This window comes from Equus quagga, chromosome 14, assembly GCF_021613505.1.
Source record: "Equus quagga isolate Etosha38 chromosome 14, UCLA_HA_Equagga_1.0, whole genome shotgun sequence".
NCBI lineage: Eukaryota > Metazoa > Chordata > Mammalia > Perissodactyla > Equidae > Equus > Equus quagga.
In genome coordinates this window covers 24,217,844-24,289,932 of record NC_060280.1, presented here as the reverse complement: position 1 = coordinate 24,289,932, position 72,089 = coordinate 24,217,844, and the positions used below count along the sequence as shown (strand labels likewise).

At 39.4% G+C, this 72,089-nt stretch overlaps 1 protein-coding gene across 1 annotated transcript; it reads left to right on the top strand.

The window, feature by feature from the left end:
* The first annotated feature begins 13,097 nt into the window (after nucleotides 1–13,097).
* On the top strand, nucleotides 13,098–69,386 carry LOC124225223 (tripartite motif-containing protein 34-like). Its single transcript, XM_046637732.1, has 14 exons — nucleotides 13,098–13,580; nucleotides 14,084–14,179; nucleotides 14,866–15,096; nucleotides 17,631–17,653; nucleotides 19,018–19,118; nucleotides 19,407–19,437; nucleotides 54,852–54,877; nucleotides 59,927–60,399; nucleotides 61,047–61,142; nucleotides 61,758–61,988; nucleotides 64,211–64,233; nucleotides 65,437–65,537; nucleotides 65,841–65,867; nucleotides 66,260–69,386. Exons 1-14 carry the CDS (start codon nucleotides 13,149–13,151, stop codon nucleotides 66,823–66,825), a joined length of 2,457 nt encoding a protein of 818 aa, XP_046493688.1. The 5' UTR covers nucleotides 13,098–13,148; the 3' UTR covers nucleotides 66,826–69,386.
* Nucleotides 69,387–72,089: the final 2,703 nt, after the last annotated feature.

Genomic DNA, 72,089 nt, shown 5'->3' with positions numbered 1-72,089 from the left:
TCCACCATCTAGGGTACGGGTCTTGTATGGCCTGAGGACAAGACTTGGGTTCTTCCTTCTACAATGACAGACAGCATGGGTCATAATGCTACAACTCCCAGGACTGATTCAGAATTTGAAGAGGTAAAGGAGTCAGAGTGCTCCCAGTGATGAGATCAACAAGCAGATTATGGCTCAGACTGCAGTTTATGTTGCCCAAGAACGAAGTTTGAAGTAATAAAAAATAAAGTGAGGATACAGGAATCGGGGAGAATCGCCCATCCCAAGGCTCCTTTTACTTCACATTCCCCAATAATTTTGACAACTTGCCAAATTCTCTTGCCATAGACACCTGTCCATTCCTGCTGATTATGAATCTTGAAGACTCAGATCAGTGCCCCGTATCTGCTAACGGTTCACTATCTCATCTTCTGTGACCTATGATTCTCGTAATGGCTCATACCACACTTCACAAGACAAAGTGACTGACACTCCCCACCCCAACCCTATCCATGTATTTCTTTCCAGTACACTTTGTACCTCCTGTGGGAGAAAAGGTAAACAGGTTAAGTCCAGAAATCACAGAACACTGCCCCCTTTCAGAAAGGTTTAGTCCTGAGGTCATAAAAGCAAGATTAGGGCCCAAGCAGATTATCCTAGAGAGCCAACAGGGGGTCATGAAAAGATGCAAAAATAAGATCTTCAGGATTTTGAGCCTGAGAGTCTCGTGGAAGGCAAAAAGACGTCTATATTACCTTCTTTAGATGATCTGGTCCCTGAAAAGGAAGTCATATCCTTCCTTTCTTCCTCCTTCCCTTCCTTCCTTCCACAAGACAACTCTGAATAACTAGTATGTTCTGTATATTGTTCTACACTCTAGATATGCACATTTAAACACAGAAATGATCCCTGACCTTGAGTCCAGTGTACTGTATCCCATGATTTTAACTCTCACATATTATGTTGACTCACAAATCTAAAAGGCTAGTGGCTAGACTTTAATTGGAATTGAATATTTATTAATCTCATATGAATGGTATCCAGGAAATGCTAACTTGATTTTAAAAACAACAACAAATAGGCATTTTCTGCAGCAGATTGCTTCACCTCCATAATTCGCTACCTTGATGAAGGGCCTTACCATCCTCCCAATAGCTTAAAGCAAAACCTGTCTTAGATTCCCCCTTCTTCCTCCCTCCAATATGCTGCTGTCACTGAACCTAATCATTCCACCTTAGCAACTTGTTTCATCAGTTTCTCCATATTTTCACTCTCCTGCCTTAGTTCCGTTTCATCTAGACTGTTTCAATAGTCTGTGGACTGATCACCATGATTTCAGCATTGTGCACCTCCAAGCTCCCATCTACCCAGCCACCCAACAGATTTATCCAAAATACAAATAATTACATTTTCCATTGTCTATATGGTAATAAAATCAAACCCCATAGAATAGAGATTTATTGAATGGAAAGTAGAGTTGCAGATACATTACAGGATAACATCTATTCAGTACGTGATCTGCCAGTTAACTTTAGGCAAACAAATGTAAATTGAGTTTCTTAGAGTTTCATTGTAAAGCAGATATGCCATCCTTTCACTGTCTTCTCTGTGAGAAGCCGAATTTCAAGTGCAAAAATGGAATCTTTAAAAGCAAATGAGGGGTGAGGGTGGGTGGATTGGGCTTCAATGAAGTAGGGGTTCAACATTGTGGAGTGGGCAAGGAAATAAGAGAGACCAAGCAAAACCTTTTAGGAGAACTTGAATTGATTTGAAAGATAAAAACACATTTAAGTGGCCAGCCTGGTGGCGCAGTGGTTAAGTGCGCACATTCTGCTTTGATGGCCCAGAATTCGCTGGTTTGGATCTCGGGTGCAGACATGGTACCGCTTGTCAAGCCATGCTGTGGTAGGCATCCCACATATAAAGTAGAGGAAGATGAACACGGATGTTAGCTCAGGGCCAGTCTTCCTCAGCAAAAAGAGGATTGGCAGCAGATGTTAGCTCAGGTATAATCTTCCTCAAAAAAAAAATTAAGAAAACAGCAAATACAGTGTGACATTTGACTTGAAATTTTGAAGTAGCTGGTCTCTTAAAAGAAATACAAATCAGAAAAAGAAATGCAAGTTGTACTGAATGGAATCAATTATCAACTGTTTGACTTATTCATCCTCAGGTTAAAAAAAGCTTTTGATGAAATGAGTTTTGAGCTAATGCCTATGCTTGACACTATCCTTCTTTTGAATATTCTCCTTCCCAGACCCAGATGCCAGCCTTCCTTATCATCAGGACTCCCTTGAGCTTTGTCCTTGGCCCTTTGCTCTGTTCCTTCAAGGTGTTTTCCCAGGAAATATGTTTCTTCATCACGCCCCCTTGAATATCACCTCACATTTCTCTTCTTCCTTACTTGCATTCTTCATCTCTTACTCACTAGTCTTTTAATGTCCTTCATTAAGATGTGAGTGGGAAACTTGTATGTACATCTGGAGTTACTCATTCTTAATCCCCATCTACGTGTTGTTACCAAATTGCATGTAGAGAAAACTAATTATTTCACAAATCCATTCTCTTTTATCTATACTCAATAGCAACTAGTTAAGCACTTATCCCTCCGTACTAAAGCAATAGCTAGAAGTTTACTGTCCCTGGATTTAGCCATTTTTGTTGCAACCATCCTTCTTTAGCCTGCTTACTGATGCCAGGTGATCTTTTCTTACATAACATTTAGACACTCAAAACATGTCATTCCCTACCTGCCCCCTGCCATCATTCACACGTACACCTATATGCACACACACCTGACTAAAACTCATTAGTGGCTTGACAATAATGTCAGGGCCATTCAATGGTGAAAGAATATGGTCCTGGGGCAATAGATATACACATGCAAAAGAATAACATTGGACCTCTATCTCACATGATAAAAAATAACTCAAAATAGATCACAGACCTAAGCATATGAGCTAAATTATAAAACTTTTAGAAAACAATCCAAGGTATTCATGACCTTGGATTAGGCAAATCCTTCATAGATATGATACCAAAAGTACAAGTGACCAAAAATACTGGATTTTATCAAAACTAAAAACTTGTTCTTCAAAGGATGCAATCAGGACAATGAAAAGACAACCTCTAGGAGAAAATATTTACAAATCATAGAACTCATAAAGGTCTTGTATCTAGAATATATAAAGATCTCTTACTTAATAATAAAAAGACAAATAACCCAATTAAAAAATAGGCAAAGGATCTGAATAGATATGTCTCCAAAGAAAATACACAAATAGATAGTAAATTGTATGAAAAGATGCTTGACACCATTAGTCCTTAGGGAAATGCAAATTAAAATACCAATGAGATACCACTTCACACCACTAAGATGACTATAATAGAAAAGACGTAATAACAAATATTGGCAAGATGTGGAGAAATTGGAACCCTCTTATACTGCTGATGGGGATGTAAAATGGGACAGTCACTTTAGAAAACAGTCTGGAAGATCCTGAAAAGAGCAAATACATGATCTAGCAATTCAGTTCTTAGGTCTATATACCCAAGAGAAATAAAAAGTCTATGTTTACCAAAAAAAAAACTTGTACAAGAAGATTCATAACCACATTATTTATAATAACCAAAAAGTAGAAACAATTCAAATGTCTAAAAATTGATGAATAAACAAAATGTGGAAAATTCATACAATGGAGTATTATTCACTCATCAAAGGAATAAAGTACTCATACATGATACAACATGGAGGAACCTTAAAAATATTATGCTAAGTGGAAGAAGCCATGCTGCCCAACCTTCTGTTCTGACTTTTATCTGGGCATCCTGGTCCCTCTAGGCCCCCCCTCCTCTAATCCACCTTCCCAGACCAGGTCACACTCAACATCTCAGTCCCCTTGGAGCAGGAAGTTTGACCTTTCTTTTCTTCTCAGAATTGCTGTGCCATTGAAACCCTATAGTTACAGTTCCCAGGCTTTAGAAGCTTTGCATGTATTCATAAGGACCTAAAAACAAACATTTATGCTCTCAGCTACATAGGTTAAAATTACAGATATAATTGTAAATTTTATCTATAATTTCAGATTGATAATTTTTAATGATCTTTTTGCAAAATACGCCATTATGATGCCAAGTGGTTATCTTTATTCACTTGTATAACTTTAGATATTTTTCTTTATTTACACATTTTAATTAACATATTAAAATAGAATACAGGTGTGTTATTAAACAGACGATATCAGAAAACTAAAGCGAAGACACTTTACAAAGGCAATTTCTGGGCTTCAAGTGGCCCCCAAGGCCTCAGAATTTGCTGTTCATCAGGTAAGCGGTACAGCTCCCAACTGCCTGACCCGGCACTGGCGACCACACCCCTGGAGCGCCGGACCTAAGCTGCACTGGACAAATTGGGCCTATCGGCCGTATCTCCTCCTCCCCTCGCCCCGCCTCTTTGCCCTGGAGTCTCTCGGCTTTGGTAGAGGCGGGGGCAGCTGCAATCCTCGGCTCTGATCCAGGCCGCCGCTCCAGGTGAGTGAGCAAATCCATTTTCTGGCGGGCCATCGCTGTCGCGCACTAGTACTGAGAGTTTGACCCTCCCTACCAGTTGGAATGTGGGGTTCGCGAGTGAAGGAAGAGTGAGGGAGACCTCTGGAGTTTTGAGTTGACTCAAGTTTGGGAAGGGAGCACAGAAGGGGCACTTTTGGAGCTAGGAGTAGTTTGTGTAAAGGGCAATGGTAGTTAAACCCTGAATCTGGGAGCTAAAGGATGTAGGGGAGGCAGCTCCGGAAGTTTTGTTGAGGAATGACGGCAAACCACGAGACTGGCCTGGATTCAGAGGTCAGTGACCCCCCTCCCCCCCCAGCTCCAGCCTTTCCGCTCCAGGAAGTGAGCACCGTTTATCCTCCACCCCAGGAGGCCTGATTCCTCCCAGGGACGGTTGGGAGATGAGCCTTGTGCGGTCAGCCGGACCTGCTGCGTCTCTTCCAAGGCCGGGGCTGGCTGAGGAGCCCTGCCTTTTGGGAAGAGAGGGAGAGTTCGGAAAAAGATCAACGAGGGAGCGCCCGCTCTTCCTTAGAATCTGTTTAAAACTCCTTGGTTTCCTCTAGACGGCTTTGAGCACCCGATGCTGTCACATTTGGAGCTGCTCTGGCTTCTGGTTACTTCTCTGTGCCTGTCACAGAGAGAAGTCTGCCGTTCTATGAGTGAGCCACTTGTCACTTTTGGCAGAGGCGACAGGGCAAGAGATGAAGTCCCAACTCTTTCTCAGAGCTTATGGTATGGATAATTTTATCTTTATTTCTTTTTCATCCTCACCGCAAATGAGCTCAGTGAGATTAGGGACAATGCTTAATCAGTCAGTTCATCAAGACAGAAACGTGTGGTTAAGGGCAAGTAGCTGCTGCCAGCCTGCCTGTGTTCAAAGTCTGGCTGTGACCCTTGGAGGCTGTGTGACCCCCACTTGTACTTGACCTCTTTGAACTTCAGTTTCTTCTATCTATAAAATCGACAGAGTAATGTTTATATCCTAGAGTTTGGGTGAGGATTAAGTGACACAGAGGTTTAAACACACGGGAGAGTGCCTGACACATAGTAAATACTCAAAATTTTTAAATTGTTGTTATTGACAGACTCAATGCCTCGCTTAAAAAAATGCAGAATCAACACAATTTTTGAAAGAATAGAGTAAGGAATAAAATATGTTAATGCGCTGTGATAAAGGGGAATATGACTACTTCTGACGTCTAAACAAGTTAAAAATACAATAGTTTTAAAATTAGGAATTACAAATGTAATATCACAACTTGAGAGAACAACCAAAAATGATAAGAATTTTATGATCTGTCCTAAAAAAAAATCCTCAGTTAATGGATTATCTAACACTCAGGGAGAAAAATATCTGTGCAGGACAATATTTTAATTAATTTGCGAAGTTATTAAATCATTAGTTTTGAATTCATGGGGTAGTGATTCTTTTTGAAGTGAAATTTGAAAAATACTTGAAGCTGATCATGTTCCAATTTGACTATTTATTGACTGCATCCTATTAGATAAACGATTCTAGACAATAAAGTAGAATATAACCCTACTCAAAGGCAGAAAATATTATTTCGAAAGCACAAGAAGCCCAACTCACTTATGAATGCACTTGCTACCTATTTAGATTTTTACTCCATTTTCACTAGAGCTCCCAGCTGGGGGGCAGTCCTGCCCATGTTTTCTCACATTCATTCTGATCCCCCAGCCTGGACCAGCCTTTAATATCCCCTGCCCAGTCGGTGACGTTTATTCTGAAAGCTGTTTGGATATTGAGTCGTGAGCTTCCATTCTAATACAGTCATATGCCTAAGACGGTCTAATTCTAATACCTGTAGATGCTACAGATCGAAATATCAGTCCATTCTCTGCCTCCCCTCCCCACACTTTCTAGCTATTTTGCACCCTAAATTGCGTCCTCTTGGGAAGAAAGCTCCCTTATTGAAAGCAGTGCTTCTGAAGCCCTACTGTGCATACATATCAGTTGGAGATCTTGTTAAAGTGTAGATACTGAACTTGTCCTGGTAAGAGCAAGACATTGTGCATAAAGAGCTCCATTGGATGCCCATGCTGCTAGTTAGAAGACCACATGACCCTCTTTATTCAGGCATTCACTTCTGATTTAACTGTTCCCACCTGGCCATGAATTTGGCTTCTTTCATTTGCTAATTTTATCCACAAGGCTCTAGGACCTCAGGCTCTGGGAGCTGCACTCCACACAGCCAGACTGGCATCTCTTAGCCTATCCACACTGTTCTTGAGACATGGCCTCAGTCGGAGACTCAGTCGGCCTTCTATGTCTCCTCTGGGCTATGCTCAGCAGCAGCAGCCGATGGTCAAGGGCCTGCTGGTACCTGGGCAAGGGTTACTCAAACTCTTGCTAACTGTCTGTTCCCCTTCACAATTTCTTCCTTTCTCCAGGCTTATCTTTATACCCTTTGACAAGAGACATTAACTTTTACATAATGTTTTCTGTTCCAGAATCTTTCTCTGTCTTGAATATGTAAAGTAGTGCAGTAAATGGAAAAGAAATATAGAGATATAATGGGGCCACGTAGATAATTTTAAATTTTCTAGTGGCTTCATTGAAAGAAGAAACAGGTGAAATTGATTTTAATATATTTTATTTAACTAGCATCCAAAATATTATTAGAACGTGCAATCAGTATAAAAAAACTATTAATGAGATATTTCAGATTATTTTTTCTCATTAAATCTTTGAAATCTGGTGTGTATTTTATACTTAAAACATCTTTTCTTTTTTCAAATTTTATTTATTTATTTATTTATTTATTTATTTATTTATTTATTTATGAGGAAGTTTGGCCCTGAGCTAACATCTGTTCCTAATCTTCCTCTTTTTGCTTGAGGAAGATTGTCACTGAGCTAATATCTGTGCCAGTCTTCTTCTATTTTATGTGGTATGCCTCCACAGTGTGGCTTGACTAGCAGTGCTAGGTCCACACCAGGGATCTGAACCCATGATTCCCAGGCTGTGAAAGTGAAGTGTGCACACTTAACCACTATACCACCATGCTGTCCCCTAACACATCTTATTTTCAACTAGCCAAATTTCAGGTGCTCAATAACCACATGAAGCTGCCATATTTGACAACACAGTTCTAATCTGTGCTTGGAAGAAGATCAGAAAGCCCTGACTTCGATTTTCCTCATTGCATTTCTTCTTTGTTTTGATTTTGTCAGCTCTAATGAGTTATAATTTATATCTGGTAAGTCATCAATTTTAAGCATATAATTCTGAGTTTTGACATGTATACAGATGTGTAACCACCAGCACAATCATGATATATAAAGGGCATTTCTATCACCCCCAAAATTTCCTTGACCCTTTGTAATTCATCTTCTCACAGCCCAGGTCCTGGGATCCACTAATTAGCTTTCAAATAGAAATTTTCAAATTTCTATATTTCAAATAAACCAAGTGTAGCTTTGTCTTTTCTAGGATTTCATATAAATGGAATCATATAGTAACTTATCTTTTCTGTCTGGCTTCTTTCACCTTGCATAACGCTTTTGGGATTTATTTTGAGATTTATCTTGTGTGTTGTATGTATCAGTAGTTACACTTTATTATTTGGTAATGTGCTATTGTTTGGATATACCACGCTGTGCTTGTTCATTTGCCAGTTAATGGTTTTTATGGATTATTTCCAGTTTTTGACTATTAACAAAGGTTATCAATCATTGGTCCAATTTCTTAAAAAAAACAGGCTCATCAGGGTGTCTATTTCTTCTGGTGTGAGTTTTGGTAAATTGTGCCTTTTAAGAATTGGTCCATTTCATCTAGGTTATCAAATTTATGGGCAGAGTTGTTCATAGTAGTCCTTTATTATACCTTTAATGTCCGTGGGATCTGTAGTGATGCTCCCCTTCCATTTCTGATATTAGTAATTTGAGTCTTTTCTCTTTTATTCTTAGTTAGCCTGACTAGAGGTTTATAGGTTTTATTGATCTTTTCAAATTCAATTATTTTTAACCTTAATAATTTCATAAAATAGCACATTTGTTTCCATTGTGATGCCCCAGTGCCAACATTAAGTTTATAAGCTCAGCAGTAAGTTATAATTTTAATTCCACTGTGAAGTTAATTGCTCATCTTTTGTGTTAGGTGCAGTGCTGGGCTCTGGGATACATGGAAAATCAGGAGAGACTGGGCCTCTGCCCTCAGAAGCCTAATTTCACACAGGTAATAGACACTCATAGTATAGTGTGCTAAGTGAGGTTATGTAGGTGTGTTAGGAGATGTTAGCAAATCAACTAAGTGCCCATTTCCCATAGGTGTGATTAATTTGGTTAAATGCCAGTGTCTCAGATGATAAGTAAATACTTTTGTAATACCAAGTAGTTGCTCAGTTTTCATTAATTGTTAACAATGTTATTCTGTACCCTTTATGGAGAAGAGGAATATATTCAAATCCTGGATCTACCACTTGGACCAATTACCTAACCTCTCTGGCCCTCAGTTTATACAATTATAAAATGGAGTAGAAGGGACACTCAGTATTGTTATAAAGAATTACTGAGTTGTTGCATGCAGAATAATTAGATTATTGCCCGGTACGTAACAGGCTTTCAAGAAATACTTAGTGTTAACATTGCTGTTACGGAACAGGGCAAAGCTGATGAATGTGTCCAGTACATGCAAAAGCACCAGAGTGCACTAGGTGGCAGCACTGAGGTCCCATTTTTCAGCTCTAAATCTCTAGCAATGCTCTATATTCGCCCTGTTCAGCTGTGCTGTGTCTCACAGAGCATTTTTTCTTAGTTTTGGACACTTTCTCACCCTTTCTTCTGAAAGGCCCTATTGTTACTGACAGGCATTTGATGTTTTTTATCCTATCAGGCCCTCAAGAGGGGAAAATTGGTGCAAATTACAGGACTTTGTGTTCTTAAATTATGCCCACACTGACGGTGTTGAACATCAGTGTACATCTGCCTTTACTGGAGGACAAGTCAAAGAAAAATTATGGAATTACACCTTCTCTCAGCTGCCCTGTGGCCTATCCTACACGTGAAGGTCATAACTCTGACCAGGGCTAGTATGCCTTCAATTAGGCAGTGCATCTGTGAGCTGGCTCATGTTTAGTGGCCCCAATAAGACTCCAGCTAAGCAAGCAAAGCGAATGGCTTCCAATGAAAGTGATTCAATGTTGGAACAGTAAAAATAAATAAATAAATAATAGAAAATGTCTAAAAAAATTCTCAGTGTGATTTAAGACAACAGTAATATAATTTAACAACTGAAAACTTCCAAGAATAAGAATAAAGATGTTTTTCAATAAGGACATCTATTTTAATTCAGCACAGAAAAAAGTAAAGTTAGAGTAAGTCCCAGCATCTCTAGTTGTCTAGTTAGAGAAGCTCCGAGCTTTCTTAACTGGCCCTTGAGCCAGGCACACGGAAACTACTGGGTCAGGTCCAGCTTTCTCACATTGTCCTTAAATGCCATCATATTAAATCTTGTTATGAATTGAGATAGTGGGTTTTTCTCATAGGTCTAAAAGAAGAAGATATGAAAAGGGGTGAGAAAGTGATTCATTCATTCTTAAAACTAATATTTATATAGAGCTCTCCATCTACCAGACCTCGGTCTATCCCCAGTAAAAATACTGAAGAGGCCCACTTCCTCATGGTGAGTGGGAAGAGCACTGAAGATCGAAAGGAGTAACAGTGTAAGTGTAGTGATAACTAGTTTTTATTGAGAATATTTTACACATTGGCACGGATAATTATTGCAACTGCACTATGAGCGAGGAATTGATTTCAGTACACACAAAAGATTAGACCATATCTCAGATCGGGAATTACTGCAGTGTTCCAGAACAAGAGACTGGTAAATTCACGATTAAGAACTGGGTCTACATTACTCTAGAGCCACTGCCGTCTCTTCTGCCCCACACTGCCAGGGAAAAGGGGCAGCCTGAGTCCCTGGGATGTGCCGCCTGGAATGAAGCAGAATTAGACTGCAGAAGGAGCCTGCAGATAACGTAGGAGGAGCTGTAGGATATCTTTAAATGTGGAGAAGGAGGAGAATGCCGTGCTGAATCAGTACAGCCAAAACATGAGACAAGCACCAGTCAGAATCTGGATAGAAAGAAGCTGAGCCACTTTGTGACCTGAGTGCCTTGCAGGTGGCGTGGGTGACATGAAGAAAACATTCTCTCCCTTTAAGAACCAGATGGGCCACTGTATTAGGGTGGTTAACAACCTGAGATTTGGAGTTGCATAAAACTAGATTAGAATCTTCACTTTGTCACTTATTTACTCTGAGACTTTTGGTAATTAAATATCTTAAGAAATACACTTTTCATATTTGTAAAATAGGTGTTATTAAACTTACCTGATAGAATTACTGTGGGATTAGATTATATAATGCCTGTAAGAGATCAGCATTGCCTAGCACATGACTATCATAAAACGGCATCTATGATGATTTTCTGCCTTCCTTCCACTATTCCTTGAAACAAATACCTTCCTGCAGACATGTATGTTTGCATTAATAATCGTTGTCTTTGGCTATGTCTTCAAAAATGAATTTGTTTCCTATTGGGAGTCTAAATGGTACCTTGGAGAGTATTTATTTCATTCATCATTGTCTCCCCATACCAACTATAGCACTATGCTTAACTCTGAGATCCTCCCCCATAGCATGCCTTGTGTGAAAGCTGTGAGGTTGAGAGCACCCTGAATTAGAAGTCACAAGGTAGTCTCCCTCTCTTCTTTTGTTCCTCTTACACAATTTTGTTTATTGATGTATAGTTCACATACCATAAAATTCACCCTTTAAAGGTATAGAGTTTAATGTTTTTCTTGGTATAATCACAAAGCCATTCAGCCAGCATCACTATCTAATTCCAGCATATTTTCATCACCCCCAAAGGAAACCTCAAACGCATTAGCAATTTCTCCCCATTCTCTCTCCCACCAGCCCCCGGCAACTGCTGATCTACTTCCTGTATCTATAGATTTACCTACTCTGCACATTTCTATGAATGGAATTATATAGTGTGTGTTTTTGTGTGTCTGGCTGCATTCACTTAGCATAGTGTTTTCAAGGTTGGTGCGTGTTGTAGCATGTATTGATACTTCATTCCTCCCTTCCCCTGATTTTTATCCTTTTCTCCCATTAGTTATTCCAAAATACTTTCCCTAAATGCTATAAGATCTCTTTGGTCCAGCCACCCCATCTGCCTACCTCTTCCTCAGGTCTTTTCTCTCTGGACTATCCTATCTCTAGAATATGTGTGGCCTCAACCACGCCACCTGTCTCCTCTCTCACTGACACAGGAGCCCCCTAAAGCTCCAGTCAAAGTTTATTAGGTAAAATTTTTTCATCAAATGGGAACTTTCCCATTTCCATATCCCAAAGCACTGAGTCTGTGCCTGATGTTTACCAGCCTTACCACTGACTATCTTTTGTTAAAGTTATGAGGTTGAGGACAGAGCTTTAAACAATGACCCTGGACATATTCAGTTATGCCAACTCTATGACTTAGGAGATGTGTGTTTTTCTAAAGTCACTTAGTGTCTTTATTTCTTTATTAAAGGACCCAAAATTCTTATTTATTCAGTTTTCCTTCAGGGATAAGGAAAGCAGGTGAATGTGACATCTAAATCACAATTGGTTTCATAAAAGTGTTAGTTGTGAAACTATTACCTTGCGTCATTGTGGTTGATGTTGTATCTTTGGGTTTTTCTGGGAAGGTGACCATGAGGGATGAAAGGGCTCTGTGTGGAGCAGAGCTGTTAGAAGGTGGAAGTTTCTTCACAATAAATGATGCCTCGGATCTTGGAGATTAGATACTGGAGAGCAACACCAGAGTGATGGCAAAGAGATGAACAAGCTCATGAGAAAGGTCTAATCATTTATAGAGGGCTGAGGAGGTTCTAGATTTTTATTCCTGAGGAGTTGAGGACCTGTGTGTTGGGTACTGTGCTAGATTCTGAGGGTATGGTAACAAAGAAAATGGGTCTCTGATCTCATGGAGCTTATATTCTAGTGGGAGGATTAAGACAATTAAATATACATATTAGGTGGTGATAAGAAAAGCAGGTAAGTATACAGAGAGTGATTGTATGGGTGGCCATGCTTTAGCTAGGCTCGACAGCAGACCCTTCTGATAAGGGAACATGCAAGGAGAGAGTTGAATGAAGTCAGAGAGTCATGCAGATATCAGGATGAAGGGTCTTCCTTGCAGCAGGAACAGCAAGTGCAAAAATACCAAGGCAGCAGTGTATTTTGGTGCTTTTAACATTGAGGCTGTGTTTTGGTGGGCTGGGAAAAGGTCAAATAGATGGTGGTGCAAATAGGCCACTCCTCTCCAGGGCCTCAGTTTGTCCCTGCATCTAATAGGAGTAAAAGGAAATCATAATCATTGTACTAATGCAAGTGCAAATTGATGTCTGCTATGAGCTGGGGTAAAGAATGTGTTTGAAGTTAGAATGAGCAGCCCTGTTACCTCAAGGGTCTCCCCTCTTTATTCAGGACAATCAGCCTCCCAGCTTTCTCCCTCATTTCTTACCCTGATCCTTTTTTGTTTGCCCGTCTACCCAGGATTCTGTAAGCAGAGAGCACCTTAGCAGTCAGGGCTGGGTGGGCAGGAGCCAGAAGAATGGCCACAATGACTTCAGCAGTACTGGTGGACATACGAGATGAGGTGACCTGCCCCATCTGCCTGGAGCTCCTGACAGAACCTGCGAGCATAGACTGTGGCCATAGCTTTTGCCAAGCCTGCATCACAAGGATCAGCAAGGAATCGATGATCAGCCAAGAAGGGGAGAGCAGCTGTCCTGTGTGCCAGAGCAGCTACCAACCTGGGAATCTGCGGCCTAATCGGCACCTGGCCAACATAGCAGAGAGGGTCAGAGAGGTGGTGTTGGGCTCTGGGAAGCAGCTGAAGGTGAATCTTTGTGCACATCATGAAGAAAAACTCCAGCTCTTCTGTAAGGAGGATGGGAAGCTAATTTGCTGGCTCTGTGAGCGCTCTCAGGAGCACCGTGGTCACCACACGTTCCTCATGGAGGAGGTTGCCCAGGAGTACCAGGTAAAAGACCAGGATGGAGGGAAGGCAGGGAGGAGGAGACTTCCTCCCTTAGCAGGAGATTTCAACTTCATGCTCTAATCTAATTTCTTGGTAATCCTCCCATTTAGCTAGAGGAATGACCCTAGAAAATGCCTCCCTGGCCAAGAGTAGAGACTTCGTCCCTTTCTGGCTGCTCAAATCAGCTCTACATGGCCTTATGAGTAGAGGATGCCACTGGGGGCAAATAATGGGCTTGGTGGATTGGGTGTGGGGGATATGTTGGCAATGAGGGTAAAGGAGTTAATGTGCTACATGACTAGGTTCTTTCCCCAAAGGAAAGAGAATCAGCCTGTTCCCATTGGTGTCAATTCTCCATATATTAAAGATACTTTGGCCTCTCAGTTTTTCATCCCAGGGTAGGACAGGCTTCTGAGGTCAGCATAATCTCTACCCTATTCATTCTACGTCTAGGCACTGAAATAATTTAACACTTTGCCTTTCTTGACTTGATGTGTTTCTTCCAGGAGAAGTTCCAAGAGTCTCTGAAGAAGCTGAGGCAAGAGCAGCAGGAAGCTGAGAAACTAAAAGCTGTTATTAGAGAGAAGAGGGTATCCTGGAAGGTAAGAGAGATTCTCCCTGAAGGTGTCCTGGGACAGGAATCAGGGCAGGGTATGGGAGCCAAGGGCAAAGGAGACCTGGTCTTCTCTGTTCCCTGATTTGGCCAGAAGAGCTTCCCTTTGCCTAGTCCTTCACTGCAACCCTTCCAGACAAGGGTATTGTTCTTGGTGTAGGATGAGGGACAAAGAAAGGGGAGTTAGAAAATGAACATATCAAAAGAGAATCCAGGTTTTTGAAGACAACCACTTAGGAGAGGAACGACGACCATTGGCATCCCCTAATTCCTGATTCTGGACCTTATTCTGCAGTTCAAGATCTGAATCTTCCTAGAAAGACAGGTTAGGCCAGGCCAATCATTCCTACCTCAATACTTAAAACTGGAATGGGAGGCTGATGCAGAGGCATGAGAAGCCAAGAGGCTGCCTGGAATCTAAACCTCACCCAGGAATCATGATCTCTATCTAGGAAGACTAGATAAGGCAGCCTGGGGCTCATGGTCTGGGAAGAGCTGAAGGGAAAATAGAAGAGGGAAAGAACAGGTTCTGTAGGACTTACTCCCCCATTTACTCCCCCTCTCCCATTGAGACCAGGCCGGAAAAGCAGTGCTGAGCCTGTCTCCCCCATCCCTTATAGAGGAGACCCTCAGCTCAACCAACTAGCAGCCTCTTTCTCTTCCATGTTCCTGAAGAATCAGATGGAACCCGAGAGACACAGGATTCAGTCACAGTTTAATCAATTGAGAAGCATCCTGGACAAAGAGGAGCAGCGGCAACTGAAAAAGCTGGAGGAGGAGGGGAGGAAGGGGCTGAGTATTATAGAAGAGGCTGAGGATGAGCTGGTCCACCAGAGCCAGTCGCTGAGAGAGCTCATTTCCGATCTTGAGCGTCGGTGTCAGGGGTCAACAATGGAACTGCTACAGGTGAGACTCTTGCAGGAGCCCCCAGTCGGAGAGTCAAGGCAAAGAGAGACTAACGTTTTTTCCCTTCTGATATGGGGCTGATATCGTGATGGGGGCAAGAATAATTCTTTGACCGTGTAGTGCCTCTTCCTTATTAAACTGTGTGGAGGTCACAGGTAAAGCATGGGATAATTAAAAGTACAAATGCTAAGGGGATGTCTCATTTTTTATTTATTATTTATAAAGGATGGTCCAAAAGTTCGTTTGGTACTTTGGAGAAGATTTATTGCATCCAATGATGCTCTATAGCAGCGTTTCTCGATCTTAGCACTATTGACATTTTAGGCTGGAAAATTCTTTGGTCCGAGGGCCTGCCATGTACATTGTAGTCCGTCAGCAGCATTCCTGGCTTCTACCTAATAGATGCTAGTAGCACTCCCTAACTATGACAACCAAAAATCCTCCAGATATTGCCAAATGTCACTGGAGGGAACATATCCTTTCTTCTCCTCTTGAGCATCACTGGCCATTAGGCCTTTTGTCTCTGATGCCTTGTTGGGATTTGACAGGTACTTTTCACCTAGTTAGTCACAGGCAAACATACCAAGCTCAAGTTCTTAGAGATTCGTTATGTAATCACCAGCCCTTCTTTGCTTTCACTCTTCTCTGGGGCAGAAACATTTAAAATGTTGTAGTAGAAGTTTGAACAGACCTTTTGAGGCACAAAGAAGACTGGGCTCTGGTCTATGGAGTGTGTGTGTTTAGGTTTGGAGAGTGCAGGGTGTCAAGTCTAGAGAGATTTGATGGAGGAGCTTGAACTGAGGTTGAAATCTGAGCAGTGGTTTTCTCTGTAGAGTGAGTAGTGTGACCATGAAGTGGAAGCAGGATGTACCTTATGACATCCTATAACTTTCAGGCTGTTTCTCATTTTCTGTTTATCTTCTTGCTTTCTTCTTGCTCCCCCTTTACCATTGGAATAATCACTTCTTTATTCTTGGGCCCTAGTGTTAGGGGCATGGTGTAGTTACTTTCCACCTGTTGGAGCTTTTCCTCATTCACTGCTTCTGGTTTCACATCTTCATTTTACTTTTCTTAACCTTGTTCCTCATCTTTGATTTGGATTACCCTAACCTTTTCTCCTTCCCTTTCTTCTTCTAGCCCCTCCACAGGCTCCTTGAACTGTAAAAATTGCTCCATAAGTGCAAAAGGATCATCAATTTATATCACTAGTCCAGGCACCTGCCTAAACTCTCACACTTGTTAGTATGCTGCCCAAGGGACATTTTAACTTAGTGTTATCTCAGAGCCAATTTTTCCAGAACTTGCCTATCATAGACACATTCTTTCTTCTCTTTTCCGTATCTGTATGACATTGTTGCCCATTAAGATTGGATAGCTGGATGCAAGCCCACAGCTTTCAAATTTCAAAATGTGAACCCTGAGAATAAAGCTAACATAAGAGAGAAATAACCATGAAATAGCATCCTAATTTCATCTTTGAGTTCCTCAGTACAGCTATGCCTTAAGATTGATATAATCTTGGATATTTGGTGTAAGTTGATACATCCACCAACTCTATCACTTTCAGTATTCAAGCCAGTTTGATTTGCGTTTCTGTCAAATGCATCCAAAAATAGTCCCAACACAGAGAAAATAGTCATTCCTGTATTATATCTATCGGACCATCAGCCTTTCCTCAGAGTCATTGAGGCATATAGAGCAGAAGTTAGGGAGATGAAATAGGAGGCCGTAAGGCAGTTCTACTCAAATGAGGCAGGCAGTGGCAGTAATGGCAGTGAACAGCAAGTGGCTAAAAGAAGTCAAGGGTGTGAAATGGATGGGCTTGGACTAAGTTGAGACAGCAGGGTGAATATAAGGTAGTTTTTAGGACAGTACTTTGTCTAAATTTGGTGATGAATGGATGCTTGTTTCATTGAGGAAGGTGGAAGATAACAGAGGACACCTCATGGCTGCATGAAAGGTAAGTTTTCTTTTCAACATCTTGAGTCAGTGGGGCCTGTAGCTCATTTGCTGGGGTATATATGAGAGCTCTCAGCAGAAGTACAGATTTGGGAATCATCAACGCGTGTGCATTAAAATCAAGAAAAATAGATGAAGTCAGTAAAGGTAGCTTAGAGGGTTGGAGGAGGTAAGGTTTGAGAAACAACCATATTTAAGGCCCTTGTATCCTCAGCATCAGAGAATGTAAGCAGCTCTAGGACAGGAATTATGACTTAATCATGTGAGATTCTCTAGGGCCAAGCACAATGCCTAGCAAATAATAGATGATGTGCGTATATAACATTATATATACATGCTTGACTGTAAAAACAAAGGTATTGTGAATGAATTAATCATCTCCCGACATCTCTAAATGATATCTTAGGGACAGTCTGCTCTGACTTCTTATCTCTACTTTATGGTCTCCATACTGGGGCCATCTTTATTCCCATGATATCACAGGGTGGTTGGGATGGGTTGAGGAACATGGTTGAGGCTGTATTAGAGGACAAGGCCTATTACTCCTTGGTTTAACCTGTCTCTTTCCTCCCTAGGATGCGAGTGAAGTCACAGAAAGGTATGTGTAGGAGAATACAAAGTGATTTCCTTGGATTTACAAAAGATTCCTACACCCGTAGAGTTATCTTATGGTCAGTGGGGAAGGGAAAAAATGTCACGAGGCAGTGAAGATTTAGGACTGTGGTGTCTTGAGTTGCTCATCATGAGAACTTTTGGGTGCCCTCAAATAGAAGGACTGGCTTGGTTTCTATGGCAGGAGAATTTGGGTGGTGGAAGGCCCCAAATTGCAGAATAAAATTAAGATTAAAGAGTTGCAGTATCATTGATGCCCCCAGTACTCCGTGATGGAACTCCTTTTCCACAAACCTCTGTACCTGCTTCCATCCCTGATTCCAGTAGTTTTTTGTCTGCCTCAAAATATACAGGGATTTTCTTTGCCCTGTGTATTTTATCAGAAGGAAATTTCCCATCTGCATCATTTGCTGATGTCCAAGAATCAGTTCCTGGGACATCTGCCTTAAATTTCCCTTTTTCTCTTGGCTTTGAAACAGTCCATGGCTTGCTACTTAATTCTCCTCAGACTTCCATTTTTCTCAATTCCAGTAAAAACATAGACCTGAGGTCTTGAGAAGAGTGGTTTTGGCCCTGGCACAAAACATGTTCTCTTCTGGATCACGTACTCTGGGATCTCATACAGCAAGGAAGCATCTAAAGTTGCCCACACACCTGGTACCTTCAAGCACATAACAGACACATGAAATGTGAAGCCTTTTGTCCCTTCTTAAGTCTTCACTCTCGGTTTGGAGGTGAGGACGTCTCCTTTCTCCAGCTAACGTAATATTCCCAGAGACAGTGAATCATAAGATGCTAGTCTGAAGGCCTTTCTCCCTAGGACTCTGGGAGACCCTAAATCCTAAATTCACAGACTCTTCAGAAAAGACATCTTCACTTGATAGTCTCAAAGGCCCAGCAACAGGGTCCTAATGATCTGCCTGTCAACACAGACAGCTCTAGCCCCTCCTGGTAGCCACGCTAAGATGGCACTGACGTTTTAAGTATTTTGTATCTTTTGTAGAGGTAGCAAAGAATTTCCCAGCCATTATTTTATTTGAGTTTATACAATCTCTAGAAAGTAGAGGAAGAAGGGAAAATTATTGGATTTTACAAAAAATAACGAAACAAACAAACAAAAATGAGGCTTTGGGGGATTAAATCTTATCAAAATTTACACAGATGGTGAGAAGGTAGTGTTTAGTCCAGGTCTTCTGGCTCTAGTGTCAGGAATGTTTGCAGAATTGTGCTAGTTTTCTTCAGGAGAGTGTGTTGAAATTCATCAATGGGCTTGGGAGACGAAGGGGACAGAGGTGTTGGAGGAATCCAAGGTCAGCAGTATAGGAGATTCATAAGGTCTGTCATCTCTAGGAGTGAGTTCTGGACCCTGAAGAAGCCAGAAGCTCTCCCCACCAAGCTGAAGAGTGTGTTTCGGGCCCCAGATCTGAAAAAGATGCTGCGAGTGTTTAGAGGTGAGAGGATTCAGGGGACAGAGTTTGGATACAGGATTATTGTATGAGTAAGCAATAAGTAGAATAGAAGGTATAGTTGGTGTTTGGGAATAGTGGCAAAGAGAGAGATCAGAGGGGGTGGGACATAATGTGCTGAAGAAGGTGCAGTTCATATCTAAGGGGGAATGAAATGACCAGCTCATATCCTCGCAGAATTCCCTGCACACCACTTAGTGAGGTAAGGGGAGAGATATCAGACCTGAGACTGTTGGTTCTATGCATCCTGATTGACTCTTTCTATCAATGCAGAGCTGACAGATGTCCAAAGCTACTGGGGTAAGTAGAAACCATGGCTTCTTTGAGCTGACACATTCTTATCCTCTTTCACATGCTCCTCTCCAAACATACCCACACATAATCTCAGGTAGGGAGATGTTGATACCTACTCCCATCTCTCCAACACATAGTTCCAGTTCCTCCCACACTTCTGTTTGTTCTCTTCTCAGTGTCATAAGACCCATGTACCCATTCTCATCTGCTGACATCGTACCTTTTTTCACAGTGGATGTGACTCTGAATCCACACACAGCTAATTTAAATCTCGTCCTATCCAAAAACCGGAGACAGGTGAGATTTGTGGGTGCTCAGCTGTCTGGGTCCCATCTGAAAGAGCACTATGACTGTGGTATCCTGGGCTCTCAACACTTCTCCTCAGGAAAACATTACTGGGAGGTAGATGTGGCCAAGAAGACTGACTGGATCCTGGGGGTGTGCAGTAATACAGAAGGACCTCCATTCTCTTTCAACCAGTTCATAAACAATCAGAACGTTTACTCCAGATATCAACCTCAAAGTGGATACTGGGTGATTGGGTTACATCATAAACATGAATATAGAGCCTATGAGGAATCTTCTGCTTCCCTGCTCCTCTCCATGATGGTGCCCCCTCGCCGCATTGGGATTTTCTTAGATTATGAGGCTGGCACCGTCTCCTTTTTTAATGTCACAAACCATGGCTTCCCCATCTACACCTTCTCTAAATATTACTTTCCTACTACCCTTTGTCCATATTTTAATCCTTGTAACTGTGTAGTCCCGATAACCCTGCGTCGCCCAAGCTCTTAAACGTTCTGTTCTCACCCACATCTGAGCAGTATCCTTTATTCTGAGACTTATCTGCACCTCAATCTCTCTCTTTTGCCCTTCTCTTTTTCTGCATTCTTACTTCTTTCCCTGTGAACATTTACTCATTGCTGGAGTGCACCCAGTGGTGATGGTGAGCATCCTTGATGAATTAATTACATATCTTGAAATGAGTAGGGGATAGTTTTCAACATTTTACCATTAAACGTGGTATTTGATAAAGATTTGTTTTGTTGATGCATGGGATCATTTTAGGAAGTTCTCCTCTATTAATTTGCTGTAAGTTTTTGTAGTGAATGGAAAACTGAATTTCAAGAGATATTGTCTCTGTAATTATTGAAATAATCGTGTCATTTTTCTTCTGTTATTGGAGTACATTCATTTGTTTTAATTTTTAAATCTAACACAAATTCTTGAAATAAATCACTAGTTTTCCCCAAATGCAATACTGGATTTGTTTTTGCTAATACACTGTTTAGGATTTGTTTTCATCTCTGTTTATGAAGGAAGTTGACCTGTAATTTTACATCATTGTAACATTGTTGTCAGGCTTTTATAAAATGCAATTAATGAGCAAAAAATCCTGTATTTTTGTATAAGTGTACATACAAGATTGAGTGCTAAATACTATTATACTGCTAATTTTGGTGACTTTAAATTCAAATTAAAGAAAGAGATTGGAACTTCAGTTTTCACTACAGCCTTCATAGATCTTAAAAATTTAAGGGTAGTAATTGAAAAAGTAAAACAAAAAATCTTCCAAATGCATTGAAGTGAAAAAAGGTGAAATGAAGAAAATGATCAATAAAGACTTTTCTCCCAGAATGGGAGGAAAATGTTAAGAGGAAATAATTAATATAAAGCACTTTTAGGTAGAGAATGATTTTTTCCAGCTTCTTCACTCCCCTTTTTCTTTGTTATACTCTAACATGAACAGCTAGTGAATGAGTGTCTATCACTGATAGAAAGGTGCTGTATGCTTTTGGAGCCAACTGTAAAAGATGTTATGAGGTGGATGTGAGGGTGGAAGTGAATATCAAGGAGTTGACTAGAGATGGCCATCTGGCATGGTAGCCAAGAGCCACCAGTGGCTAGTGAGCATTTCAAATATTACTATTCTGAATTGACATGTGCTGTAAGTGTAAAATGCACACCAGATTTTGAAGACTTAGTTCAAAAAATAATGTAAAATCTCTTATTAATAACTTTTATATTGTAGATTGCAATGATAATATTTTGAATATATTGGATTAAATAAAATATATATGAACTTCACCTGTTTTATTTCACTTTTTTATGTATATAGTAGAAATTTTAAAATTATATATGTGACTCACATTATATTTCTATTGGACAGCTCTTCTTGTAATGCAATTCCATCCCCAAGCGGGCCCTATTGTAAGGCAAGTATGTTCATCTCTACACAGACCCCTTACCCCTCTGAGGCATTTTTATAGATGGTAATGGCAGAGAGAAGAGGATCTCAGCATATCTAGAAATTTACAACTTGGAAGATCACAGAAAGGGATCATGGTTAGATAATGACTCTGCCTAGTCCTGCCTTTAGCCCTCAGTCTGTTTGACACTTGAAGTTTCTTCATGGTTTGAGGAAATACAGAAGTCTCCCCTTCCTTATCTGCAGTTTCACTTTGCGCAGTTTCAGTTACCCACGGTGAACTAAGGTCGGGAAATATTGAATGAAATATTCCAGAAATAAACAATTCATGAGCTTTAAATTGCATGTCTTTCTGAGTAGTGTGATGAACTCTTATGCTGTCCTGCTCCATTCAGCCCAGGGTGTCAGTCATCCCTTTGTCCAGGATAAGCATGCTGCATATGCTACCCACCCATTAAGCTCCTTAGGAAAAAACACAGTATATAAAGGATTCCGTACTATCACCAGTTTCAGAAAGGCCTCCACTGAGGGTCTCAGGACATATCCCCCTGCATATGAGGGAGAAGTACTGTACTAGTTTATCCTCAGGGCTCAGCTCTTGTATCTGGTGAGATGAAGTGCAGGTTACAGTAAAAGCCCACCACTGTTTTGCTCTAGGGTATGGTTTCATCTGGGAGATCAAATTTGTTGGAGAACAGAGGCCAAATGCACAATCCTCATCATGATCTGCACTTCAATTGGAAGAAATAGGAAAGGAGACATAGCAGGCAAACTGATGCCCATGGAGCTGGTGTAAGTTGGAGGACAGGAGATGATTGTAAAAGAGAATCTGAGTAATTGCCCCCTTCCCACTTATTTTCCCATGTAGTAAGTTCCAGGAAAAAGGAGTTAGCCCAGCTACTCTCTACCTGTGGAGGTATCCAGTGAATGACCTTGGTTAATAAGGAAAGCCAAAATATTTGCTGAGATTCTGTAGGTGAGATTTGTGGAAGATTGCACAATCCAAGATTTGGGGAGAACTATTAGAACCCTTGGAATGAGTTTGCACTCCTTTCTTCTGGGGTGGGAGGTCTGGGCACAAGCCTACTGGCCTTTACATTTTTGGTGTGAGGCAGTAAGCTAAACAGCTATGAATAATGTGTAATGGATCAAATACTAAAGAGAAATTTCTCATTCATGTAAAAATCTAACATAAGCATAACCAATGGGTGAGTGACACTGTTCCATTTGGGATTCGGGACCAAGCTTTCTTCCATCTGTGGTTCTGCCATCCCCTGGGGCACTATTGTCATCAGCATCAAGCCAGCTGAAGGGAAAGGAAACTGGGGACACAATTTGCTTTGTAAAACCTTAGTTCATATGAGGGATTCATAATTTCTGCTCACTTTCTGTTGCTGAGAATAGCCATATGGCCACACGTAACTGCAGGAAGCTTGTAAAAATGTCTAGCCACATTCAGTTATGTATAATCATATTTCGAGGGAAGGAAAATGCAGATTTTGGTGGAGACCCAGTGGTCTGTGACACGGGACACTAAAAGGAGTGCTTGGAACCTTAAACAATAACTCTTCCTCATTACAGAAGCCCCAGGATCTCAGCGTTTTTTCTGTGGCTTGCTATGTTTATTTCATTCCATAGCCTAAAGTTCATAAAGAAAAGAGGGGAAGAGTAATGCTGTCACCAGAGTTATAGGCAAGTGTTATAATTATCCTAACATTTCCCAACAAGTCTGTGCTTGCTAGAGCTGGCATTTACATTTGATTCTAATTTAAAGGGAATTTTTTGGACAGGGGATTTTTTTTAGCATGTTTATTGTGATACAATTGACATACAGTAAACTGCGCATATTTAAAGTGTGCAATTTGATACATTTTGACTTGTGAAACTGTTATCCCCATCAAGATAGCTACCCACCTCAGAAGTTTCCTCCTTCCCCTTTGTAATCCCTCCTTTTTTGTCCCAGCCCACCCCCCACCCCTCCCCTATCCTCTAGCAACCACTGCTCTGCTTTTTGTCACTATAGTTTGCATTTTCTAGAATTTTGTATAAATACAATCGTTCAGTATTATTTTCTGGTTTCTTACATTCTCCAACTTGTTGCTTATATCAATAATCCATTCCTTTTTTGTTGCCAAGTAGTATTCCATTGAATGGCTATGCAACAACTTATCCATTCACCTGTTGATGGAAATTTGAGTTGTTTCCAGTTTTGGGCTATTGCAAATATGGCTGTTATAAACGTTTCTTGTAAAAGTCTCCCAATAAACATATGCTTTCGTTTCTTGGGTAAATACCTAGTAGTAGTGAAATAGCTGGGCTATATAGTAAGTATACAGTTAGTTTTTTCTTGAAAGTGCCAAACTATTGTCTAAAGTGATCATACCATTTTATATCTTCCCTATCCATGTTTGAGACTTCAGTTGCTCTACAATCCTCGCCATGACTTGGCTTGGTTTGTCTTTAATGTTAGACATTCTAATAGATGTGTAGTGAGGAATCTCATTGTCTTTAATTTGTGTTTCTCTAATACCTAGGGATGTTGAGCATCTTCTTGTGTGTTTTTTGTCTTCTGCATATCTTCTTTATCTCTCTTCAAATCTTTTGCTTATCTTTTTACTGGGTTGACTCTTCCTGTTATTGAGTTTTGAGAGTTCTTTATACATTCTTGACACAAGTTCTTCATTAGATATATGATTTGCAAATATCTTCTCCCAGTATGTGGCTTACCTTTTTATTCTCTTAATCTTTAAAAGAAGAGAAGTTCTTAATTTTGATGGCATCCAACTTAGCATTGTTTTTGTTTTTTTATGTATCATGCTTTTGGTGTTTTACCTAAGAAATCTTTCCTAACCGAGGTTCACAAAGAATTTCTCTTTAGTTTTCTTGTCGAAATTTTATAATTTTAGGTTTTACATTAAGTCTGTAATCCACTTTGAGATCATTTTTTAAATGGTGCAAAGGATGGATCAAAAGCCCATCTCTTTGTATATTTGGATCCGATTGTTCTGTCACCATTTTTGAAAAGATTCTTTTTCTCCATTGAATTGGCTTTGTACCTTTGTTGTGTCTCAGTTGGTCGTATATGTGTAAGTCTATTTCTGGACTCTCTATTCTTTTCCATTCATCTACTTCTCTATCTTGGCACCAATACTATATGTGTTGATTACTGTGGTTTCATAATAAGTCTTGAAATAAGGTAGTAAAGTTTTCTAACTTCATTATTCTTTCTCAAATTTGCTTTGCCTCTTCTAAATCTTTTGCCTCTGTATATAAGAATGAGTTTATCACTTTCTAAATAATAGTCTGCTATAATTTTGATTGGAATTACAGTGAACCTATAGATCAATTTTGGTGAGAATTGGCATCTTATCAATATTTAGTCTTCTGATCCATGTACCGTGTATGTTTTTCTACTTATTTGTTTGTTTTTCCTTTTAAGAGTAATTTGTACTTTTTAATGTGTGGGTCTTGTCATGTTTATCCCTATTTCATATTTTGATGCTATTGTAAATCATATTTTTTTCTGTTTCCCATTATTCATTTCAATTTTATAGAAACACATTTAAATCTGTATCCTGATGTTGTATACTGACATCATGGTAAACTCATTTATAGTCTATTAATATGGTGCATTACATTACTTGATTTTCAAATGTTAAACCAACGTTGTGTCCGTCAGATAAACCCCATTTAGTCATGATGTGTTATCCTTTCTATATATTATTGGATTTAATTGCTAAAGTTTTGCTAACTTTTTTTTCCCATCCATATTCATGAGACATATTCTGTAGTTTTTGTTGGTCTTTTTCTTGTAATGCCTTTATCTGAATTTGGTATCAGAATAATACTGGTCTTGTAGAATGAGTTGTTCAGTATTCTCTCCTCTTAAATTTTGTGGAAGAGTTTGTATATATTTGGCATTATTTCTTCCTAAGTGTTTTGCCAAATTCCCCAAAGAAACCATCTGGACTTGAAGTTTTGTTATAGGAAGACTTTTAATGTACTAACTCAATTTCTTTGACAGTTATCAGGCTTTTCAGGTTATCTGCTCTTCTTGAGTGAATTTTGGTGGCTTGTACCTTTCAAGGAATTTCCCATTTTTTATCTAAGTCAGATATCAGCAAATTTTTTCTGAAAGGATCAGATAGTATTTTAGGCTTTGTGGGCCATGCAGTCTCTCTGTTGCAACTACTCAACTCTACCATTGTGTCGTGAAAGCAGTCATCGACAAAAGGTAAACAAGTGTGACTTTGCTCAAATAAAATCTTATTTACAAAAGTAAGCGGCAAGCAAGATTTGGTATGCATAACATAGTTTTCCAGCCTCTGATCTAAGTTGTCAGATTTAGTAGCATAACATTATTTATAATATTCATTATTCTTTTAATATCTGTAGAAATTAAAATATCATCTATATCAATCTTAATATTGATAATTTGTATATATTCTCTTTTTTCTTAGTCTGACTAGAAGTTATTTAATTTAATTGGTCTTAAAGAATCTATTTTTTTCAGGCTGACCCAGTGGTGCAGCAGTTAAGTTCACACATTCTGCTTCAGTGACCCAGAGTCCACTGGTTTGGATCCCTGGTGTGCATCTATGCACTGCTTGTCAAGCCATGCTGTGGCAGGTGTCCCACATCAAACGGTGGAAGATGGGCATGGATGTTAGCTCAGGGCCAGTCATCCTCAGCAAAAAGAGGAGGATTGGCAGCAGATGTTACCTCAGGGCTAATCTTCCTCAAAAAAACAACAAAAGAAAAGAATCTGCTTTTGGTTTTACTGATTTTCTCAATTGTTTTCTGTCTCCTCTTTCACTGATTTCTGCTTTTTATTATTTTCTTCTGCTTACTTTCTATTTCACTTGCTCTTCTTGTAACTTCTTTTTTCTTTGTGGTAGAAGATAAGGTTTTCATTTGAGGTCTTCTTTTCTAAAATAACACTTACAACTGTATATTTCATTCTACTACTTTGACTATTTCTTACAATTTTGGTATGTTTTCATTTTCATTCATTTCAAGACACTTCCTAATTCCTTTTTTGACTTCTTCTTTGACAATTGGATTATTTAAGTTTGTATTATTTTGTTTCTAAATATTTGAGGACTTTCCTTATATCTTTCTGTTATTCTAATTTAATTCTGTTATGATTCTAGTACATACTTTATATACTTGGAATCTTTGTGAAGTTTATTGAGACTTGTTTTATGGTCCAGGATGTGAACTACATTGGAAAATATTTCATTTACACTTGAAAAGAATGTATATTCTGTAGTTGTGGGGTGACGTGATCAATCAATATCGTGTTGGTTGATTACATTGTTCAAGTTTTCTGTATCCTGCATGATGTTCTGTCTACTTGGTCTATCAATTACTGAGAGGTGTGTCAAAGTCTCCAACCATATTTGGGATTTGTCTGTTTTTTTCTTGCAATTCTATTGGGTTTTGCTTCCTATCTTTTGACGCTCTGTTGTAAGGTACAGATACATTTAGGATATTTATGTCATTTTAATGAATTGACCCCTATATTATTATGGAATGACCCTCTTTATCACTAATAATACTATTTTCTCTGAAATCTACTTTGTCAGATATTAATTAGCCACTCCAACTCTCTTTTGATTGTTGTTGCCGCAGTTTATCTTTTTCCATCTTTTACTTTTAACTGATTTGTGTGTTTAGATTTAAAGGCAGTGTGTAGTTAGTATAAGTAGATGATATAGTTATCTTCATCTTCCCCAATAAATAGGTGCTACAGTGGCATTTTCACTCGGTTTTAGTTGAAATTTAAACCTTTTGCTGCTTCATCATCAGAAATGATCTTGATTCTGGTGAGGCTCTTTCAGCTTTCCAAACATTTCCTTTGTACCTGCTTTGTGCATACAATCTAGCCTTTGTCTTCACAGACACTCAGTCTAGTGGTAGGTGGAAAAAAAAAACGTTCTGTGCAAGGCTTGTTTTAACCATTTTCTAGAAAAGAGACAAATTAGGAGGTCTAGATTTGAAACATTACATTTGATTGGTGAAGGGTGAGTTCTCAGGTCTTTATGGGGAGGTGACATTTAAGGCCAAGAACACCCTATTCTTTTTGATTCAAACTTAGTCACAGGCCCATATCAAATAAGGAATCATCTAAGGAATCAAATGTTGATTCATTCTGATCTATCTTGAAAACATACTAGTATTTAGATAGCAAATGGTGGGGATTGAGATATAGAAAAAAATCAGGGAAACACATGGGGTCCATTTTGGAATTTTTAAAAAGAATGGTAGGAAAGAAATGAAGATGGGGATGTAAGTTTATGGTATTATTGTCCACCTCAGCTGAGCGTTGGCCTTTATTTCCATAGACCAAAGGAAATCCTGCAAGTTTTTGAACTGAAGGCCAACATATTCAATTGAATCCATCATCCACCTGACAATAAAAGCAGCTGTGTGAAGACAATAGCAACTAAGTTTTATATACACTTCCTACATGTCAGTCACGCTTCCACACACTTTATATATATGAACTCAGTCTTTATAGCAGTCCTTTGAGGATAAGTACTAATATTATCCCTTTTTTTAAAATGGGAAAATGGAGGCACAGTAGATGAGGTGATTTACTCTAAGTTGGACAGATGTTAAGTAGCAGAACCAACCTTCAAACGAAGGCAGCAAAATTCAGCGGCCTCATTTTTGTCTGTTTCTCTCCACCAGGGGTGAGCAGATGTCAGCCTGTGGGCCAAATCTTACGTGCCACCTATATTTGTAAATATGGTTTATTGGAACACAGCCATGTTCATTTATATCTGATGTATGACTTCTTTCATGGCTGCAATGGCATAGTTGACTAGTTGCACAGGAGACTGCTTGATCTGCAAACCCTAAAATATTTATCATTTGAGCTTTTACAAAAAAAAGGTTGCTGATTACTCTATACTGCTTTGTTCTATTACAAAGATGAGCCAGTGGTATGAAAATAAAGAATAAATGAGAGAGGCTCTGGCTTAGAGTAGAAACTTGGGGATGGAGAGAGAGAGAAATAATGGAGAGACATTGGAAAGAACACAATTAAATTGAGCTATATTATAGATTCATTTAATACACATCCACATTTCACTATGTAATTCAGGCAAGAGAGGATAGGGTTAGGGTTCAGGAGAGCTGGCCGGTATCAAGTCTGCAGAAAATATTATATGTAATATGAGCACTACCTGATGCCAACAATCCTTACTGCAAAGCTCTTCTTTTTGATTTAAATTTAGGACATGATAAGGATGCTCTGTCCTTTGGCAGGAGGTGTTTTGCTGTCATACACATGGGTATGGACAAAGTAACAGAACCCTCTTTTTTTGATTAAGGTCAAGCTAAAATCAAATGATCGTATAATTGGTCAAGCTAAGATCAAATGATCATATAATTGTAAGTTAAAGGAGATAGAGCAAGATGAATGGAACTGGTGGAGAGTGTATCAGCAGTTTTAGGAGGGTAGGGGGATAACCAAATCTGGAACGTATGCTCTGTGATCTGATTAGGCTGACTCCTGTGACAGATTGAGTTCTGTCTCATCTTGTTGCTGCTGCCAGGAAAGACCTCTGTATAGATTGAAGTACTAGTGAGAGCTGAGCAAAAGGGATAGGAGTTATGGATCTATGTAAAGACACACAATATTCAAGACACCAGAGAGGAAGAAACATGGGTGGATGACAAAGTGATTTGCTTAAGTAGGAAATAGAGGTGCATTTAGTTACTGAATAATGGAGTTAAAGGGGGAAGATGTAGATGTTAGATAATTACCAGGAGCTGAATGTCAATAAACTACTGACCTGGTTATTGAAAAGAAATAAGAGATAGCCTGAGCTATCTCTGCCTTTCCTTAGGTTGTTGATATGATAATTCCATATCACAAGAAGGGGTACAGAGTATTTGTTCACCAATTACCATAGAATGGTTGATAGGAGGGGAACAAACTTACAACACTGGTAAAACTACTGTAACAGAAGATGATATCAGGAGATGTTCTTTTCTTTCTTTTTTTTTTTTTTTGTTAAGGAAGATTAGCCCTGAGCTAACTACTGCCAGTCCTCCTCTTTTTGCTGAGGAAGCCTGGCCCTGAGCTAACATCCATGCCCATCTTCCTCTACTTTGTATGTGGGACACCTGCCACAGAATGGCGTGCCAAGCAATGCCATGTCTGCACCTGGGTTCCGAACTGGCGAACCCCGGGCCGCCGGGAAGCAGAATGTGCGAACTTAACCACTGTGCCACTGGACCAGCCCCAGGTGATGTTCCTGATAGAAAAATGTGGTAGTAAGTTTTGTTGATAAACATTCCCAAGGAAAAGCCATACATACAATATTTAAACAATCAAACAATGCATGATTATTTTAACTCTTGGGCCTTGGTTATGGATAACATTGAATCTGCTGGACTCTGGGCAAAAAAGAATTTAAATGCAGCTTTCAGCTTTGTGTAGTTATGGCACTGTAAATCTGGGCAATTGGAGAAAAGATGGCAGTCAAAGTATATTTGCCCAGAATACAAATTAAGAATCTTTGATATAATCTATGAGTAAATAGTCAGCTGTGATGAGTTAAGAAACTGGAAAAAATTGGGGATATATTAACCTGGCAGCTGAGTGGAGTGTAGTTTGGGAAGGAGAAATGCAGCAAAAACCGGGATATCAGGACACTGAAATGTTTATGCTAGCAATGTAAATTAATGTCTTGAAAGATTACTATCACAGTGAAATAGATAGGATCAGGAAAACAATCCTTTTTAGCTCAATGAGAAACATTGATGTAAAAATGCTACCTATGTCACTCCTAAAGTCTTCTAACAACATTGGGAGTAGGGTATGGTAATCACCAATTTTCCAAAGTAGGACTTTGAGGCTCAAGAACCTTGTTACACTTCTAAAGCATGTAGCTGGAATTTGAAGATTTTTAAAATATTACTACACATATTTTCATCTTCTCTGAATGGATTAAATGACAAAGACCCTTCTGAACTGAATGAAATTAAGAAGATCCTATGACTACTGGTAGGAGGTCAGGGGAAGAGCAAAACAAAGGCAACCTTTCCTGAGAAGACAGCTATGTCCTAGCCTTTTTGCTACAGAAAGAAGAGTAGGGGTGATATAATATGGGTTTTTAAACAATTTGTGTTTGAAGCCCCACCAATATTTGATGTGTTCCCTTGTCAGTATCTCTTCAGGCAAAAACGATAAAATTCTGGTAAAGACCTAAACATTTGTGACCATGCCTCCAGGCCAGCTGAAGGCTGAGAAGTTCATGAATAGATCTGTTATCTATAGTACTACAGAAGGAGAAGGGCCTGGTGCTGACATGGACGGGATGGCAAGTGGGCACAAACTCTAAGATGAAGACAGCAGGGAAAAAAAAGAAGCAAAGTCATTTAGATTCCAGAATGAATGCAGGAGATGTATTAGCCAGGGGGCTCATTATTCCCTGAAGCAGCCAGTACCATTATTTGTAAAAAGAACAATTTTATACTATCCAGGCCAAACTCTAGGGCTTACCCTCTTCCATGTCCTCTCTGACTGTGTGTTGAATTTCACATCCCCATCTCCATTCTCAGGAGGTGAGCTTGGTGCAGGACTCAGGTAGTGAGAAGCTCGGAGATCCAAGATATGGTGAAGTACACAGATAAACAACTGTCAGCATCTCTACATTAATCAGTGTCTGACTCAGAACTGAGCACACAGTCAGGACACATAAACATAATTGCCTCCCCCTCCAGGTTCTGTTCTCCTCACTTCTGCATTTTATTTCTGGAGTAGGAAAACCCACTCCTATTTTTGTCCCTAGATTACTCTCTAAGTAATGGTGAAACTGTACTGAAATTAAATGACATGAAAAATGTGCCGGTAGAGGCTTGTGAGGACATGCCTGCGGAGGACAACTACCACCAGGTCAATCTGTGGCCATACAACCCCTTTGCATACACATATGCCTGAGGAAAGCCATTTTCCAGGAGGAGATGGAAGAAATAAAAATAGATGTGGTAATGCCATTGAGGTTTGATGGCCAGCTGTTCATACCGTGCTGATGAAAAACTAGCAGAAGGAGATTAATAGGAAGAAAAATAAGAACCTGAAGAGGACCAGCGTTCAGATGATGATATTTATTGGATACTTTCAGAGAGGCAAAGAGGATTTTTCTACTGTGAGGCAGAAAATAGAGGCTGAGGGGCTCAGAAATTGGGGTCTGGACTATAGGTGAAGTAGCATAGCCTAGAGAGGTTGATTGTCTAGCCCAGGGTCACTGTAAGATAATTTCTCAAATGCCTCAAGAGGACTTCAGTAGCCTTGATCCAGCTGCTTTCATAATCCTGGACAGTTCACCTCCGTCTCCCCACTTTGTGCTGCTGGGAGAAGTATCCTTATTCAAGGCACTTATCATCTGCTCAGTGTCAGGAATGTGCTTACTAATACATCTTCCCATAAACCACTCCTTTCCCTCTGCTTTCACAAGGCGTCTAATCATCTGAAAACCTTTCTCATATAGGAGTATATCTGATTACCAATGTTCCTCCAATTACTCGTGAATTTTCTGAGGTCTGAGTATTATCTTTTTTCCTTTGTGCATTTCCAGAACCTAACATGCTGAAGCACAGTGTAAGTCCTCAAAATGTTTAACAAAACAAGCAAATGGCAAATATTGGATGGGTGAAATGAAGGATCAGGGCAAGGGAATCATGAATAAACTGCTTGAAATGCCTTGAATGTTTACAGTTTTGATTAGGAGCCAAAATAGAACCTTATCTGGAGGGGATCAGGGGTCTTTGGTGCACTGGGATGTAAAGAAGTTCCTCATGCCCAGAATATCCTCACTCTGCCTCACAGACAATGCTTCCCACTCTACTTGGACAGCCCTTATTTGTGAGTCTGGTACAGTGGTGTGCTGGTAAACCAGCTCACCAGTAAATAAATAAGTAAATAGACAATGGATAGATAGATAAATAGAAACAAAGCCCTGATTTGCAGTATTTATCAATTTTCCTGATGCATATTCTCCTGCCATGGCCAATTTCAAGTGACCAACATAATGTCGCTGAATGTTGACTTGTAAGAAATGCACACAAATGACTTTGCTAGCCAGTGAATATGGCTCCTGCATAAAACTGCTCTAGTCTTTCCAACTCTCTCTACTTCACTCTAGACAATGGTCCTAATATTTTTACCCATCTACCTTAGATCCAAAAACATCTAGTCTGGATAGGATCTTCCACCCTGAAATTACACCCCACAGCAATAAAATACTGCTCACCTGCTTCAAACAGAGTTCTTGTGGGCTAGAAAGGCATGAGTCACAGCAGGAATCTCAGAGTGATGGGTACCAAGAGCTGAGAGTTTACGTATTTCCCTTAAGGTCTTGGGGGCAGTTATTACCTCAGGAAGCCCAGACTTAGAACTGTCTTTTTAATATCTCCCCCTCTAACCAACACACAGAAGTCATGTATTTATGGCTCTCCAAGGCTGTGCATCCCCTCCTCCGCAGCACTGTCGCTGAATTAGGTGTGCACATGTGTTATTTTCAATAACTGAATTGTTAGCATACTGCACCAAATATTCTTGTTTCCTTTTTTTTTTTTTTTTTTTTACCAAGGAAGATTTACCCAGAGGTAACATCTGTTGCCAATTTTCCTTTTTTTTGCTGAGGAAGATTAGCCCTGAGCTAACATCTGTTGTTAATCTTCCTCTATTTTGTGTGTGGGCCACCACCACAGCCTGGCACCTGACAAATGATATAGGTCCACACCTGGGAACCGAACCCAGGCTGCTGAAGCAGAATGCACTGAACTTAACCATTAGGCCACCAGGGTTCACCCTCTTGTTTCCATTTCAATGGGAATTAGGAAATATTAAATAAGCACAAATAATTTGAAAATTAATATATATTTAAAACACATTATAAAAATGTATTCATTCATAATTTAGAAGAATTGAACTTAAATATATATCTATTAATCAAATACTTTCAACTTTGGCATTTGTAATAATGTTTTAATATTTACAGGGAATGTGTACATTTTTTCTTATCTATTTACACTACCAATGTAAGTCAAGGTTAATAGGATGGCTGCTACCAAAACAAAACAAAACAATACAGGAAATAAGTGTTGAAGAGATTGTGGAGACAACGTAACTGTTGTGCACTGCTGGTAGAAATGTAAAATGGTTCAGCTGCCATAGAATACAGTATGATGGTTCTTTAAAAAGTTAGTAATAGAATTACCATACAATCCAGCAAATCCACTTCTGGTTATGTATCCAAAAGAATTTAAAGTAGGATCTCAAAAAGATATTTGTACCCCCTTGTTCATAGCAGGATTATTCATAATGGCCAAAAGGTGGAAACAACCCAGATATCCATGGATGGATGAATGGATAAACGAACTGTGGCGTATACCTACAATAGAATAATATTCAACCTTAAAAAGGAAGGAAATTCTGACACATGGACAACAGGGATGAACTTCAAGGACATTCTGATAAATGAAAGAAGCCAGTCACAAGACAAACACTGTATAATTTCACTTATATGAGACACTTAGAGTAGCCAAATTCATAGAGACAGAAAGTACTGTGGCAGTTGCCAGTGGCTGGTGAGGGTGGAGGGGGCGGGTGGAATGGGAAGTTGTTTAATGGGTATAGAGTTTCAGTTTTACAAGGTGAAAAGTTCTGGAGATTGGTTGTGCAACAATGTGAGTATACTTAACACTACTGAACAGCACACTTAAAAATGTCCAGATGGTAAATTTTACGTAATATATATTTTACTACAATTAAAAGTTATTAAAAATTTGAAAAATAGGGGCCGACCTGGTGGCGCAGTGTTTAAGTTTGCATGTTTCGCTTTGGTGGCCCAGGGTTCGCCAGCTTGGATCCCACTTGTAGACATGGCACCGCTTGTCAAGCCATGTTGTGGTAGGCGTCCCGCATATTAAGTAGAGGAAGATGGGCACGGATCTTAGCTCAGGGCCAGGCTTCCTCAGCAAAAAGAGGAGGATTGGCAGCGGTTAGTTCAGGGCTAATCTTTCTCAAAAAAAAAATTAAAAATAATAATAATGAAATGGATAGGTAAATTATGATTCTCCCATAAATTAGCATATTTTCCAGACAGCAAATTTTGTTTGCAATATAATAAGTATTTTAACTCTCTGTATGAGGAATGTGAATATGTTATGTTCTCATAAAGACAGTGTCAGTTTAAACTACTTAGTGTGGAAGATAGTTATAGTACGCTCCATGAAGGAGCTAAGCTTCCAGTTGGTTCTTGAGATCTGAGTACAAGGTCACCAATCAGTCAAAGAAATAGAATATTCCTGGCAGGAAAGTCAACAAGGATAAGAGCTCTAAAGTAGTAGAAGAGCATGGCATGAGAACAGAGGGGTGAAGAATTAATTATGTACTGTGTCTGAGGAACACTATGAAAGATGAAATGGGAAAAATTGCTGGAAAGGTAACCTGCCACAAAGTGCCTATCTGCCTTAGTTACCATGCTGAGGTGGACGTTCTTGAGAAACTCCTCCCTGAAACTGAATAGTGAGAGGCTTGCAAATCCCATCCCTTGACATCATCCAACACCAATCAAACATTTGGAAACTACCAGACTCACCCTGATTGGGGAATCACCAGGCTTCAGGGTACCTCAAGCATCTTAAAAGTTACACCCAGCAATTGAAGTCATTCATATATCAATTTATTCATTCAATCATATTTCATTCAATAAATATTAACTGTGTGCCTACAGTATGCCAAGAACAGTCCAGAGTTAGGCTATAAAGAAGTGAAGAAAGCAAAACACTTGTCTTCATGTTTGTCAGCTGTTGTGATTTGATTGACCTCATTGTGATCTCTCTCCACATAGTCTTTTATTCTTCTGTCTAAGCTAAGCTTTTTAAATGGCTATAGGCCACCAAGAGGGGAAAATGGAAGTTGCAAGGTCCATATACTCTGGAATTCACACAGTATCATTTCACTTGTATTCTATTAGTCAAAGGAAGTCATAAGGCCATCTGATATTCAAGGGGCTGGAGAAAAGATTGTACCTCATGACAGAGGGAATGGCATGTGTGTACAGCAGAGGGAAGTATTATTGGCTACCATTTTTGCAGATGGTCAACCACACAAACTGTTAGATTGACAAATGTTCAAAAGCTTGACAACAGATTCTGCTGGCAAGATTATGAGGGAGAAAAGCACTCACACATTGCTAGTGGCAATGAAAAATGGTACAACCACTGTGGAGGGAATCTTCAATATCTAACAAATCTGCAAATGCATTTACCCTTTGACCATGGTAATCATACTTCTAGTATTTAACCATAAGATTTATGAATAGAATTATTCAATAAAAGAAAAGAGAGAAGAAGAATAGAAAAAAAAAATTGAAGAGACCCTCAGGTGCTGGTGGAACAACATCAAAGGATCTAAATTTTTATAGCTGGGGTCCCAAAATGAAATGAGAGAAAATGGGACAGAAAAAAATGTGGATGTAATAATTACTGAAATTTTCCAAATTGGGTAAGAATCATAAATTTACAGATTCCAAAAGCTCAGTGAAACTTAAAGAGGATAAAAAGAAATAAAGTTGTGCCTGGGTGCATCACAATCAAATTAAAAATTAAGGTAAAGTGAAAAATCTTAAATGCAGCCAAAAGAGGCAGAGAAATAAAATACAAGTGTCCACTGGAATCAAGACTCACACCTCGTCTACTAACTTTTAAGTACGTTAAGGGATATAAGTGTTTACATACCCTTAGGAAATAGTTAAACATCATTAACCGTGACTGAAATTTGAAACTTATGAAAAACCAGGAATAAATATAGCTTCGATGTAATCCTTTCCACGAAGAACAAAACTTTATGAATCATTGGTACATATTAATCATTTATATTCCTGTTAAAAATGAGACATCATCCATTAAAATGGGCCTGTAGCAAGAAGAGATTAGAGGAAAAAGCTTTCATATCACAGCATCTTGAGGGAAGCAAGAGAGAAGAGGGTCAGAAGGAACGGAGGGAGAGGGGAAATGGTTTTAGAGACTCAGCCCGTTTGGGAGAACGGAGAGGGTGGTGGAGAAAGCTCGATCCCTGGAGACCCCAGTGTAAGTGCTTCCCTCAAGAGTTCCAAAGGAGAGGATAAACAGCTCAACCCCTGACCCTTCACAAGCTGGATTTTATTACAGATCTTGTGTCTGTCTGTTCCAGACGACTCAACCTAAGGCTGGTGAGAATTAGACATCTGGGGGTAGGGATGTTCCAGGATCAAGGTAAGGACTGGGCTAGTGTTATCTCTCAGGTCAGAGGGGACAGGATTCTTCAAGGCCATTGATATGGGTGGAAAAAGAATGGTGAAGACCAGAGGCACCAATCTGATTGGTTATAGCGGAGGTGGAGAGTGAGGTCTGGAAAGGGAGGTTGAGACTATATGGGCTGGATGGAGGTTACAGAAGGGTCGTAAATAAAGAGAAGGCATCCAATAAATGGCAAGTGCCCTAATCAGACTAGAGATGAGAAAACAGAAACCATATTTACTTAGACTACAGACCATTCTTTGAAAAACACAAAAGGAGCCCTAAGAATGACAGGGAACTGTGGTCACCCGCCCCGGACCAGACACTAGAGAGGGCTTTGGGGAGGCAGCCAGGGCATTTCAGCAGATGTGAGAAGTAGGAGCCAGTTTTCCTCCCCAGAAAGAAAAATCAGTGGCACCAAGAGGGTGACTGGAGTGGAAGAAAGAATATGAGCATAAGATACATCTCAGCCACTGAGCTAGATACATTAAGATACCCCTTCACTTAATATCCTCAGGAACCCATTGAAGAGGGTATTTTATAATCTGGCTCCATCTCTTCATTCCGATGAAAATGGGGTTGGACATGCCTGTTTTCTCAGAAGCTGCCCTCTGAGCCCATTATACTTGGAACATTTTACGAAACTCATCTGCTTACATATCCACCATTCTCCCAAACCCCAAGCCTAGTTAGGCCTCAGGCACATGGCGCAATGCCTGAAAAATAGTCACTACTCAAAATATGCTTGTGAATGATTAAGCGAATGAAGGAAGAAGAGTATATTAGGAAGTAAATGATGAAATCACATGTAAATTCTGTCAACAGAAGAATCTTCCAAATATCAAGTAGTGCAACACCCCTCTCAGTGATAATGTCTTTCTTTTTCCAATTCCAGTCATTTCTAGCTTAGCTCCCTAACTGAGAGCATAAGGAGTGCCTTACCACTGGCACACAAATCCTATCTATGTTACCTCTGAAAGGTCTCTTGACCCTTTCACAGGTAGCAAGTGGTGTGTGGTGAAGTCAGAGATTTCAAATTAGTTTCTGTCAATTGTTGCTTTTGAAATTTGGCAAATGATTCCTATTCTCTGAATTTCACTTTCCTTGGGTAAATGGAGATAATATCCACTTCCTAGAGTGAATGTCTACTCCCTACATGAAGTATATATAAAATGCCACAAGCAACGTGCATATCACAGTCCCTGCAATAATACAGTGCTTAATAAATACTAGTTTAATTCACTGTGACTGTATTACGTTTAGATCCATTCTATTTCTGGAATATGACTGGCCTTTTAGCATCCTGTCTCTTCAGTCAATTACTGCTCCAATAAAACTCCACAGGTAATCTTTCTAAACTAGAGTAACTGTTCTAAACTACTGGCTTCAAGACATCTGCTGGTTGCCTCCTGTGTAAAGGATGGAGTCTAAGTATGAAATTATGATGAAGGCCCTTCACAATTAGGAAAATATGCCTGTACAACCCCCTAGGCACCTGTCAACCTACCCTGGAAACGACTCATGAACATACTATGCATTGATCTGTATATTCATCTTTTCTTATGCTGCTTCCCTTCGCTTTTCATTCTTCACTTTATGATAAACTAGTCAACTTCAGGGTCAAGTTCAAGTGTTATCTTGCTACAGCCTTCCCAGACATACATAATGATTTCCTCTGTGTATTCACAATCCTCTGTTTGAAAGTGAAATACTTACAATAATATCTCTTACTTTAATTAGTTGGAGGTAAGTGTAATTGGCTGTCACTCATGGGGGTACAGACCATATCCTTTCATCTTTGCATATTTTCTATTATTTGCATATTCAGAAAAGATGGAGAGTATTAAATATTCCAAAAGCTCCTGATGTCTTCACAAAGAACATTAGTATAGTTCCTCTCAAGAATCTACTTAAAAGAATATGTATTTTCCTCTCTCTGTGAACAGAAAGTTAGGTCCAAGGTCATCTGCTACCAATATATCTTCCTTAAACCACACTGGTGTTAGCCACACAGTCTTTTCCTTGCTTGGCATGCCAAGCCTAGAGGACCAGCACGTGTGGATTTCCATTCCCTACTTCATTTCCTATGTCATTGCCCTGCTTGGGAACAGCCTGCTCCTTTTCATTATCCTCACAAGGCGCAGCCTCCATGAACCCATGTACCCCTTCATCTGCATGCTGGCTGGAGGAGATGTTGTCCTCTCCATGTGCACAGTACCTCAGGCCTTGGCCATCTTCTGGTTCCGGGCTGGAGAGATCTCCCTGGATCGCTGCATCATTCAGTTCTTTATCATCCACTACACTTTTATGTCTGAGTCTGGCATCTTGCTGGTGATGGCATTTGACCACTACATTGCCATATGTTACCCACCGAGATACACCACTATTCTTACACATGCACTGATTGGGAAAATTGGCGTGACTATCTTTCTGAGAAGTTATTATATGCTTTTCCCCATAATATTTCTTTTGAAAAGATTGACTTTCTGCCACAATAATATTATTCCGCATACGTTTTGTGAACACATTGGCTTGGCCAAATATGCTTGTAATGACATTCGAGTGAACATCTGGTACGGGTTTTCCATCCTAATGTTAACAGTAGTTTTAGATGTTGTGCTAATTTTTTTTTCCTATGTGTTGATTCTCCATGCTGTCTTCCACATGCCTTTTCTAGACGCTCGCTATAAAGCTCTCAACACTTGTGGCTCCCATGTCTGCGTCATCATCCTCTTTTATGGGCCTGGAATCTTCACAATCCTTACTCAGCGGTTTGGACGCCACATTCCACCTCATATCCATATTTTATTGTCTAATGTCTGCATGCTTGCTCCACCTATGCTGAATCCCATCATTTATGGGATAAAGACCAAGCAAATCCAAGAGCAGATGGTTCACATATTGTTTACAAAGCAGAAATCGCTTTGATATAAGAACCGAGCTTTCAGAATCTCTAGCTATCTGTGAAGTGGTCTATGGCAGTGGTGGGTGGGAAGAGTCAGCTGGAACACTAGGAAATAGTTCAGTGAATTGTGTCTCTGGAGCAATTTCATCAGGGAGGTTGCAGAACTGATTCTTCCTTTGTCAAAACGACCTGAGAAAGCAGTGCTATGTTTGACAGAGAAAGCTACCTTCTACAAAGAGCCTGGGACAGGATGAAGTGATTTTCACAAGTCATATATCTTTAATGACACTAGCGTGATCTTTAGAAATAGAGGAAGTGAGAATTGCTCTGGCCTAGGAATATGTTCAGCTCCTCTTCACTGAGTTTCCCACTCTCTGAGACATCTTGTGGTATGTTTAGAAAATCACTTACAAACCTCTATTCCTTAGTGTCTTTCATTCTAGCTAAATGACATTCTTAGCATCAGTGGTTCCTAGGTTTTGCAGTTATTCCTATTATATTTTAACTTATGTCCTATCAACATGCATGTGTGTAATAAGGAAATGTAATGAATTGTGTGTTTCATATTCTGCAGAACAACCCTTGAGGAGACTGAGGGATTGAGACTGTCACTCCTGTGATGTCAAAATATTAATGTGGTTTCTGATGAGGTGATGTGTACTGAGAGAAGGCCGAGGAACGGAAATTCCTCCAATCTCAAGGTCAAGCCCTGTTCTTCAATGATTTCCTCCTCAGTGGAGTGTTCAAGGTCTTTAATGACCTGATTCCTGAACTTTTTTACAGGAATACTTCCCATATCACTTTCAAAGTAGCCCGAATTTCAGACACACCAGGCCATTAGCCCACCTTCTCAGGGTGTTCATGTCTCTGCTTTGTCTTGAAATAACCACGATTGACTTGTTAGGAAACACTTATTCCTCCTTTAATACCCAATTCGCATCTTGTCTCCTCTGTGATGCTTTCTGTAACCACAACTCTTTCCCAATGTATTATTTCGTTGATAATACCTCTACGAGAAAAATAGCATATTTTCTTTTTTCAATGCCTGCTTGATTAAAAATCTAGATTCCTTGTAGAATTTATTAGAAATTATGAAAAAAGACAAACATGAAATGGAATTCATAAATCCATAAACATACAGCTTTCAAGCAATTTTACTGTTAAAATTTTGTTTTCTGTAACTATACATCTCTATCTATATACTTATATATCTATATCTACATCTGTCTCTGAATCTGTGTCTGTATTTTATCTCCATCTGTATCTCTAGCTTTATCTATTCCTATATCTACCTGAAAAATATTATAATATAATACATATATAGAGTATTTACCATACTATATATATGGTCTGTAACCTACTTTTCTTTTCTAGCATACATTGTTGACAGTGTTCATTTATAATATATGCGAATTTATATAATCAATTACTATGTCTATATACTATTTCATTGCAAGATTTTACTATGACATTTAACTAAGCATTCTTCTAAATCCTTTTTATATGACATTGTGACCATATATTCACAAATTTAAGGCTCAATTCTACTTGTTTCTTAGATACACAGCCAAGATACGTTCTTAATAAATTATTTTTAAGTATTGTCTTTTAATGTAAGATGCAAATGCTGAATGTAATACAATTAGAAAACAACAAAAATATAAAGAAAATTCCTAGTCAGGGGAAACCCACTAATAGCATTTTGGTATACTGCCTTACATTTCTTGTTCTGTGCATATGTGTTTTCATTAATTTTCAATCTTACTAGGCATTTGGAGTTTTCCTTTTCTAACCACATAAACAAAGCTTCTCCAAACATCTTATACATAGAACTTACTCTGATCTTTCAATTTCTATTTTAAGGATAGAGTTCTAAAGTGCTATTGCAGATTTAATCCTATAAAATTGCATTCAGAAAGGATGCATAATATATCTCTCTGAACCAACAAGGTATTATTTTCATTTTTTAAAATTTTTGCCATTCATAAGGACAAAAATGATATCACAATGCAAATTTTACTTATATTTTTATTGCTACTGAGGTGAAACATTTATTGGATAGTCATAGTTCATCTTATGAAGTAGTGATAACTACCATTTGTTGAGTACTTATCATGTTAGAGCCCCAGTCTGAGCATTTTACATGCATTACCTTAGATCGTCTTCATCTGAGCTCCATAACATAAGTATTGCAGATGAGGAAATGGAAACTCTACCAAGGAAAATGGCAGAGGCAGGAACAAATCAATTTCTTTTTTATTTGGCAAGTTTCTGCTCTTGACTACTGAAGCTCTTAGATGATTCTGGCTATTCTTGCTTTTGCCCATTTAACTCTTGAAAATTCTATGTTGTCCTTATCTCTTTTCGGTATTTTAAAAAAATTATCAGTAACAATACATGTTCTCACTCTCATATTTAAGTATTTGTCCTTTATTCTTAGTATTTTTAAAAATGATTTAAGTATTAATAACTATATGTATATCTTTTCTTTTGTGTCTTTTTCCATTGGTTAACCATAGAAGATTCTTCTTAAGCTAGTATTTGAGTATTATTCACATCCAATTCTCTATTTTCATTTTATCATGTCTAAATTAGTATTATTTTATCACCATAATAGAGTTCTTATGAGGACTAAATGGGTTAATATATTTAAAGAGCTTAGAATGGCATCAGGCCAAAAGATACACATATTTGCTATAATAATAATAATTATTACTTATTTATGTTTGTCTTAAGATATCTTTATTTAACATTCAACAATTTTTAAAAAACTTTTTGTTTTGAAATAATTATAGATTCACAAGAAGTTGCAAAAGAATAATGTACTGGAAGGTCCTGTTTACCTTTCATCCAGTTTTCCCCTATAGTAGCATCCTGCATAACTGTAGTACAATATCAAAACTGTAAAGTTGTTGGTACAAACCACAGAACTTATTAGATTTCATCAGTTTTATATGCATTGCTTGTGTGTGTGCTTGCAACTGTGTGTGTATACTTCTAAGTAATTACATGACATTATAGATTCATGGAACCACCACCATATTTAAGATACAGAATTGCTCCATCATCACTTATGATTTCGTTTTGTAGCTTCACTCACATCCCTCTCTTTCCATACCTAGCCCCTGGCAACCACTAATTGGTCTTCCATCTCTACAAATTTGTTTTATCATGGATGTTATATAAATGAAACCATACAACACATAACCTTTAGAAACTGTGCTTATTTCACTCAGCATGCTTTCCTTGGATCCATCCAAATTGTTGTGTGTATCCATAGTTTGTTTCTTTTTATTTTTATGCAGAATTCCATGGTGTGGATGTACTACAATGTTTTTAAACATTCCTATGTTAAATAACATTTGGGTTATTTCCAGTTTTTGGCTGTTATGAATAAAGCTGTTGTGAATATTCATGTACACATATTTGTGTAAATATAAGTTTACGTTTCTCTGAAAAAAATGCTCAAGCATTTTTCAATATGCTGCAATATGTGCAATTCTGGGTTGTACAATATGTACATGGTTAATTTTATAAGAAGCCACCAGATTGTTTTCCTGAGTGAGTCTGCCATTTTACATTCCCACCAGCAATGCATGAGTGATCTAGTTACTCTATATCCTCACCAGCATTTGGTGTCCTCACTATTTTTTTATTTCAGTCATTATGATAGGTGTATGCATCATGGTATTAATTTGCATTTCTCTAAATGCTAATGATGTACATTTTTGATATTCTTGTTTGTCGTCTAAGTGTTTCTGCTCAGTGAAATATCGGCTTATGTATTTTGCCTGTTTTCTATTCGGATTTTTAAATTATTTTACAGTTAAATTTTGGGAGTTCTTTATATATTCTAAATACAAGGTCTTATATATCTGGTTTGAAAATAAATTTTCCCTGTCTGTAGCTTGTCTTTTCACTCTCTTAATGGAAACATTCTCAGAGCAAATGTTTTTCATTTTTAAAACTTTTTAAAGTTTTTAAGTTGATAAGCATTCCAATTTATCAATTTTTCCTTTCATGTGTGCTTTTAGCATCACTTGAAAACTCTTTGTCTAGCCCTAGTTGCTGAGGATTTTCTTCTATGTTTCTCCTAAATGTTTTATGAGTATTCATTTTATATTTAAGTCCATGATCAATTTCGAGTTAATTTTTGTGTAAGATGTGAAGTTTAGGTTAAGGGTTTTTTTTTTCCTTTGGATATTCAATTGCTCCAGCACCATTTATTGACAAGACCTGTCCTTCCCCCATCAAATTCCTTTTGTGACTTTGCTCAAAATCAGTCAGGCATATTTGTGTAGGTGTATTTTTGGGTTTTCTATTCCGTTTTATTGATCTATATGTCTATTCTTCTGACAATACCACACTGTCTCGATTACTGTATCTAAATAGTAAGCTTTAATATTAAGTAGAGTTATTCCTCACATATCACTTTTTTCTCAAAATTGTTTTAGATATTTTAGGTCTTTTCTTTTCTATATCAATTATAGAATAAGTAACTCTATGTCTCCAAAACTCCTGCTGGAATTTTGATAGGAATTCCATTAAATATGTAGATCAATTTTAGAAATATTGGTATCTGATATCTTTACGACATTGGGTCTTCCAGTTCATGAATGTGGTATACATCTCCATTTATTTAGGTCTGCTTTGATTTATTTCATAAGCGTCTTCTGATTTTCAGCACACAGATCCTATACATATTTGCTAGCTTTTTCCTAAGTACTTTTTGCTTTTGGCATAATTAAAGATGGTACTTCTTCATTTCAATCTCCACATGTTTGATGTTAATCTTCAACATTGATTTTGTGTGTTAATCTCGTATCCTGCAACTTTAATGAATTTATCTATTCTAGGAGTTTGTTGTGTTGTCTTGTTTGCTTGTTTCATAGATTCCCTGGTATTTTCTATGTAGTCAATCATGTCATCTCTGAGTAGGAACAATTTTAATTCCTCCTTTCCAATCTGTCTGCCTTTTATTTCATTCTCTTGCTTTCTTGTATGGCTAGAACTTCCAGCATTAATGTTAAATAAGAGTGGTGAGACCATACATCCCTACCTTGGTCTTGATCTTAAGAAATATTCAGTTTTTCACCATTAATTATGATGATGCCTATAGACTGTTTGTAGATTCTATTTTTTTCAAGTAGATGAAATTACCCTCTATTCCTAATTTGCTAAACATTTTTATCACAAACGGATGTTAGATTTTGGCAAATAACTTTCCCTCATCAATTGATATTTTATACTTTTTCTTTCTTAGTTCTTTGATATTGTGGATTACATATATTGGCTTTTGAATATTGTACAAGCATTGCATACCTGGAATAAATCCCATTTGTTCATGGTATATAATTCTTTTCATACATACCTGAGTTCAATGTGTTAAAATTTTGTTGAAGATTTTTATCTCTAAGTTCATGAGAGATATTAATATGTAGTTTTATTTTTTGTTCTGTCTTTGCCTGGCTTTGCTACCAAGATAAAACTGACCTCATAAAATGAGTTGGGAAGTGTTCCCTCCTCTTCTATTTTCTAGAAGACATTGTATAAAATTGGTGTTAATTCTTCTTTAACCATTTGGTAAAATTCTTCAGTGAAACTATCTGGGCCTGGAGGTCTCCTTTCTGGGAGCGTTTTAAGCTCAGATTCAATTTCTTTAATATTTACAAGATTATTTAGAATATCTGTTTCTTCTTGGTTGAGCTATATAGTTTTAAATGAATTGATTCCTATTGTTTAAATTGTTGAATTTCAGAACACAAAATTGTTCATAGTATTCTCTTATTATCCTTGTAATGGCTGCAGGATTTGTAGTGATATCCGCTGTTTGACTCCTGACTTTAGTGATTTGTATCTTCTCTCATTTTATCTTTGCCAGTCTTTCAAAGAACTAGCATTTTCTTTCATCAATTTTTTCCTATTGTTTTCCTGTTTTGAATTTCATTGATTTCTGCTGTTATCTTTATTATTTCCTTCCTTCTGCTTCTTTGAGTTTGTTTTGCTCGTCTTTTTCTAGTTGTTTTTCTTTTTTTAGGTAGGAACTTAGATTATTGATCTGAAATCTTTTCTCTTTTCTGATGTAACGCACTTAGTGCTTTTTCCCTCTTTTATTTCCAATCTACCTATGTTATTAAGTTTGATGTGAATTTCTTGTAGACAACATACATTTTTGTTGTTTTTTAATCCATTCTGCCATTCTTTATCTTTCAATTGGTGTATTTATATCATTTTCGCTTAAAGTAACTAATGCTACGGTAGGGCTTATGTCTGACATTTTATTATTTGTTTTCTATTTGTTCCCCAGGTTCTCATTCCTCTGTTTCTCTTTTCTGCCTTCCTATGTTTTTTTTTTTAACATTTTTTTAAAATTTAATTTTGAGTTTCTTATAGTGGTTTATGAGTATATGACTTTGTTTTATATATGTATATAAGTAATTTATATATATTCAATAAATATGTAGGGTTTGAGTATATCAGTTTGTGATATATAAATGAATATATAAAAATTATATATAAATATATAAATCATCTTGATTAATTCATCCATTTGTTTGTTTAATCAAAAGTTTTTATTGCATACCAATATACCAAGCATGGTGCTAGGTGTGGGGATATGCTAAGAAACTCAGAATTTACAGACTTGAAAAGGAGACATTGACTTTAAAAATAAAGACATACACATTTGAATTACACTTGTGACATTAGTTATATAAAATTAGGGTAGAAGTTTTTTCTTTCTTCTCTTTTTTACATTCTGTTATAATGGAGGACCTGGTTAAGTGCTATGATCAAATATACCTACCTGAAAGAGGAACCTTTAATGAGACACACGGAGGATGAGTTCGACTTGATTAAGTGAAACAAGAGGGAGAGAACATTTTTGAAAGAGAAAACCTGTGACATGAGAAAGAACTCGGCCCTGGTGAGGGAGTAAGAGAGGGGTAGCAGGAGTGGAGCCCAGGGAGTGGCTTACCATAAGACTAGAGGTCTACCCGTGATCTCTTCACTCAGGGCCAGGTAGACATTGTTAATAAATAAAGTTTCAATACTAAAAGCAATGAGCATCCAATGAAATGTTTACTTTCAAGGATGGCATGATCACATTTCACGTGTAAAAATCATTTTGGTTATTCCATAAAGAATGTACATTGGGTAGAAGGTGTTAATTGGGAGAATAATTAGGCCATAGGGGAGAAATGAGGGAATGTTGGTGTGGAAAATGTTCTTGCAATGAGAGAGAGAAAAAGTAGATGGATTTTTAGATATATTTAGTGAAGAGAATTTATCTTTTGCTGACATTTGGAGGTTGGATGGCTCAGTGTATGTGGATTGGTGTGAGGGGCAGGGAGTGGAGGGAGAGTGGTGGACAGGTGTGTCAGACACCAGCTCCCTTTCACTGTAAAATGTCTTCCCTCTCCAGCCCACCCACAGAGCACCTATTCATTTCTATATTCTTGTCTCCCCTTGAATCTCTGAACTGACCCCAAGTCCAAGGCTTCCAGTAAGGTCCTTCCTGGCTATGCAGTTTGTGTGAGGGGTAAGTATCATTTGGATGTGGGAACAGGCATGTATCAGTGTGAAACATAGCTCATAACTAGGGATCTGTTTATCTAAATCTATAAGTGATTGTCGATTTTTTTTTTTTTAGGAAGGTTAGCCCTGAGCTAACTACTGCTAATCCTCCTCCTTTTGCTGAGGAAGACTGGCAATGAGCTATCATGGTCATCTTCCTCTACTTTATACCTGGGACGCCTAACACAGCATGTCTTTTGCCAAGCTGTGCCATGTCCGCACCCGGCATCCAAACCAGCGAACCCTGGGCCGCCGAGGAGCGGAACGTGCGAACTTAACCGCTACGCCACCGGTCTGGCCCCTTGATTTTATTCTGACTTCCATTCTCTGTGATCTGAAATGAATCATGTTCAGAATGTAAATTAATTTACTTTAAACATTCTCATCTTGGTTTTATTTCAAAAATAGAATAACTTGATTAAAGAGTCATAAATAATTTTAAAGTATTATCTAGCTGTAAAATAATTCATCATTATAAAAAAATCTTTACTCTAAAACAAAAACTTTATTCTCATCATTTTCCTTGTTGCCTTTTTAAGCTCACTGAACATAATAGTTACAAATTTATTTGATATCCCTTTTCCAGGTGTAGGTTTTTTAAAAAAATTTATCCTGTTCAGTGTTCTCCGAGCTTTTTAGATCTCTGGTTTGGTGTCTGTTATTATTTTTTTGGAAAATTCTTGGCCATTATTACTTGAAATATTTCTTCTGCTCCTGCTTCATTCTCTCTTTTTCCTCTTTCTAGTATTCCAATTATACATATATTACATAAATTGAAATTGTCCCACAATTCTTAAATACTCTTTCTTTTTTTTCATTCTTTATTCTCTTTGCTTTTCAGTTTTTTTATGGGGAATGCTCTGGGCATATTTCAAAATGGTTCTTTTACCCTACTTCTGCCAGGAATAAGAGAGGAGTTTTTTTCTTGGCTCCTTACTATGGGAACCTGATTTTGTTTTCCAAGTGAATTCCAAGAAAGTATGTTTGTCGCCTAAGGCTGTTTCTCTCAGGAATTTCTCACTCTCAAACTAGTTCATATTCAGCCTCCAGCACTTCACCAAAATTACCATTTTAATGCACCTACCAGTTTGTGGCTCCAGCATCTTCTCTGGTTCAGTAGACTTAGGCTGTTATTCTCTGTTTTCAGCTATCTATCTCTAGATTTCAGTGTTATGGTTTGCCCTGTGACCTCAGTTCTCTGTTGGGTCTGAGAAAGGTCTTGATGTTCAGCTTGTTCAGCTTTTTTCTTGCTGTAAGGATGGAAGTAATGGCTTTCAAATTCTTTGCATGTTGGAACTAAAACTGCAAGTCTCTGATATTCTTATCTACTTCTGCAGTAATTCTCTTTTATCGCTTTGCCCAGCTAAGTCTCCATTTTTCAAGTTACTTGTCAACATTATAGCGATAGAGGACAACTCAGGAGTGCTAGGATGGGTTCCCTTAGCAATGGTGTAGGTCAGTGTTCTTTTCTCCTGGTCAGCCTTACTCTTTCCAGTCAGAAATGAAGTAATGCCTGTTCTGCACCTCTAGTGAGACAGAAAGTCAAATGGTGCTGCAATACGTGGTGATATCCCTGGATCTTTTTGGCATTTTCATTGCCAACTATCTCTTAACTTATGAACTGAGACAAATTTAATTAATGTGCTGCTTGATGAAGCAGTTTCTGCTCTGGTCCCTTCTTTGCCAGGAATTTTTCCATTGCTCATCTCCTGACCTTTGGTGAGGGAAGAGATTCCAAATCAGACACATCCGGTCTGTTTGTGTGTAGACACACACCGTTTTCTCCAGCACTCATCCATGGACACTGGAGGCAATCAATTCTATCCATTTCCATTTGACCCCGGTATACTGGTCACCCCATTGCTACAATGACTGAGGCTCTGACTCCCTAGGAACATCCTGCACTCTCTTGAATTATTGACAGGTAACTCTCTAGGGATATTCAGGTCTTTCATTCTCTGAAATTCCCAGCCTCCCAGTTCAAGATGAGAAACTTTTTACAGAGAAAAAAAGACTTGAGATAGCAAACACAGGCAAAAAGAATCTACACACTAAGGGTCACCATCTTTTTAACAGAAGCTTCTGGAGCTAAAAATGGTTCCCTCTGCTGACAAGACTATGAAGCCTGTGAGTTACTTTACATTTTTCTGTTTTCAGGAAAAGACCAAATAAGGGATCTGCATTCAAAATGAAAAATCCAGTGGGTACCAAGTGTGGGTTTTCTCCACCCAGGAATCAGTTCTAGGGCTTTCTCCTTCCCATATTCTCTAAAAGTATATGTGACAATCATGCCATCTTGTAATTCTGGGTCCTTAGGATTGTGCTGGGTCATAATTAGGGATGTGGCGTCCACAGTGGAAAGTTTGGGTGGGCTCAGGAGAATCTCAAGGCATAAAGGAGCCTTCAATTTGCAGAACTGTCTGTGGACAATGAGCAAGCAGATGTGTCTAGAGCCATCACCATAGGGTGATCAGAAGTTTCTAAACCCTGGGACCTAAGATCTCATTGGAATAGACATAGCATCTGCAATCATTTGTAAAAGAGTCTAGTGGTCTTCTGTTTTGCCTGAGGACAGTGCTGGGTAATCTCTTGGTCCTGACTCCAACTCCCAATGTGTTTTATTTTATTATTATTATTATTTTTTTTTTTGAGGAAGATTAGCCCTGAGCTAACATCTGCTGCCAATCTTCCTCCTTTTGCTGAGGAAGACTGGCCCTGAGCTAACATCCATGCCCATCCTCCTCTACTATATATGTGGGACGCCTACAACAGCATGGCGTGCCAAGAGGTGCCACGTCCGCACTGGGGACCCGAACCGGTGAATCCCGGGCCACCGAAGCGGAATGCGCACACTTAGCCACTGTCTCACCGTGTAGCCCCTATTATTATTCTTTACTCTCAGCACTCTCAACTCTTCCTGCTCCACGGTACATCTCCCAAGCTATGCACCTACCTAGTTCAGGCGGCTCTCACCTACTCTGTCTAGGAAAGGCAGAGAGGAATTGTTTTCTTCCTCAGGGTTGCTTTCCCACTGAGACCATTCAGGTGGGTAGGATACCCTAGGTGTTTTAAGTTATTATTGAGAATATTGGAGACTTAACAACAAAGATCCTGCTGTCTTTAAGTGGTGGAAAGAAAAATACCTCATAGTACATAAATAAATTTTAATTATCTTTCTAGCAAACGTGCTATTATGTCAAGTGGTCAGTTTTTGGCAAACTCATACAATTTAAAAATATTTATACTTAGTAAGGGATATAAGTACATTTCTGTTGTTGAATGTATTATAGGAAAGCTAAACAGATGATGCTTTATAGGTGGCATCTGTGACCTTCATGTGATCTAAGAGGCCTCAGATTTTACACTTCACTCAGTAAATGTGCCACTTGGCACGACTGAGCCCAAAAGGTTCAAAAGGTCTCCTTCACTGACTGATGGGCTGGAGCTGCAACCTTGAGCTTGAGGTCTGAGAGTCTACACTGTGCTGTGCTAGTGGGCCTTTTCAGCAGTATCCTCCTGTCCCTTCCCTTCTGAGTCATTAACTCTCGGTGTCACAGGTGGAGGCAACTGCAGCAGCACGTGGTCTTCTGCGAAGCCCAGCCAAGGATTTCAGGTTTGGGGAACTATTCCAGACCCTTCCTGCTTCCAAACTGCTGTCTTCCCTCATTCAGGGAGATATGCTTTTTGAAAGAATACAACAGTGTATGAAATACAAGAAAATAAATTTCCATAGAAGAAGTGGTCATTTTACACAAATAAACAAGACAAATGTAACACAAACAACTAATGAACTTGTGAATGAAAAATACTTCATTACAGATAATTAAAATATTAAAAAATATTACACAGGGGCCGGCCCCGGTTAAGTGCGCATGTTCCACTTCTGTGGCCTGGGGTTCGCCAGTTCGAATCCCGGGTGCGGACATGGCAAACCATCCTATGGTAGGCGTCCCACATGTAAAGCAGAGGAAGATGGGCACGGATGTTAGCACTGGGCCAGTCTTCCTTGGCAAAAAGAGGAGGATTGGCAGCAGAGGTTAGCTCAGGGCTAATCCTACTCAAAAAAAAAAAAAAAAATTACACATTTCTATACTAATAAGCATTAGAATCTCTATGAAGTAATTCTGTGTGATGAATAAATGACAAGCAATAGGATATACTGGAGTGTATGAGGGAGCCATTTGGTATAAGACTAACTTGGTCTGAACTTGTTTTTCCAAAAAAGCCTAACTTGTCCCGTTGAGCATGCGTTGTACATCTGCTTTAAGTATTTACTATGTCCCAAAGATAAAAACAACACCCTTAAAGATAAGGATGTAACTTCCCCCACATCAGCATTTCCTTAAGGATAAGTATCTCTCCCCAAATTAAGCATTGATTGCTGGCCTGCTGCACTCACCCTGTGACTACTCACCTCGAGCCCACAGACCTACTGCCTCCTGTGTTCATCAATTGCTGTGTGAATTGCATGCTGGCAAGATAATCTCATGACTATTGTAAAAGGGACATTCCAATCAATTGTGATACATGCTCTTTGATGGTGTATAACTTCTCTGTATAGTATGCCCCCACTTATGTGGAGCGCTCCATTCCTTTGTGAAAGGACTCTCCCAGGCTACATGGTCCTCAGATCCAGCTCATGAATAAACACACCCCAATTTTGATTTATAGATTGGTTATAGGTTACTTTCATTGATGTGTGAAAAACAAAAAATGTTAAATATTCAAAAACCAACCAGGAAAGCTTCATAATAAAATAAAAATTAAAAGATGTACAAAATTATCTTCCACGTGCACAGGGCCTTCTGCATATTGATACTTGTGGAGACCCAGGCTTCTTATTTGCAAGTAGAGGCTCATAGAAAAGAAAGCCCTGCTGGGCCCTGCTCTGTGAGAGGGTGGGTACTATGGGACAATGATTGGAGTAAAGCCAGAGGGGTCTGGGAAAGCTGACACTTTACTCCTGCACTGGTATCCATGTAGTGGTTGTCCCCATCCTCCAGATAATTTCGCAGCTCTCGCTCTGCTTGTATAAACGAGTATTAATGATGTGACCTTTGCTCACTTCTGTGGCTTCTCTTCTGTTTACCTACAGCTCCAAGTACAATCCCATGGAACTATTTGTAGATTCCTAAATACACAAAACGTGCTTATCTTTCCATCCAGGCCATTCCTGCCTTCCAGAAGCACAGCTCAGCTGAGAGTGATACACCAGAGAAACTCTTGATACAAGATGAGTTTCCAAAACTGGCTATTTTTTCTGCTTTTAACATATTATATGTTGATAGAAGGTTGTTAAGTAAATAATAAAACAATGGCAAGGTCATAGCATGGTTACAAGCCCATTGAATTCATAGAGAAATGAAGCAAATGAAAAATAGAGGAAAAAACCCAAGTGAACAAAATTTGTGCTGAAAAATTTGATGTCACACATACAGAACTGATGGACAATGCTATGGTAATATACACCAAAACTAATGATTTAACAAGTCTGTCTAATGATATAAATTGACAATATTGAACTAAGGAGAAGAAAACCTAAATGGAAAAGTAACAATTGACTCCTTGGAAGTAGCCAAAGCGTATGTCCAAATGTGATGGATACAGATGTTTTTACAGGAAAGTTGTTAAAATTTCAACAACGTTTTAATTGTCTTTCTGCTTGGGACTTGTGCTTCGTCCCAAACCATGGGTCATATGATGGAGGAGGGCAGAAGGGAGAATTGTACCTTGGAAAGTGATTTTCAAAGGTGGCTCTTTTTGTTGTATAACATGCTCTACAAGGGCACAGGATACAGGATTTCCTTGAAGAATATGACACAAAAAATTAATCCATCAATTTATTTTCTTCACAAAAACAGAGGGTGCTCTTCACAGAGACAAAATGTACTGGGAGCATCCTGTGCCCAAGAAGAGTAGTGTAGGGGAGGAAGACAAATTCTCTACCCACTCCAGGTCTTCTGGCTGGCCTACAAATTAAATTGACATGAGACAGAATAACAGGAGAAAATCAAACAAAGCCTTATAACATGTATACATGGGAGAAACCCAAGAAAGCCGAGTAACTCTCCAGAATGGCTGAGCTGCAGCTTAAATATCATCTTCACCTAAAGACAAAGGAGGATGTTGGGGGTAGTGGTTTGGGACTTCAAAGGGGAGGAAGGCAACTCACATGGGGATGGAAAAACAAATGTTTGGTATATAAAAATGGGCTTAGCAATGGCCCTCACAGTGCGTTGATACCCAGAGTTATCTATGGTGACAGCCTGTCCTGGGGACAGGCCTTTTATCTTAAATTCTTTTAGGCAGTTAGGAGGAAGGTCAAAGTTTCTTTCAGAGTCTTTCGTTCTTAAAACTAATCAAGCTAAAGAGACACATTTTGGAGTGGCCAATTCTGATCCCCCACAGTGGTGAAATCTGACAGAGACTCTCCTGTTTAAGGTTACTCCCTATTAGGTTGGTTTCAAACTTACCTCAGTTTCAAAGCACCCCTTTCTGTCCAGGGCCCAAAGGTCCCAATTCATGACTTGAGGCCTCAGCTTCACATAAAAATCAGTTTGAAAACTTCATTTTCTTTTACAATCAACATTATTGAGATACACGTTATGAGCACCAATATGTACCCTAAAAGAGTGTGCAATTTCGTATGTTGACAAAGTTTTACACCTGTGTAACTACCACACAATGAAGATTTAGGAAATTTCAAACACTCCAAAAAGTTCCCCAGGTCCTTTGTGGCCAACTCTTCTCAGTAGTCTCCATCCCTCCCCCACCCAACTCCCATCTCCTAGGAGGTGATGCAGTGCTTTTGGGGAGCAAATGGAACATCAGATCTGAAGGGACGATTCAAATCAGGAGGCTGAATTGAGGGCCTGTGCACAACCATGAAAGTGGTAGGAGACACTTCATGTCTAGCTGGCCTAGGAAGCAGAAAGGGTTAAAACAGTTTCTCAACCTCAGCACTATGCCATTTTGGACTGGATAATTCTTTGTTGTGGGAGCTGTCCTGCATTGTAGAATGATTATCCATATCCCTGGCCTCTAGCCACTAGATGGCAGTAACATCTCCCCAGTTAGACAGCCAAATTCATCCACTGACGTTGCCAAATATCCCTTCAGGGCAAATCCTCCTTTCTCCCCATGAAAACCACTGGGTTAAAGCATTGCTCTCTCTCCAGTGGCCCCAAGGACCGCTGCCTATTTGGCCCCGAAGCTCCTTCCGGGTTCCTCTTCCTGCCAGCCCCCAAATTTCACTTTCACTTCTCAGCCAGCTCCTGGGGAGAAGCTACTTCAAGCAGACTGAGCCCCTGTTTGGTAAGTAAATCCTGACCATACCTGTCCTGGTTTTTTTCACCACTTAAATCAGGAATCAAGGCTTCTCTGCTGGAGCCTGACAGTGTGTGGGGAAGTCTGTGGGAGGCAGGGATGGGAGACTCCAGGAAGAAATTACTAGGCGAGGTTAGGTGCGTTTCCTTTGTAGCTCAGACTTGCTCTGAAGGGAAGAAACGCCAGCTTGCAGGTTTCTTGCTGTCAGTGCAGACAGATGGCAGTCTTGAGTCTGGAGAGGGTAGGCCTTGAAAGAATGGAGTGTGAGGAGGTAGAGCCTTGTTTGTTTCCTGGAGTGGACCTTATTTCTCCAGGCTGAACCAAATCCTCTCTCTCTCTCTCTTTCTTTTAAAGAGATGAACAGAAAGTCTCTTCTCTTCTGTCCACCTCCACCTCCCCAGAAGAAAACCTTGTGAAAGAGGTCTCTGTTTTCCAAATATGTGAAAGCCCAAGCTTCTAGTATGGGGCATCAAAGACAATGGAGTATTGGGGGCATGGCAGAGGTAATATTGAAGCTGATTCCATCACTCCCCTCCCGGCAACCACCAAGGAGCTGTCTGTGGCCTTTCTGACATATCCTCAGCTGTTGGCCTGCCTGAAGACAGCTGGGCAGATGATCTAACTGTTGCCTGCCTCTGAGGATGCCTTTTTTTTTTTTTAAAGATTTTATTTTTTTCCTTTTTCTCCCCAAAATCCCCCAGCACATAGTTGTATATTCTTTGTTGTAGCTCCTTCTAGTTGTGGCATGTGGGGGACACTGCCTCAGCGTGGTTAGATGAGCGGTGCCATGTCCGTGCCCAGGATTCGAACCAACGAAACACTGGGCCGCCTGCAGCGGAGCACGCGAACTTAACCACTCGGCCATAGGGCCAGCCCCTGAGGCTGCCTTTTATCCTGTGTCCTTCTGAGCCCCAGTCTCAGGAATCTACTTGCACTTCCCTAAATAGACCTGCTTACTCTTACTCCAGTAGCCCCTTGGTACTAGTGTCCTCCCCTGCCTTAGAGCTTTCCCTTCATCATTCTTCCTCTTAGATATGCCTTTGTGTTGATTGTTACCTCCATTTCTGACTCTTTTTCTTTTTTCAGAGCTATTTAATAAGAGTCAATTATCGCTGAGAAGAAGCCCAAAGATTCAGTGGGCTTGCTAAGAAGTTTGCTCCATCACTTGACACTATGTCTCATCTTAAGCTCACTTTTAAGCAATTAGCACACTGATTGATGTTGCATACATTCTGATATATGCCCACTCTGTCCTATACTCCCATTTTTCAGAAGTCACTGTGTCTGCCTCCCTGTGAGTCTGTGCCTTACTCTTGATAGGGTCCATTTCTGGCCAGATATTGATTGTCGTCCCAGGGTCAAGAACAAGGCCCAACACATAGGATGAAGTAGATTTATTTACTTAATTTTAAAATTTAAATCATGGAAACTAAAGCAAGCTGCTGGTGTGAAAAAATGCAATGACTATCAATTCAACATACAATAAATGTTAAATACATGTAGGAGCTTATATTCTAGCTGGGGCAAGATCGTAAACAATAAATAATGGATATAGTATATAAGAAGGTGACTAATATTATGAGGTAACATTTTTTAAAAGTTGAATTAGGGTGGGGGATCTGCAGTGACCTGGTAGAAGCTTTGCTAGAAATCTTGAGGAGAGGGTCATCAGTGTGGAGTATATTTAACCCTGGACTCTAGGGGTGGCTGAAGCAGGAGCTCTGAGCATAGAGGGATGGGAGTGGCAGAGGCAATGTTTCTGAGTTCCTCAGGTCTCTGGATGCCAAAAACAGGTCCTATTTTCCCCAATTGCAGTTCCTGACTCAGGAAGCAAGAGAAGTGTCTAGGATGTTGTCTGAAAACTTCAAGGGACATCCTTCCCTGCACTTTGCTCCCTGGAGACACCTTCATTTTACTCTCTAACCTGAAGAGAGGCATAGAGTTTGCAATATTGTGAGTCCAGATGTTGGGAGAAGACTCAAGTGTAGGATATAATTGTCTAACACTGTGGCAGCCAAATGACGTGGGAGTTCTATCAGGCAGATGCTACTTGTGTTCCCTTCTCTACCTCCCAGACTGCCGCTGGGCTTTAGGGTCCCTCTTGGACATTGGTGGGGTCACTCCCCATGTCTGGGGAATCTGGCTACTCTGTACCTTCCTCCTTCTGTGGCCATTATGGTGGAAGCTGCTTTGATATCAACTTCTTGCAGCCCCACTGTGAACATGAAGTCCACAGCCCCACAGTAGAAAGCATGTTCCACTCCTCTCTCCTCTGTAGGCTCTTGGTGTATCACAACATGTGTTGGATACTGAACAAGCTGAAGTACAACAGAGAATCTCATACCCATGGTTGGCCCATAGCTTCAGTTATAAGCAGGGGTGGACATTATCATATTATGTAAACCCTGGTCTTGCCAGTCTTCAGAGCCTGACCTAACCAATTATCACTACAGCCAGGGGCTAAGAGCATCTGGTCTCAGTATCTCCATTTTCAGTATCTCTACCATTGGCTGGATTACACCCACCAGCCCACATTCAGGCTTATTCTTCCTCAGGTTCAATTTATGGATGATTAGAGACGTGGGCGGATTTCTAGGTCTAAATGCATCTCCATACAGCTTTCATCATGCCCTCACCCTTTCTTTTCAGAGCAAGGGGAAGATTGATAGTTCGTTACATACCTCAGATCTTTTCTTTTACTATCAAATCTTTTTAACTATATTAGTTTCCTAGGACTGTTGTAACAAATTACCACAAACTGGATAGCTTAAAACAATAGGAACCTATTCTTTCACAGTTCAAGAGGCAAGAAATCCAAAATCAAAGCCGTGGTAGATTTGGTTTCTTCTGGAGGTTCTAAGGGAGAATCTGTTCCATGTCTCTCTCTTAGTTTCTGGTGTTTTCCAGCAATCTTTGACGTTCCTTTCCTTGTTGCTGCACTACTCCAATCTCTGCCACCATTGTCACATGACCTTCTTTCCTAAGTGTCTCTGTGCCCTCTCGTTTTCTTATAAGGACACAGTTCATTGGATTTATAGCCCATTCTATTCCAATATGACCTCATCTTAACTTGATTACATCTGCGAAGACCTTGTTTCCAAATAAGGTCGCATTCACACAGATGAACATCTCTGTGTGGAGAACACAATTCAGTCCATTAGAGCAAGTATCAAGGCATTCATACCTACTGAGATCTTCCTTTTTTTAATTTTGCTTCATGTTTCCTTGTCCATATTGAATCTAGGTTCTAAGAGTCAGCATCACCATGCTACTACTCTGTGACATGACCTTTGACTGACCACCAGCAATAATTTCAGGTTTGGTTTGCCATTCCCACTCATATGACAACAGGACATAAACCAACTAGGTTCACTTAGTTTAGCAGGGGCTCACAGGTCAGAAGACAGAGAATGTTGACATGGCTACCTCAGGTGAGCTCTCAGTGAGAATACATACAGTGGTATAGGAGGTACTTTACCCCCCTTAGTCATTTGTAAGAGAACAAAACCAGGTGGATATGTAGGAAGCTGACATAGCTTAGGTAAGTCTTGCTCCAATAGATTGATTACCTTGTAAGAACCATGAGCATAGCTGCCATGACTTTACAGAAAAATATTTCATCACAAGAGTCACAACCCCCTTGTGGAAGCTGAGGTCTGCTTTTGCAAAAACAATAAAAATAAAATTAAAAAAGTACTAGGAGAAAGTAGTACCAATACCCTTCTTATAGGGAGAGAGAACTTTAGCCAGATGATAACCCTTTGTCTGACATGTCCAATCGAATTTTTAATTCTGTCCCTTTTATCTCACCTTATTTCTCACTCTCATCTGCTTCTCTCCATTTCTTCCATCAACTGGTTCTGCAACCTCCCATCACTGAACCCAGCTCTTTGGAAAGACACTGACTGTCACCTTTAGATCATTTAGGAAGGGTCACATCTTTGATCCCTGCAGGCTCATGTAATGCCAGAGGCCTAGCAGTTCTCTGCACACCAGCTATACTGGCATTTTAAAGCTTGTAGAAGATGCTGTGTTCTCCATTAACAGGGCATTCATATGTGTGATTCCTTCTCCCTGAAATATTTTTCTCTTTCTCATTCTATGTCCCCTTCTCATCATTCTCCTTTCAGTCAATCGTTGCTTATTCAAGGGGAATATTTTTCATATTCTCCTATTTGGGAAATTATTTGATTTCCCAAATACATGTACCTCTGTGTGATAGTGTTGATCACAACTGCCAGACCTCTGAAAGAGAACCCTAAGGACATTTTATTCACCCCAATTCAGTTTATTGGATTGAATACTCTTTGTAAGTCACTTGATTCTGTTTACACATCTGAGGGAATCGTTATTTCTCAAGGATTTTTGTGTGAGGAATAAACAGGTCAAAGTGATTTATAAATTGTAACTGATTATACAATTATTAGTGATAAGATTGCTCCGTTGTTGTGGTCCTTGCTGTTTCTGTGGATGTACCTGGAGAGTGAACATGAGAGCATTGGAAACCCTGTATGGGACATTAGGAGGTAAATACTTCCCTGGAAACCATATCTTTGGTCCCAAAGTTCACTATTAGAGAACAGCTAGTTAATGGGGGAAAAAAAGATGAAATGCTGATTTAAATAAAAAATCTAATCATCTATGGAGAAATGAAGACATTCTTTATATATTCATCAAACGTTGTGTTCCTGTGGGTTCTGGGCACTAGGGACACATCAGTGAATCAAAATGAAGTGTCTGATCTACGTGTGGGTTACATTTTAGGAGTAGAATAATTAAAGAAAGACATTATTTATTATATAGTGATAATAAGAAAAAGATGGCAAATGTATGTTGAATGATGTATTGGTGGTTGTGCTGTAGGTAAATTAGTTGTATTAGGCCCTTCTGGTGAGAGGACATATAAGGAGAGAGCTGAACGAAGTGTAAAATGAAGTCATGCAATTATCAAGGGGAGGACCATTCCAGGCTGAAAGAAGAGAAAATGTAAAAGCCTGAGGCATTACTGGCTTACTCGGGCCACTGAATTCCATTTCTGGTTTGTTTCCTTCTTCTTCTTTTTTGTCCTTCAGCATTTCAGTGTTGGCCAGTCCTTAATGTCTGCGCAATTTGAGCCCTTTTATTCATGCCATTCTTACACGATCTCTTTTCAATCCACCTAGCTATCCAGGAATCTTTAAGCAAGGAGAACCTCAGGAATTAGGACAAGAAGAAGCCTGGAGAGCCTTACTATGGCTTTAAAAATCCTGACGAACAAACAGGAAGAGGAGACCTGCTCTGTCTGCCTGGAGCTTTTGACAGAATCCTTGAGTCTAGGCTGTGGCCACAGCTTCTGCCAAACCTGTATCACTGCCAACAACAAGGAAGCAGAAATCAGCCCACGAGGGGAAAACGGCTGTCCTGTGTGTGGTATCAGATACTCACTTGGAAATCTATGGCCAAATCAGCATCTGGCCAAGATAGTAGAGAGACTCAGAGAGGTCAAGTTGAGCCCAGAGGAAGAGCAGAAGAGAAATCTCTGTGTGCGCCATGAAGAGAAACTCCTGCTCTTCTGTAAGGAGGATAGAAAGGTCATTTGTTGGCTTTGTGAACGGTCTCAGGAACACCGAGGTCACCACACATCCCTCATGGAGGAGGCAGTCAAGGAATGTCAGGTAGGGCCCAGGATGGAGGGAGAAAGAGCAGAAGATGATACTTGGTGGGAAATCTCACCTTTTCATCCTTTTTTACTCACCTTGGCACCATAGTACTGAGCCCTGTAATCTCCCTCCATGTATGTCTCATACCCTAGGCTCAGCTTCTAATGCCTGAAGGACACTTCTAGGTATTCCTTTCATTTACACAAAAGATGAGTCTAGAGTTTACAGCCTAGACTCTTGGCCAAGGGTGAGAGGTTTTCCTTTTTTCTCTTTTGTTGTATGGATGGGGAATTCCTCTCGCAAGGTTAGCTTCCACTGCTGCTCTCAGCAGGATAGTTGATGTTCAACATTGTGGGTTGGGTGTGGAAAGAATGTCAGTAAGAGGATAACACTTCCCTTGCTACAGCAGAGTTGATACTTACTCTAAGAAAATAGAGAATAAGGCTAATCTTGATGAGGGGATGATGACTTCACCCAGGAATAAAGAACACATTCACCTCCTGAGATTTTCTCTCATGTCACAGATTCTAACCATCAGATTCTAATCACAATTTCTATCAACTAGTTTCTTCTGAGATCAGCCTGATTTCTTCCCCATTTATGGTCTATCCAGGTACTGAGAAAGCCCATAGCTTGACTCTGATGTGATTTCTCTCTCATAGGAGAAGCTCCAGGCAGCTCTGGAGAGGCTGAGGAAGGAGCAGCAGGAAGCTGAGAAGTTGGAAGCTGATGTTAGAGAAAAGAGAACTTCCTGGAAGGTAGGAAGAGACTCTTCCTGAGGGATTTCTGAGACAGGAATCTTGGCAGGACCTTCAGTCCAAATCACAAGGGAGCCCCTGGTTCTTTGTCCTCTTGAATGAAGCCCTTTGATTTCTCTCTCCTGTCTCTGTTGGGGGTGAAGGCTGAAGAGTGGTTTTGTTACAAGTACACACAGATATTTGGAATTGAGCATAAAGACAGACTCTATGATGAGGAAAGCTGGAGAATTCTGTCTTTTCTTCTTCTTTCCAGTGAGGCTCTGGTACTTCCAGTGAAGACACCAGGCAAAAGACAAAGATTTTCCTCCAGGTTCAAACTTGGGATTGTAGTAATGCATGGAGGCATGAATGTTCAGGACAGCTGTCTACAATGTAAATCTCACTCAGGTTTTATATTTTGTCCCAGAGTTGGCATAAATAAGACAGTGTGAGGCCTGTTTTGGAATATACTGAAAGGCAAATAGTAGGAGAAAAGCAGCTGTTTCAAAAATTGTCCCCCTGCCTCTACTCCCCTCACGGTTAAAACTCTTTGAAAAAATATTTCTGTTCCTGGCTCCTAATCTCTTGCACAGTAGGTTCTCAAGCTGATAGACTTTCTCTTGTCCAATCTCACAGTATCATATACAGACTGAGAAACAAAGGATACAAACAGAATTTAATCAGCTTAGAAGCATCCTGGACAGTGAGGAGCAGAGAGAACTGAACAAACTGGAGGAAGAGGAGAAGAAGACACTGGATACCTTGGCCGAGGCTGAGGATGAGCTGGTTCAGCAGAACCAGTTGGTGAAAGAGCTCATCTCAGATCTGGAGCGTCGCAGTGAATGGTCAACTACGCAGCTGCTGCAGGTAAGAACCGCCCAATCTGAGGTTCTTGAAACACAATCTAAGTTATTTTCTCTTCTGTATCCTCGAGCTTTAATCCTGGTGTTGAGACTAAGAGGTTCCTTTGGCCCTGTAGAGCCCTTATTTGCCTTATTTGCCAGGAGATTCAAGTTTCTATCAATTAAGCTCTGAGAATAAAGTCAACAGATAAGGAAGAAAAGAGAATTGAAACACGGAAAGGCCAGATCGGTGACAGGATTTGAGCTTCCAGTCCATTTTTGACTAAAGTAATATTTCTCTGGCCACAATCCTCTTTTTTAGTTAAGGCAATTTTAATTGGCTTCTTTGTCATGTACAACCAAACTATAATAATATGGAGAGCAAAAATATTCCTTTGGTTGTAAACCTAGTTGGTGACGTTTAAGAGTAAGGCCAAATATATTGGTAAGTATTTTTCAACACAAGTAAATCCATGGTGGTGATGATGTGAAAATGCACTAGGCCAAAGGAAGTTAAGGATGTAGAATGGACTAGCTTGGTAAGAGGTTTGAGTGTTTAGAACAGGGACTGAGTGAATATCAGTACCATTCGTGGCAAGTGGGCATAGGGGAGGGAACAATGTGGTTGGTAAATAGTAGTTTGTATTTACATATTCTGAGTTGCTGGTACCTGTTTCCTCTTCTTTGTGTAATGTATCATCCTGGATGCATAAATGCAGACAATAGACAATAATTAGATTATGTGAAGTCTGGAATCAGCACTGCCTGCATGTGAGGTAAAATTTAAAAAATGGAAGCGGTCACCTATAGGCAGTGTATAGAGCAGATCTTTTCTCTATATAAGATCATATATTCGGCAAATAGAGATAGTTTTTCTTTCCAATAGAGATGCTTGTATTTATTTTCCTTACCTAACTGCCCTGACAAGAACCTCTAATTCTATTTTGAATAGAAGTAGTGAGAACAGACATTCTTGTCTTGTTCCTGATCTTAGGGCTATGGAAAAAGCCTTCAGTTTTTTCACCATTAAGTATGATGTTAGCTAGAGGTTTTCCATAGATGCCTTTTATCAGGCCGAGGAAGCTTCTCTCTGTTCCAAGTTTGTTGTTATTTTTCCTTTTTTGTTTTTATCATGAAGGGATGTTGAATTTTGTCAAATGATTTTTTTCTGTCTCTATTGGAATCATCATGTGATTTTTATCTTTTATTCTATTAATATGATATAGTATATTGACTGTTTTTCTTATGTTAAACCAACCTTGCATTTCTGTGATAAATTCCACTTGACCATGGTGTATAATCTTTTATACTTTGTTGGCTTCAATTTTCTAGTGTTTTGTTGATGAAATTTATGTTTGTATTCATGAGGGATCACGGTCTGTAGTTTACTTAAATGTGGTGTCTCCGTCTGGTTTTAGAACCAGAATAGTACTGGCCTCATAGAACAAATTGGGATGTGTTCCCTCCTTTTCTGTTTTTTGGAAGAATTTGTGAACTATTTGTGTTATTTCTTCTTTGAACCTTTTGAAGAATTCACCAGTGAAACCATCTGGGCCTGGACTTTTCTCTGCAGGGAGTTTTTGATTTCCAGTCCAATCACTATATGCTTTAGGTCTATTCAGATTTTCTAGTTCTTCTTTTTGTTTTTTTAGATTTTTTTTTTTTTTTGAGGAAGATCATCCCTGAGCTAACATCTGCTGTCAATCCTCCTCTTTTTGCTGAGGAAGACTGGCCCTGAGCTAACATCCTTGCCCATCTTCCTCTACTTTATATGTTGGACACCTACTACAGCATGGCTTGCCAAGCGGTGCAATGTCCACACCCGGGGATCCGAACTGACGAATCCCAGACCACTGAAGCAGAACGAGCACACTTAACCACTGCGCCACCAGGCTGGGCCCTCTAGTTCTTCAATCAGTATTGGTAGTTCCTGTGTTTCTAACAATTTGTCCATTTTATCTAGATTATCTGCTTTGTTGGCATACAATTGTTCATAGACTTTGTAATGTTTTAATCTTTGTGAAAGTCAGTGATAACGTCTTCTCTGTCATTCCTGATTTTAGTAATGTGCCTCCTCTCTCTTTTTTTCCTGGTATGTCTAACTAAAGTTTTGTCAGTTTTGTTGATATTTTCAAATTGTTCACTTTTGATTTCTCTGATTTTCTCCATTGTTTTTCTATTCTTTCTTTCATCAAGCCTCCTCTAATCCTTATACTCCTTTGCTCATGTTTTCTCTCTTCTTCCTAGGACATGAGTGGAATCATGAAATGGTGCGTATGGGTTACCAAGAGTGGTGCTTTTGTGCTGTCAAGAAAGGTTTGTAGCCATGAGAGTTATCTGGTAGTCAACCAGAATGAAGAATCTCCCAAAGCAGGGAAATTTGGATGTAGTGTTATTTTAAATTGCTAGTCATAGAGGAGGATTTAAGTGTTCCATGTCTTTTGAGATTGGACCAGATTCTATGGTAGTGAATTTGGTGGTTGGAGCTCTCAGAGTTATGGGCCCAGTGTGGATAATGGGGATCAGGAATTTCATTTTCAGACTCCTGTGACTTCACTCATTTTACTCACCAATTGTCCTTGCTCTGGGTTCCTGTATTTCATAAGTACTTATCTTATTACATGGAGGGCTTCATCAAGCCCTAAATAGGCTATGGTGGCAACTATTTTATATTTTCTTTGCTTACATGGAAATGGAAGAGACAAGGTCATTCTACAAGGTTCTCTGAACCTCAGGGTTAGTAGCTTTGACTCTAGTGCCAATAATTAATCTCTTCTTGTTCACACACCTTAGAAGCTTATATGGGAAAGCGTAGGCCGTGTGTCTAAAGTTGCCAAACCATCTGGCAGCATCAAGTTCCTCACAAACACGTGAAAATCTAAACATTTTTAGTTGGGTGGTCATATCTCCTCCTTTGCCAAGTGATTTTAACTCTTTTCCAGAACACTGGGGATCTCAAATGTTGTTTGTAGGCCACACCACTGGAGTTCAGGATTTGACTAGGACACAAGATCACAGGCTCTCCAAAAAGAGACCCACATCATAGGCAGGATCTGTAGCCTCACTATTGATCTGCCTGGGAACACGTGACTATGGCCCCTCCCCGGGAGATCCACTATGATGGCTTTTCCAAATATTACATACCTTTTTTAGAGGTAGCAAAGTCTTTTCTTATGCATTCTTTCATCTAATTTTGTATTATTTCTTTGAGATATCAAGGGAAGGATTAATTACTCCATTTTTAGAAGAGGAAACTGTTTCTTTAAGGTGAAGACCTTCCCAAGGTCACACAGAGGAAGGTAGACTGAGCACATTTCTTCTGGCTCCAGTGTCAGCACTCTCCCTTCTCCCCTCCTCAGGCTTCTCAGGGAAGAGAGTTCAAGTACATAAATGGCATGGAAGGAGAGGAAGGCAGTGGTATTGGAGGGACAGAAGGTAAGAGATGCAGGGTTAACATTTTTTGTACTTCCTAGGAGTGAGATCTGGAAGCTGAAGAAGCCAAAAACGATTTCCAAGACACTGAAGAGTGTATTCCGTGCTCCAGATCTGAGTGGAATGCTGCACATGTTTAGAGGTGAGGAGAGCAAGGGCAGGATCATGGGTGAGGATTCTTGTGGTTTTAGGGAATAAATTGGAGAGCTGGTATAGTTTCAAAGAGAGGATAGAAAGGAGGATGGTATTCAGAGAAGAAGGGATATTATTGAAGAAGATAGGCTTGTACTAAGAAAGTATGGCTATGTATCTGGTTTATCCTCTCATTCATCAGTTCGTAGCCTCACAGTACTCCCCTCCCCTGCCTTTACTCTGGAGAAGAGATAGGTATCAGTGCTTAATCACTTGCTTCTAATCAACATCATTGAATGTTTTATCATTTCAGAGCTAACACATGTCCAGTGCTACTGGGGTAAGAAGAAGTTATTGGGTCTTCGAATCACTGTGTTCTGATCCCTTTTCAGAAGTTTGTGGTCTCAGTTAGATCCCATAATATTAGTCCCATGTGTTCTCATCTCATTACCTCCATATATATTTGTGTGTGTGTACATATATATATTATATATACATTACATGCATATATGTATATACATATGTGTACATACATACATATATGTGTGTATATACACACATATGTATATATAAAAATATATATGTATAATACATTTCTCCAGTGTTTTTCCCTCTTCTTCAATCCATCAATACATGTTTTTTGTAATCACTTCCCAAATTTCCTCCTCACAATGTCACCAGATACACCTACTGCATATTTGTCATCTGATTTTATAATTTTTTTTTCTGCAGTGGATATCACACTGAATCCAGTCAACCTAAATTTGAATCTTATACTTTCAGAAGATCAGAGGCAAGTGACGTCTGTGCCAATTTGGCCTGTTGAGTATTATAATTATGGTATCTTGGGCTCCCCATATTTCTCTTCAGGGAAACATTACTGGGAAATAGATGTGTCCAAGAAAAATGCCTGGATCCTGGGGGTATACTGTAGAACACGTTCCCATAATATAAAGTATGATGTTAGGCGAGGCACAAATCATCCAAATGTTTACTCCAGATACAGACCTCAGTATGGCTACTGGGTTATAGGGTTACAGAAAGAATCAGAGTACAATGCCTTTGAGGACTCTTCCACCTCTGATCCCCATGTCTTAACTCTTTCTGTGACTGTTCCTCCCCATCATGTTGGGGTTTTCCTTGACTGTGAAGCAAGCACTGTCTCATTTTTCAATGTCACAAACCATGGGTCACTCATCTACAAGTTCTCTAAATGTCGCTTTTCCCGGACTGCTTATCCGTATTTCAATCCTTGGAACTGTCCAGCTCCCATGACACTGTGCCCACCGAGCTCGTGAACGTTCTGTTTCCCTCACCCACTTCTTGTAGTGCCCCTTGTTCTGGGTTTCATCTCTATCCCTGAGCTCATCTGCACCATTCACATCATCTCTTCCTTGTTGTCTCCTTTTTCACTTTAAAAATTTTACTGATCTTTGGGATGCACGCTGTATTTGCTTTAAGTTAGGAGAAATGCTTATTTGCCATTTACCTTTTTTTGTATTCTCAAAGAAAGATGTCTAATCCCTCCTAAAGGCAGTGCAGTCTTGATATAACATGGTTGCTCTCCCATATCTCCATATTTTCCTCTATCTTTGATCTGAAGAGACATAGCAAAGCCTGTCTGCCACCATGCATGTTATCTGGGACAGTCCGTAATCACCCTCCACCCACCACCCACAAGTAAGGTGTCTTCGCGTGTATGTTCCTTTGTTGCCCAGAATACACCAGGTTCATCAGAGGATCAAGGAAAGGAAAACATAAGCCATGCATATACCCAGAGTGAAGATTTTATATACAGAGTGTTTATCTTCAAATCCTGTCTCTTCTTTTATAAGATATGTAATGATAAATAAATTCTGGGTTTCTTTTTCTAAAATACAAATTAAGATTTAAAACTGTACCTGTTAGATTGTTGTGTAGAACTAAGTGTTACTGAACATAAAACAACGACGTAAGTGTCCTATACAATATAATAAATATTTTCTCTCATGATTACTGAAAAGTATAAGCTGTATCAATGTCCTGTGCAATAGCTGTACAAGGTCCTGTGTCCTTCAGAGGAAAAATAATTGATTCTACTGGTCTCATTTTTCAAGTTCCCAAACGCCACTGTTAAGGCCACTCCTGTTCCAGTCTTATTCTATAGAACTTTTTATACTAAAGCTTAAGGCCTTTTATTGGGAATGGGTCAGAAAACTGCAAAAGTATGAGTTTCCAAAATCTTTCCAGCAGAGGAAGCCACCTCTAGGCACAGCTATTCTTATAAGGGACAGGCTTTCAGTATTCAGGCCTTTTCCTTGTGGTAAAATGATTGAGTATACACCATATATAAAGTCTTACCCACTTTGCTTTGCTTTGCTTTTTTACTCAGTTTCAAATTCAGGATGAGGAATAGACTTACCCAGGATAATAAAGGTACAAACTTTCTTAGAGGACTGTGTCTTATAAACTAGGATGGGCTACTGCCTAGAGTCTACATCAAGATATAGAGGGGTGATAATTTGTCCCAGTGGAATGAAAAAGAAATAACTTGGTCTGGAAATGGTATATCAATACACAGTCATGCTTAAGCATGCATATGTATAAACACACACACATATATATAATTATGTGTATAAATACATATATGTAGGGGATTTTTATGTCAGTTATTCTTCAAACATATCATATGAAGAAGGCATTCCTATCAGGTAGTTAAAAGAATATATAAAGTTATGAGATATTCCCGAATGTCCCCGGCTGATGAGTGGAGGAGGTAGGATTAAAACTAGGTCTGGGTTTCTCCAACGCAGGTGCCCTCTCTGCAGTACACACCCAAAGAAAAGGTAGCAGCTAAATTCCCTTGGTGTGGGGTAGGAAGGAGAACCCATGGGATGCTGACCTGCAGAAGGAGCTGGGAGCATCATGGGAAAATCTTGGGCGCCACAAGATAGACGTTGATATGCTCAATCCATGTAGCCATTAATGAAGCAGGAGAAGGTCATGGTAATGGCTAAAACTAAGTTGAGCTACTTCATGACCAGGATGCTCTTGCAGGTGACATGATGTAGAGGGTAAACACTGTGGACGTTTGATAGCCTGGACATTGAAATCAGATAGAATTTCATTATCACAGTGATGTTGCTAATTACTGACCTTTACTAAATTTAATTTAATTGGATTGAGTTCATCATCAGAAATAAATATACTAAGACTTATTGTGGGAAATAAATAATAAAATGTTTGTGTGTCTTCCTCATTTCCTAGCACGTAAGTGCTAATCCAGATTGGTGTTGAACTTTCTCTGTTTTCTGAAATAATTAATGTTAAGAATGACTATTAGTCTACTTTACATATTAGTACCTTTGCTTTGCTTTGATACAGAAAAACTTGATTAAAGAATCACAAATCATTTCTTAATTTCATCTTTTTGCGTAATACATATTTCTTTTTTTAAATCAACTATCTTTATTTCAACTTACAGATAGGTATCTGAGTGCAAAATATGTTTTTCCTCTACACATTGTTTTTGACTTTGTTATATAATAGTCTGATATCAATCAGTCTTTTTTTAATTGTGGTAAGGACATTTAACATGAGATCTAACCTCTCAACAAATTTTTAAGGTGTTGCTATTCAATAAATGTAAAGTTTCAGTTATGCAATTTTAGTAAGTTCTCGAGATCTACTGTACAACATTCTGCCTATACAGACATGCCTTGCTTAAGGACAGGGATATGTTCTGAGAAATGGGTTGTGAAGCGATTTCATCTTTGTGTGAATATCACAGAGTGTACTTGCACAACCCTAGATGGTATAGCCTACTACACACCTACGCTATATGATACTAATCTTAAGGGACCACTGTTGTATATGCGGTCCATCCTTGACTGAAACATCATTATGCAGTGCATGACTGTATTTAACAATACTGTATTGTGCACATAATAAATATTTCTTCATTGTAAAATAAAATTTTACCTTCTTCAAAGCTACTTCGTCTGTTTTTATTTTAAATACCGGAACAGTCTCTTTAATCTAAATATATATGCTAGGCATAAGTTGATTTGCCATTCTTTTCTATTTCCACAGTAATTCTCTCTCAATGGAAAATGTTTTCTCTGTTTGCCCAGACCCATCTCCATTCTTCAGGTTGCTGGTTCCCTTTATGACTACAGTGATAGAGGAAAGGTTAGGACTTTGGTCGTGGGCTCCCTCAACAATGGTGTAGCTCCATGTTTCCTTTTCTGGTCAGCCTCACCATTTCCAGTGAGCTGAAAGGCTACAGCAGTCCTCGGGAATGAATTACTAAGCCCGTTCTCCTCCTGCAGTGAGACAGCAGGGCAGATGCTGCAGCACTGAGGGTTCCTGCAGCACGTAGTGTTGTCCCAATGTCATTATCATTTTTATTTCCAACTCTTTCCCAATCTACTTATGAGCTGAGAGAAATATAAATAACAGGCTACTTGGCCAAACAGTGTCTGCTGTGGTCCCTGTTTCACAGAAATTCTTCAGTTCTCCATTCCAGGTTAGATACAGCCACTCTCTCTCCACACACACACATGTACCCCTCAAACTCTCATTCATGGACATTGGAGGAAATCAATTCTTATCTATATTCTCTTTTATTTCTGCCTTCTCATCACCCTATTGCTACAATGGCTGAAGCCACAACTCATTAAGGAAACCAGTTCAAGATGTGAAACGAGTTAAAGAGAAAAGTACCTGAGTTAGCAAACACAGGGGAAAACTTCAAGGCATGCTTTTTTTTTTTTTTTTTTTTTTGAGTAAGAGTAGCCCTGAGCTAACATCTGAGCTAACAGCTGAGAGAAATAGAAATAACAGGCTACTTGGCCAAACAGTGTCTGCTCTGGTCCCTGTTTCACAGAAATTCTTCAGTTCTCCATTCCAGGTTAGATACAGCCACTCTCTCTCCACACACACACATGTACCCCTCAAACTCAGCTAACATCTGCTGCCAATCCTCTTCTTTTTGCTGAGTAAGACCGGCCCTGAGTGAACATCCGTGCCAGTCTTCCTCCACTTTATATGTGGGACACCTACCACAGCATGGCTTGCCAAGCAGTGCCATGTCCTCATCTGGGATCCCAACCTATGAACCCTGGGCCACCAAAGCAGAACGTGCAAACTTAACCGCTGCACCACCAGGCCGGCCCCAAGACATCCTTTTTTTAACAGCATCTCCTAACCCCAAATGAAGCTCTTTCCTCACAAGAGTAGGAAGTAGGTAGCTTTTCCTCAGAAATGTCCTGAGAAGGAATTCTGGACTCAGTATAAAAAGTTCACTTGGCATCAAGTGTGGGTTCTCTCATGATCCAAGTTCTCTGAGTAGCAATTGCTCCATCTTGTACTTCTGGGACCTTAGGATTGTACTGGGCCATGACTTTGGGAGATAGGTATCCACAATGGAAATTTAGGGGAGAGGGTTCACGGAATCTCAGGGAGTAAGCAGGCTTCATCCTGCAGGTTCATCATGAATAATGAGTAGGCAGTGGTATCTACAGCCATCACTAGTTGGTGACCAGATGTTTCTAAACCCTGATGACCTGAGATCCTTGATGGAATAGAGACACATGATCTGTGCTCAATGATATGGGATTCTAATAACCACCCAGTTTGTCCAAGGATGGTGATGAGGGATCTATTGATTCTGACTGTTAATCTCTCCATATTCTCCAATCCCAGATCTGCTTTTTATCTCATATCTATAGCCACTCTACCATGCCTCCCAGTGCTATGAACCCTCCCATATAGGTGACATGTATAATCACTCAGGGTGGCAAATGAGGCATTGTTCATCTCCTCAGGTGGTTTATTTTAGGACATTATTATAAAGGGAAGTTTAAGTTTAATTTTCAAATTATTCACTGCTAGATTATAAAATATATTTGGTTTCCAATATGGGCCTTGAGTTCTATAACCTTGCTTAATTCAGTTACTAATTCTAGTAGGTTGCTCTAGATTTATTTTGATTTTCTACTTTAACTGTTGTGTCATCTGCAAAGTCATCTGGAGACTTTTATTTCTTCTATTCTGATAGTTATGCTTTTATTGTTTTTCTTGCCTTATATTTTGGGAAATATAGTTCAACTATGACTATGAATGGTGTGTGTTGATGTGTTTCTTAGATATTTCCAGTCGTACAGAGAATGTATTCAATATTTGACCATAAGTATGATGTTAACAGTAGGCCTTTCCTTATTTCCTTTTATGAGATTAAAATTCCTCATTTATCATGAGTATGAATGATGGGCAATGGGTATTGTATTTTGGGTGATGATTTTCTACATGTAATTAAAAGAACATGTTCTTTTTTACATCTTTGTTTCTCATGTTTTTGTGTGTGTGTGTGTGCGTGTGACTAAGATTGGTCCTGAGCTAACCTCTATGGCCAATCTTATTCTATTTTATGTGGGATGCCACCACAGTGTGGCTTGACCAGTAGTGCTATGTCCAAGCCCAGGATCCAAACCTGAGAACCTCAGGCCACCAAAGTGGAGTGCGCAAACTTAACCACTATGCCACCGAACTGGCTTCCCTCTTTGTTTCTCATTTAATTAAG

What these genes read in the sequence shown, in the direction of transcription:
- LOC124225223 (XM_046637732.1), top strand. Translation starts at nt 13,149, where the DNA reads ATGGCCACAATGACTTCAGCAGTACTGGTGGACATACGAGATGAGGTG. An exon ending in AGGTTGCCCAGGAGTACCAG is followed by an intron (nt 13,581 to 14,083) that starts GTAAAAGACCAG and finishes TGTTTCTTCCAG; the next exon opens with GAGAAGTTCCAAGAGTCTCT. An exon ending in AGAAGAGGGTATCCTGGAAG is followed by an intron (nt 14,180 to 14,865) that starts GTAAGAGAGATT and finishes ATGTTCCTGAAG; the next exon opens with AATCAGATGGAACCCGAGAG.